A 72,089-nucleotide genomic window follows, 5' to 3' on the forward strand; every position below is an offset into this window, starting at 1 on the left:
AAACTTGATCTAAAAATGATACTTTAAGGAAAATGTTTTATTATATATATTTTGTGTTTAGCTCATATAATATAATTTAAAATAATGCATTAAGGTGTCTAATGGAATTTTGTAATTCCTCTTTTTTAATTGGCAGTGGGGGAAGAACGGCAGTGGTAGAACATCAACAGACAAAAAAGCATAAAGCCTTTCTGATTGCCCGTGTTGGTATGCCCTCTGTCACCACATTCTTCAAGAAGGTAGAGCCTTCCCAAGAAGAATATGATTTAGCTGTGCAGGAGGGTGTCTTTGCATACCACACTATGCGACACAATCATAGTTACAGATCTATGGACTGCACAGCACAACTGACACGAAAGCTTTATGAGCCGAAGTTTACATGTGCTAGGACAAAATGTGACGCCACAGTGAGTGGCACCATGGGCAACTACTTTGGTAACACACAACCTAGACCAGGATGAATTTGTGACCCTGGCCATTGATGTGTCCAATCATGGACATTTAAAGCTGCTGCCAATAGTAGTCAGATATTGTAAGATATATGGTGGCAACACATCTGTGGAAACAAAACTGCTTGATTTTGTTGAATTGAAAGGAGAAACAGCAGAGATTGCAGCTGAGGTCCTGGTGGTCATCCAAAAATGTAACCTGCAAAACAAAGTCGTGGCATTCTCTGCCGACAACACAAATACCAACTTTGGAGGACTGAATAGGCTGGGGAGGGTCAATGTCCATACCAAAGTTAAAAATGCTCTGCAGCGGGAGGTGATTGGCTTAGGTTGTCCTGCCCACATCATTCATAACACGGTCAGAACAGCTTTGGATATGATTCCCCTTTATGTTGAGTACCTGCTCACAAAGATATTTTCACCGTCAGAGTAGAAAGACTGAAGAGCTTTTGTGAGTTTGTTGGCCAGGAGTACCATAACATTTTAGGACACAGCAATGTTCGCTGGCTGTCCATGCTTCCTGCTCTAGAAAGAGTGCTGAAAAGGAATGTGCCATTGAAATCCTTTTTTCTTTCTGAAGACAAATGCCCTGTTGTCCTGCGAACAATGTTCAAAGATCCACTGACTGAACTTTAGCTGGACTTTGTCCATGGAAACTTGACCGTATTCAGTGACACGATCAAGATGCTTGAAGGCCAGGACAGCTGTGCTGTGGAGTCAGCTGCAATTCTGAGAAACAGAGGCAAAATTGACTGCAAGACGTGATGACAACTTCATTCCAGTTTTGGTCAGAGGACTTCTGAGAGAGCTAGAGGGAAATGGTTCAATGTCTAAAGAGAGCTTTCTCAAACCATCCCAATCATTCTTCACTACGGCTGTGAACTACTTGCAGGCATTGGGGAAAGCACACAGATAATCTAAAATATTTACATTGTCTCCTTTTAAAAAGGCAACCTCAGCGTGAAGAGATCCAGAAGGTAGCAGCCACACTGCAGGAAAAGTGCCCCAATGTGACCATCAATGAGGATGCATTGTGTGACGAGGTTACTGGCTTGCAAGAGTTCCTAAGGGGGGGGGGGGGGGGGATCGCTTGAAGAATGGAAAACATCGGAGACACCGCTTAGTCAGAGATGGAGCACGGTGGTTACCCACTTCAAAGAGAACGACATCCCACACACTAACCTGGCTAGATTAGCATCTGTTGTCATGTGCTTACCTGGAAGTAATGCACCAGTCGAGAGCGTGTTCTCCAAAATGAATGATATATGGACATCAGCAAGAAATAGGTTCACTGTTCCTACCATCAAGGCCCTGCTTATTGTGAAGACAAACTTCAACCTCCCCTGCCAGGAGTTCATGGAGAAGCTGGCCAAGACAAAGCAATGCTGAATAAGATACATTCTTCTGAGAAATATACAGATTAGGTTGGTATAGTTGGTAACTACATAATATAATCTCATCTTATTTCTTTATTATGTTAAATATTTCACATAGACATGTCTTTTTCAATTTTTCTTTTCTCTTCTGCTCTTATTCTACCCAGACTACCAGGACCACTGAATGGCTGTTCAGATCAGACAGTTCTGTCTTGTCTGTAGTGTTTCTGTAATATAGTTGTTTTCTTTATCAGTGTGCCTCTATCAGTGTACATGTTGTTATTACCATACATGAGATCCCCACATTGTAGCCTGTACATTTTAATAAATTCACTGATCATGTACTCTACCTTGGCAAATAAATGTGCAGTTCAGGTATGAATGTCTTTGAGATTCTTTTTCAGTCATATCCAATACCAGGAGTATCAACTACCAGTCTTTGAATGACTCGGTGTCTGCATGTATGTATTACACTTCAACAGGGTTTACCAATCTTGGTCCTGGGACATCAATGGTTACACATTGAAACTAGTAGACTAGAAACAGGTTTTAAATAGTTAAAAGCTGATTTGTAATTCATATATACAGAAAAACAGTACACTACACTTCCTATGTATCATGTAAATAGTCTAAAACCGGTTCATCTCAATATCTAATGCCCTTCATCTGCATTGATCTGATAAACACAGGATAGGTGTAGTATTTCATCAAACTAGACATAATTTCAACCAGTAGAGAATGTAAAATGCTTTATTGAAAAGCTCATTATCCAAGTGTTATAAATACATGCATTATAAATATTATAATTGTAATATTATAAATACAAGTTCAATCTGTACTTCAATGCACATCTGTTGTGCATTATAAAAACAGAGGAAGAAAGAGGTGGCGGGAGAGGTGTAAAAGACAAAGGGAAATAGGTCAAACATAAGAGCAGGGAAGGCAGCATATGATTAATGAATCACAGTGCTACCTAAATATTCTCAGTTCATCACAATTACATAACCATTGGGCTGTCGAGAGATAGGGTGTCTAATTGTTTAAAAAAAAATCAATATGGGTGATTTAAAATAGCCTGTTTTGTTTTTGTACAGACATCATACCCTTAGCTAAACAACACCCTCACCTGAGAAGTAGAAATCAAAAGGGAGAGAAACTGTGAATTCAATAACTGCAATTGACATAGCTAAGTAAATGGAAGAATACTCTCATTGCAATGTGAATGGCTCTTAAAAGAGCCGTTGGTTGTGCATAGTATAGTCTATGGTGTTGCCAGGGAACAGCACCCTCTTCAAAGAATTAGGAGGTGAAGATCTCCCGCACATGGATTGCCTCTCTTGTTGCCTTGTTGGAACCAATCCATAACATCCCGCAGAGCAGCAGACTTCTACTCTGGCACACGGCGGCAAGCTGCAGATCCTCTCCTGGTCCTCGAGTCCATCCTCATTAAGTTATGCAGGACACAGGTAGCCTTCACACACCTGAATTCCCCCATGAGGCAGTCCCAGATGGCCCTGGTCACCCAACCTTGCAGTGCCCTATATGTTAACTGTAAGCAATCGTTTTGAAGGAATCTCCAGTTACAAGGTCTCTGTAGTAATATGGAAGACAATGTAATTATTAGACTTTTTACATCACCGGGTCATTGTGGATTACTAAAGTATAATATCCTTTATAACAACTCATGAAAACAATGGATATCAAGATGCATGGGCACACATGTGCATGTATAGCATGTGACAATAACAGGATCATATCAAAGAATGAATAAATTAATACATAAATACCACTTGAAGCTATGTAGACAGGCTTTCATAACTCTCTTTATCTGAGGACAGAAAACCTCACAAGAAACAGACTTCATTACAGTCAAATTATACCATAATGAATATTATGTTACTATTATCTCTGTCCTCACTTCTAGGGACAGGAACTACACAAAAGTACCTGCCCTATCCAGAATAGCCTACTCTCTCACTTTGACAGTTGGGGCTGCTATCCCTTCACCCTCCATGGTTGTTAGCTAGCTACCAACAAATGCATTTTGAGTTAGTTTTTTAGTGATAAATACATCAAGATACCGAGCTAATATGAGGTTAGGTAGCTGTTGATATTTAATTCACTTGGCTAGCTATCTATACAGTATGTGACGTTGGCTGGATAGCTAGCTAGCCAACCAGCTAGTTCATTTAGCAGCTCGTTTGAGTTAGCCTGCACTGTAGCTAGTTAGCTAATAATACGTCGTTTAAAAAAAAGAAAACATTTTTGAAATGTATTTACTTACTTGAATTGGTTCTCCCAGCCATGTGGACAATTCTAAACAGGGCAGCAAAGTTTGTTTGTCACCAGAGCGTTTGAGAGGATATTACTATTGAGCTATGTACCCATGTCATAACCAGAACTTCACACAAACTTGCTATTCTGAATTCAATTCAATTCAAGGGCTTTATTGGCATGGGAAACATGTGTTAACATTGCCAAAGCAAGTGAGGTAGACAACATACAAAGTGAATATATAAAGTGAAAAACAACAAAAATTCAAAACAGCGCCCCTTGTCAGTCATCTAATACATATATAAATGATTGCCATATTTCACTGTATTATTCAAACATTAGGCTACATGGTTTACTACTAAGGTATATCATATAACAATTATTTATTTTATCTTCAAACTAAAGTGTAGACACACAGAGTGGGGTATTTTACTGTGTGGTTGGATACGCAACTATAGAGAGCAATAGTAATGGGAACATGAATGTTTTTGGGGATAAACGCCAGAAAAAGCTATGTTGTTAACACAGACTTAAGAGATCATATACGTTTTGTTCTGTGAGATAATATCATCAGCTAACGTCACGTCCGGTGAATTTTTAAGCATATATGTCATCAAAACAAGCACATAATATCATGACCTTCATGAATTATGAAGGCTTTATGTACTTTATCTCATAGAACAAAACATAGAAGATGTGTTAACCTCAGAACTTATTTTTGACGTTTATCCCAAAATACCCATTATTTCCCAATTCATTTCCCCTATAAGAATTGCTGAACGAACCAGAGTAACTGATTTCAGGTGTTTAGGACTACAAACTGGTGAGCTCTATTGCCCATTGTCATTTGGGTTCTCTCCAAAGTCCTCTGAAACAGTTTGCATAGCCCACTGTATTAAAGTACGTTTTGAAGTTATTCAATATTTTTCATATAAAGACGATATTAGTGTCAGACCCATAGCAACGTCTATATTTAGCTGTTGCCATGTGTCTCATGGGCATTTTGACCTGTTGGTCAGACGATCCGACAACTGTCCATCTGCCTGTAACTTGAGGACACGCCCCTTCGCCGAATGGCATGGATCGCGCCATAACGTAAAGTTATATCTACGTAGGATGAACATTTACATTTCGTATTTTTTATTATACAGCATTTTACATACTATCTATTATTGTACGTTTAATCCATGCATACACTATGACGCGAGAAGAGGAGTTAATTCGGATTGCAAAAAAACTGGACAAGATGGTGTCTAGAAATAACACGGTGAGAATCTATTTTGACACCTTTCTTTATGTCGCATGTTTTTCTGTTACCTCGTGCAGTCAAATGTATGAAATCATGTGTAGATGCATGCTTTATTTTGAATTTGCAACGACGTATTCTATTTTAAACGTACCTACATTAATAAAAAGTTTTACATTTCGAGGTTTGTGCTTTAAAAAGTTGTGCACTGTCCCGAGAGGAACAGTTGTTCAAGTAGCAAATGCTGAACAGGTGTTTGGCACAGAATTGTCAAGGTTTAGCCTATTAAGCAAGACCGTACGGTATACACACACACTGAATAAAACTACTAATGCAAAAGTGTGAGACTTAAAGCATGCTGTTATTCGACAACAACTCCGTGCATGGAACCGAACGTAAACAACGCAAGGTCGTGGCTGTGTGTTGTTAGTATGGGCCAATTGTGAAGCGCTGTTTTTGCGGATTGTAGAATGCAAGTCGTTCACGGATACATTTGAATGAATTTCCTTATTAACAGCGCCTGCTGTAAACTACACAAACACAACTATTTTGACAATTAGGCTACATTACTATTACAATATTTTTACGTAGTTATTATATCACAGTTTATCGATTGTAATTATGATTAATACAATTGATTACACGTTAATTGTCATTTTAAGTGTGCTCACTTAAAAACAGACTGTAGAAACATGTGCAGCTGCTACAATAGGCCTACTAATTACAGTACAAAATTCTGCCTGCAGCATGAATTTAATAATACTATGCTCCCTTAAAAACAGCCTGCAGAAACATGTGCAGCAGCTACAGTAGACCTACTAACTACAGTACAAACCCTGCTTGCAGCATGAATGAAAGAATACTATCCTCCCACCATCACAGGGGTGCAACTTTGGTTTTAGAAGTAGGGGGACATAACCTGGTGGGGGTCTGGGGGTCCTCCCTCAGAATGTTTTGGGCATCTAGAGCTAATTTCCTGCATTTCTACACAATCTAATATATCCCCTTTGCGGTCACTTTCATTTTAAGAATATAATATATTTTTAAACACTTCTACATGAAGCTTCTGGCTTGTCAAGTGTTTGCTGCACAGAGATAATATGTTTATGTTTTAGTTTAATTCATTTGCACCAAAGAAAACAAGTGATAGACAACAATACAGCTGCCCACTGAAGAAAAAGCTTCAAACTGTAACCAGTGCCTGCAACCTGGTTCCGGTTCAGTCAATCTACAACAGCACAGGAATGAAATCATCAACATGTATTGATCACATCTTTACCAATGCTGCAGAAATGTGTTTTTAAGGATTCTTGGAATTTGTTAGTAAAATATATTTTGGGGGATGTCTGAAGTAGGTCAATTTGTTCTTGTACCTTTTTGTAAAATAAAATGTGCATCTGCAAAAGTTCACTTCAGTGCCATCACAGACTGGTCTTCCCTGGTTGCCTGACTTTGCTGAGACCCCTGTCACCATTTTGATACTTCTCAGATGAGGCATGACAAACAATTACCTTGGTGTACATTCATACATTATATTATCCAAGAATAGAATCAATAGTTCAATAATTGAAATGATCATTATTCCCAGATCCCAGACTGTAGACTACCCATGAACTCAAGATGGAACTTTGTATCCATTCATTAATTTTGTAGTATATTATAACAATCAATCTGAGTTCCGTAGACTGGTCTTCCCTGGTTGTCTGACCCTGCTGGGACATCTGTCACCATCTGATACTGCTAAGACATGATGAGAATAGTGTTGTGTACTAACTGTGCACCATGACAGTGAAGCTTCTAGAGCTGTTTATTATTGTCAGTGTGAAAAGTAGGGAGTTACTGACAGATCATTAACGAGCCAAGTTAATTTACTTCTGTTGAAACGAGACAAAACAAAAGCTACAAAACATTTCTGCACAACAGCTGTCAGATATTGCTACCTGACAGGTAGCTAGGCTGAACTGGCTGTGGTAGCTAGATAGCTAGCTAAGTTAGTTCATTCACTTCAGACAGAACTTTAGTCGAGAGGGGATGAAACATTAGCTAACATTACATGTCAGTTACAGTGCTAGCTCAGCTCTGGGAATAAATACTTTTATTCTGTTAAGTCAAACAGCAGTTACCTTGCCAGCTACATCAGTCAAATAAAGAGTAGCCAGTTTCTGCTATGCTTGCTTTTACAACTACGAAAAAAATCACAACACACACATACAACAGCTGCCTCTGTTCGCATGCTCTGTTGTCTCCGCACGGTCCTAAATCCAGCTGGTTAAAACCACCAAACAGCCTACCCGACCACTCTGAGTCGTCCGCATGGTCCTAAAGCACACCGATGCCGCTTTTTGTATCACAATGCAATGATAAAACTGGGGGGTAACAAAAATGCAATTTCAGAATGAGGGGGGTAATGACCCCCCATCCCCAGTGAAAGTTGCACCCCTGGTACTATATATGTAATGAAAATAAATAATTCTGCTCCTCTCCCTGTTGGCTACAACTTCCAATACCATCATTTCCATGTTTGTGTACATAGGAGGGTGCCCTGGACCTGCTGAATGAATTGAAGAGCTTCAACATGACACTGAAACTTCTGCAGGTAGAGGACCTGCAACAGGAATATCCCACTCACCTGTTATGTATTATTTAGGTGTACAGAAGTTTAATATTTTAGGCTACTTCTACATTCAACATGAAATATTATAAAATGCATGGGGAATACAGTGCAGTCAGTGCAATTTCACACAAACAGGGAATTAATTATATAGTTATGCCTACTCCAAATGATAAGTGTGAACTCGTTATAAAAGTGTAAACTCCTTATTTCAAGGATCACATGCAACAAACCATTCTCTCCGCTGAATAGGAAACGAGAATCGGCATGTCTGTGAATGGAATCAGGAAGCACTGCACAGACGACGAGGTAGTTTCCCTGGCCAAGATCCTCATCAAGGACTGGAAGAGACTGCTGGGTAGGATTGTTGGAGACTGTGTTTTAGAAAGTGGAGCTGTCTGGAGTTGTGTTTTACAGTATACACAGTATGTAGAGACATCATTTTCAACCCTCTTTGCCCCCTAGATGCTGCACGTACTCCGAGTACTGAGAGGCCCAATAAGATGAAGTATGGGGTTGACTCCAACAAATCCACAGGGTCCCCAGTCAGGTCCCCCTTAGAGAAAGACACCAGGTAGGTGCATACACACACACTCACTCAAACCATTGCCTGCGTGTGAAGGCAAAAATGTAAACATAGAAAAGGGGAAGATACGGTATCTGGTGTGGTCTGTTTTTTTGCTCTAGTCACAAGAGGCTGGATGTTTCTGATTCAGAACCTGAATCTGAAAAGGAAGAATACTCTGACAAACGGCAAAAAGAGAAGTACAATGTTGAACACAAAAAAGACGAGAGAGCTGTTGACCTTAAAAAGGAGCGATATACAGAGGCATTCAAAAACAAACGGCATGCAGAACAATCCAAAAATGGAAAACATACAGAAGATGCCAGAAAAGAAAGACATGTAGAACACTTAGAAGAACCCAAAATGGAGAGACACTTCGAAAAATCCAGAAAAGAAAGACATTTACCTATACATGACACAAAAAATGAAAGACATGTGCAAGAACCCAAGAAAGAAAGTAACGAGAGTAATGAGAGCCACACCGATGAACCGAGAAAGGAAAGACACACAGAGGAACGCAGAAAGGAGATACCAATGTACGAACCCCCACAAGAGAGACCTGTTGAAAACCACAGACAAGGGTTTGAGAGGTGAGAGGTGCCCCTGTTAATTTGATTCCATACAGTCTAGAGAGGACAAGGGCTGGGCCTCAGGGATGTGTTGTGTTTTCAGGAGAAGCGTCTTGGATGATCTTTACCCCTCTTGTTACTCTCCTCCTCGCCCCCCCCGACCACCCCGTCTTCCTCCCCCTGTCAGACGTATGTCTGGGGAGGTGAATAAAGGGGTGAAAAAGAGGTGAAGAAGGAGAGAGAGAGGTCAGGATGGAAAGACACTCTGGTGTCAACGCATGGAACTTTTCTGAGAACACTGTATTACTTTCAGATGCTTTGGTGCACTACTGAATGAGTGGTTTGTACAGATATAAGGGTATAGTTTGAGATGTTTATATTGGAAGCCCTTGAGATGGATTGCACACTAACCTTGTTGTTTAACTAACTTGTTCATACAGCATACCACTGGGCACACCACGTAATTTCAACGTGAAAAGGGTCATATTTGGTGGAGATGTTGATCAATGAGATTTCAACCTTTATTCACCCACTCAAAAAGTCAGCCGGAAGTGTGTTGAATTGCTAATGCGTTATCACTATGCTTGCAACCATCTAAAAGCATATCTCAATTCCAATGGGAAAACAATGTTAGATTATTGGTTTAGTTGTCATTTAAATCCGTGTTTTATCGGTGTGTTATCAGTGTGCTTTCAACCATTTTAAAAGCACAACAAAGTTCAAAAGGGGAAAATGTCAGGTATTTATACAACAACTTAATGTTTTATCACTGTGCCTTTTATCACTGTGCCTATCTAATTGCACCACCAAATTACCTGAAAGTACATAGTGCACGTGTTCAATGCTGTAGAGATTCTGCACAGATTAATATAGCAATTGGGAAGACCTCCACAGAACTGCAACCTTTGCACGCTTTCTTGAACATGCACACTTTCTATGATTACATAAGAAGACATTTATAGTTACGGTAGGCTAACCTCAACATGTGGCCATAGATGTGTTGCTCATCGTAGCCCTTTCCTGCAGTCAAATGACCTAGTGGCCACATGGGTGGAATGTTATTAATATTTTTCATAATTTCATAATTAATAAAAAAAATATCATTTATATATCCGGTGTTTCTATGTCAAACGGGTTTGTTATATTTCAGTCTTCTGTGATGTAATATTGGGATGCAAACTAAACATTTTTATACATCTACAGTTGAAGTTGGAAGTTTACATACACCTTTAGCCAAATACATTTAAACTCAGTTTTTCACTATTCTTGATATTTAATCCAAGTAAAAAATTCCCTGTTTTAGGTCAGTTAGGATCACCACTTTATTTTAAGAATGTGAAATGTCAGAATAATAGTAGAGAGAGTGATTTATTTCAGCTTTTATTTCCTTCATCACATTCCCGGTGGGTCAGAAGTTTACATACACTCAATTAGTATTTGGTAGCATTGCCTTTAAATTGTTTAACTTGGGTCAAACTTTTCAGGTATCCTTCTACAAGCTTCCCACAATATGTTGGGTGACTTTTGGCCCATTCCTCCTGACAGAGCTGGTGTAACTGAGTCAGATTTGTAGGCCTCCTTGCTCACACACACTTTTTCAGTTCTGCACACAAAGTTTCTATGGGATTGAGGTCAGTGCTTTGTGATGGCCACTCCAACACCTGACTTTGTTGTCCGTAAGCCATTTTGCCACGACTTTGGAAGTAAGGTTGGGGTCATTGTCCATTTGGAAGACCCATTTGCGACCAATCTTTAACTTCCTGACTGATGTCTTGAGATGTTGCTTCAATATATCCACATAATTTTATTTCCTCGTGATGCCATCTATTTTGTGAAGTGCCCCAGTCCCTCCTGCAGCAAAGCACCCCCACAACATGATGCTGCCACCCACGTGCTTCTCGGTTGGGATGGTGTTCTTCGGCTTGCAAGCATCCCCCTTTTTCTTCCAAACATAACGATGGTCATTATGGCCAAACAGTTCTATCTTTGTTTCATCAGACCAGAGGACATTTCTCCAAAAAGTACGATCTTTGTCCCCATGGGCAGTTGCAAACCGTAGTCTGGCTTTTTTTATGGCGGTTTTGAAGCAGTGGCTTCTTGCTGAGCGGCCTTTCAGGTTATGTCGATATTGGACTCGTTTTATTCTGGATATGGATACTTTCGCACCTGTTTCTTCCAGCATCTTCACAAGGTTCTTTGCTGTTGTTCTGAGATTGATTTGCACTTATCTCACCAAAGTACGTTTATTTCTAGGAGACAGAATGCATATCCTTCCTGAACGGTGTGACGGCTGGGTGGTTCCATGGTGTTTATACTTGCTTACTATTGTTTGTACAGATGAACCTGGTACCTTCAGGCGTTTGGAAATTGCTCCCAAGGATGAACCAGACTTGACATCATTTTCTGTAATTTTCCAAGCTGTTTAGAGGCACAGTCAACTTAGTGTATGTAAACTTCTGACCCACTGGAATTGTGATACAGTGAAATAATCTGTCTGTAAACAATTGTTGGAAAAATGACTTGTGTCATGCACAAAGTAGATGCCCTAACCGACTTGCCAAAACTATAGTTTGTTAACAAGAAATTTGTGGAGTGGTTGAAAAATGTTTTAATGACTCCAACCTAAGTGTATGTAAACTTCCACTGAATATATCTGACATGGTACAGGTGTCTTCTTTTTTTTAAGCCCATAACCATGTGTGTGAGGTGTATACCTTTGTTTCAAAGTAGATTTGAAAGACTGTGACCCTGTTTTTCCCACTGCAGTTAAACGGTTGAATAAATACTGTTACTTTAGTTTGTAAAATATCCTTAACTAGGCTATTTACTGTATTACAAAAATCATATTGAATTGTTTGGTTGTCAACACAATCAAATAACATTTAAAGGATATATAATGCTTGGATAGTTTCATCTGAGCCACTGGCCTAATCCTATTCTTTAACTTTTTTTATTTAGTTGGAGACAAAATGCCTTAACTTGTCGACAAGTTAATATGCTATTTACTGTATTGCAAAAGTGATATTGAATCGTTTGATTGTCAACTCAACCAAATATCAACATTTGAACATCAACATGTGTATTTTCTACCACTGACTTAGTCTGGCTATATTTCCAGTTTGTTTACAAATGAATAATTGTTATGTTGGAATAATTTCTCAATTTCAACCAAGAATCAATGTTAAAGAATACAACTAAATCAGTTTGTGCCCAGTGGGTAGTGACTTGAAGAGTGATTTACCCAGCACCCACTTCTGCATGGTGCACAGTGTGATCATGGTAAATTATACATGCTTTCCTTAATCATTCGATTTGTGGTAGTTATATTAGTTCTGGAAAGAATGATTTTTTTTCTCAGATTTCTTTTGGAATATTTCTATTTCCATTCAGGAGAGATTCTTCAGACACTCTGTCTCCTTCTCATCCTCGTCCCACCCCTCCGTCCAGACGTCCCTCAGTGAAGGTGAAGAAAGAGAGGTCAGAGGGCATGCTGTTTGTGAATAGACTGAGTTGTGTACTATGGTCCATAGTTTGTGTTCGATCATCACCTACCTCTGTTTTATCAGACAGTGAAAACTGCCCTGAAATCCCTGTTTTACTGTTTGTTTTGTTATCATAGGTTAAACATTATACAGCGAAGTCAAAAACATTGCAACTATGTGCATGTTCTTCCTTTTTTGGTGAAAACTGTCAGCGATACACAGAAAATGACAAAAGTTTTCAGAATCGCAATAGATTATTCAGTCTGTTGGTTTTTCATTTAGGAAAAAAGCTCCTCCTGACCCTAATTCCCCGCTTCCTCCTCTTCATCCTCATCCTTCTATGCCCACTGCAGCAGAGGTCAAGAAGGAGAGGTTAGAGTCAGCTTCTCTTCTGTCATATCTAGATTTATTTCATAAGACATATTGGACTTTAGTATAAATTGTGCTTCCTGTAATTATACTTATGCTAAAATGTGTATTTTATTCTACTTTATGTTTGTTTGTATTCTTATCTTTTCTTACTTCTTATTGTTGTTGCATTGTCGAGAAGCAACCTTCAAGCAGTGATGAAAAAGTACGTAATTGTCATACTTGTGTAAAAGTAAAGATACTTTATTAGAAAATGACTCAAGTAAAAGTCACCCAGTAAAATACTACTTGAGTAAAAGTCTTAAGTATATTTAAAACCAAATACTTTAAGTATCAAAAGTAAATGTAATTGCAAAAATATACTTAAGTATATTTACTTGGGGTGGCAGGTAGCTTAGTGGTTAGAGCGTTGGGCCAGTAACCGAAATGTTGCTAGATCGAATCCCCGAGCTGACAAGATAAAAATCTGTCGTTCTGCCCCTGAACAAGGCAGTTAACCCACTGTTCCCCGGTAGGCCATCATTATAAATAAGAATTTGTTCTTAACTGACTTGCCTAGTTAAATAAATAAAACAGTTATCAAAAGTTGAATTATACATTATTTTAAATGCTCTTGTATTAAGCAAACCAGACAGCACCAATTTAAATTATTATTATTATGACAGATACCCAGGGGCACACTCCAACACTCAGACGTGAAGCTATTGTATTTATTGAGTCTGCCGGATCAGAGGCAGTACAGATGACATGGGATGTTCTCTTGATACGTGTGTGAATTGGACCATTTTGCTGTCCTGCTAAGCATTCAAAATGTAATTACTTTTGGGTGTCAAGGAAAATGTATGGAGAAAAAAGTGTATCATTTTCTTTAGGAATGTAGTGAAGTAAAAGTAACAGTTGTCAAAAATATAAATAGTAAAGTACAGATACCCTCAAACTACTTAAGTAGTACTTTAAAGTATTTTTACTTAAGTACTTTACACTACTGCTTACAAGTAAGCCTTTCGTTGGATGCTGCATGTGTATCCCCCATACATGACTAATAAAACTTGAAACATGAGTGTGCTACTATAGTATTGATAGTAATGATGAATAGTGGTGATGATTGAAAAACAATATTTTACATTTAGAAAAGAGCCTCCGCGGATTTCTGTGGTTAGAAAAGAGCCTCCGGACCCCAATGCTCCATTTGCTCCTCTTCCTCTCCATCTCCATCCTCCCCCTCCTGTGAAGCGCCCGTCAGTGGAAGTCAAAAAGGAGAGGTCGCTGTGATGTTGCATGGTTGTTTTTTTGTGTAGTTACTTTTGAGTGTCCGCAATGTTTGTTCTCTGTGACATTGTTGAACTGCTACTATTGACAGATATGCTTAATGGATTCTATTAATTTCGATACAACGCATTTTTGTTGCCTTTCCTTGTGAAGTTTCAAACATCACTTTCTTTGCTGTTTGCTACCCAGAGAAGAGTCGTCAGATTACAAACCCGTTTCTCTGAAGGTGACGTCATCTGACCATGTGAAAAAGGATAGGTGTGGGATCTGTAAATCAAACTACCTCATTCATGTTGAGTGTGCTCAATTGTGTTTAGCCTTTTCAGTACATGTTTCTAATATCATGATAAATATAGTATTCAACAGTCAGTTAATAGTTCCTGTTATATAGTGCCTTCGGAAAGTATCCAGACCCCTTGACTTTTTACACATTTTGTTAGGTTACGGCCTTATTTTAAAATATTTTTTAAATGTTTTATTCTCATCAATCTAACCCATAATGATGAAGCAAAAACGAGTTTAGAAATGTTTGCTGATTTATTAAGAATTTAAAAAAAATATATATATATATATATATATATCAGTATTCAGACCCTTAACTCAGTACTTTGTTGAAGCACCTTTGGCAGTGAATACAGCCTCAAGTCTTTTTGGGTATAACGCTACAAGCTTTGCCTACCTGTATTTGGGAAGTTTCTCCCATTCTTCTCTGCAGATCCTCTCAAACTCTGTCAGGTTGGATGGGGAGCGTTGCTGCACAGCTATTTTCAGGTCTCTCCAGAGACGTTCGATTGGGTTCAAGTCTGGGCTCTGACTGGGCCACACAAGGACATTTAGAGACTTGTCCCGAAGCGTTCTCTTGGCTTTGTGCCTAGTATTTGTCCTGTTGGAAGGTGAACCTTCACCCCAGTCTGAGGACCTGAGCACTCTGGAGCAGGTTTTCATCAAGGATCTCTCTGTACTTTGCTTCGTTCATCTTTACCTCGATCCTGACTAGTCTCCCAGTCCCTGCCTCTGGATGGTGCCAGGTTTCCTCCAGACGTGAGCTCTGTCAGAGTGACCATCGGGTTCTTGGTCAAGGCCCTTGTCCTCCGACTCTCAGTTTGGCCGGGCAGCCAGCTTTAGGAAGAGTCTTGGTGGTTCCAAACTTTTGTACCCTTCCCCAGATCTGTGCCTTGACACAATCCTGTCTCGGAGCTCTACGGACAATTCCTTTGACCTCATGGCTTGTTTTTTGCTCTGACATGCACTGTCCACTGCGGGACCTTATATAGACCGGTGTGTGCCTTTTTCAAATCATGTCCAATCAATTGATTTTACCACAGGTGGACTCTAATCAAGTTGAAGAAACATCTCAAGGATGATCAATGGAAACAGGATGCACCTGAGCTCAATTTCGAGTCTCATAGCAAAGGGTCTGAATACTTATGTAAATAAGGTATTTTTGTTAAGTTTGCAAATCTTTCTAAAAACCTGTTTTCGCTTTGCCATGATGGGGGTATTCTGTGTAGATTGCTGAGGAAATTGTTTGATTTAATCCATTATAGAATAAGGCTGTAACAAAACAAAATGTGGGAAAAGTCAAGGGGTCTGAATACTTTCCGAAGGCACTGTATTTGTCATGACATTCTGTAAATGCAGAGGATGATAAGGATGTCATTTTGTGAAATTAGATTTAAGATTATTATGACAACAGTTGCAAAGCACTGCTAACCGTCCTCCATTTGCAGAAAAGACTCCGATAGCAAAGTGCCCAAAAAAACATCTGTTGATGCCAAGAAAGAAAGGTTAGCAAGCCACCGTCCACAGGCCCACATGCAGTGTATAATTATGCATGCACCTATGTGCTTGTTTACATTGAATCCCACTGACATGAGTTGTGGTTGTGTATTTGGTGATATTGGAGAATTGTTTGTTAACCCCTTCATTGGAGCAGAGGTCTTCATAGGGAAATAACGTGTGTGCATATTTGTCAGTGCTTTGCTACCTTGTCATCTTGTGCTGGTGAGGCTGTTTGATCAAGCATGCCTGCTCCCTGAATGCTGTGTGCTTTTTGCCAATCAGCTATGGTTGCAATACATGCAAATGTTACATACATACAAATGTTTCCTGTTTCAGAAAGGATTTGTCAGATTCCAAACCAAAACCTGCTAAAAGGCAGAGTCTGGACTCCTCAGATTCCAATCCAAAACGTTCTAAAAGGCAGAGTCTGGACTCCTCAGATTCCAATCCAAAACGTTCTAAAAGGCCAAGTCTGGATGACAAGAAAGACAGGTCTGCATAAGCAGGATCATATTCTGTACACAATAATTGGTGGATGTAGTGAACTTCACTCTAAAAACACTTATTGACCTCACTTTTAAACCTGTATGATGTGAACATTGAAGGACAATAATGAAATAAATATTTTAATGTGTAAAACTCTCTTCTCACACCCAAGGCACTGAAAATAATTATTATACTAAAAGCAGAAAACAATCAATGCTATATACAGGTGTCGTCCGATCCGGTGAACAGAATTATCATAGGTCATTGAAAGCTTTTCTGAACAGCTCAGTTATTTAGCTGTGCCTTAAGCAAGGCCAGAGGCTGCAGCCCTGACAGTGACTGGAAGCGCGTTCCACAGCCGAGAAGCCGCACCACTGAAAACCATGTCACCCATAGTTTTTTTTGTCTGCTGAAGGGATATGGACATGTAGGAGCGAAGGGAGTGTGATGTCAGACCGATAGTTGGGTAAAGAGTTGTGGGTAGCTTGGTAGGTGTGGATTCTAAAGTCAATGCGTGAGCATATGCGGAGCCAATGGAGGTTGAACAGCACTGGAGTGATGTGCTCATGGGGGAGTTGTGGGTGAGGACACATGCAGCACAGTTCTGGACATATTGTAGCCTTCTTAGGCACGTGTCAGATTTGTCAACAAACAGGGTATTACAATAGTCCAGACAGGATAAGATAAAGGTGTGGATGAGCTGCTCAGCTGGAGGCTGTAAAATGTTCCATAGATGGAAAAATGTAACTTTGGAAACACATTGATGTGGGCCTCTGTCAAAAATCACATCCAGATTGCAAACCTCACTGGAGGGGAGGATCTTGACATCATCAATATTGAGGCTGTAGCTGCCGATTTAGTCTGATGCCAGTGCCAATCAGGACAACCGCTGTCTTTTTGCGGTTTAACTGCAGGAAACTCTGCTGCATCCATACTTTGATGTCCTACAGGCAACTGACGAGGAATGCAGTGGCATTGGAAGTGTTTGTGGAGATATACAGCTGTCATCAGCATAAAAGTTAAAGCCCAGTCCACTGTTTCCCAGTGGCAGCATGTAGATCCAAAACAGTAGATGCCCTAGGACCGAGCCTTCAGGGACCCCCCTGGCGGAGCAGTGAGCTTAGGACCTGAACCAGTCCAGGACAGTGTCTGACAGGCCCAGTAGCTTCTCCATGCGGTCTAGCAGAATGGCATGGCTGACCATGTTAAACGCTGCAATGAGGTCCAGCAGTATGAAGATGCTGGCAGCCCCAGAGTCATGAGGAGGTCATTGGTGACCCTTACCAAGGCAGTCTCTGTGTCTGAAACCAGACTGGAAGGGCTCGAGTAGGTTGTGAGTGGCAAGATGTTGTTGGAGTTGGCTAGACATAGCAAGCTCGAGGAGCTTACTCAGGAAGGGCAGGTTTGAGATAGGCCTGTAGTTCTGGAGGTTGTCAGGGTCAGATGCAGGCTTTTTAAGTACTGTTGTGACTGTGGCTGAGTTTGAGCTGTGGAGGGACACATCCAGTGGTGAGGGACTTGTTAATGATTTTCTGTGAAAAAAGGCTCCAGAGCAGGTAACTAGGTCTTGACAGATGAGGTGGGGATAGGATCAAGTGAACAAGTGGTGAGCCTCATTGTTTTAACCTGCTTGGTTACATCAGCTGCAGTGTCTGTGGTGGACATGGAGATCCTTGACTCAGGGGGACTGTGTAGATCAACTACAGGGGCTGGAGAGGACATGATGGGGTCAGATGTTTTCAATTTGGCTTTGGAAGAAACCGGTTTTGATTGCGGAGTTCTGGGGAGGCTGAGTTGTTCACAGGTTTAAGGAGCTTGCTCACAGTAGAGAACAGAACCTGGGAGTTGCCACTGCTGTTGCTGATCAGTTGGGAGTAGTAGTAGTAGTAAAATGGTCAAATGAAAGTAAAAACAGGATATAATTTAAAGCTTTACCTCGTCACTCTCAATATCTAACACTCACTCAGATGAACAGACAGCAGTGTCACAAGGTGACATGTTTTCCTCTCTCTCTCTCGTTGTTGTAGAAAGGACTCCACTGACTCCAAGCCCAGCCATTCTGTGAAACGTCATTCGACTGATTCCAAATCAGACAGGTAGGTACTGGCTCTCATTCAGATTCAATACTATGACTGACACTTCTCTTGTCATTACTGCTAAATGCCTTAATACGTTGCCATGAGCTACCCAGTGGGCGAAGTACACCCGTCAGCATCTAGTTTGAATTGATATTCGATTTATAACGTGACATCAATATGAAATCTACATAACAAGCGAAAAGTGGTGGGAAAAGTACTCAATTGTCATACTTAAGTAAATGCTAGTAGATTTATTTTATTTTATGGACAGACGGGTACACTCCAACACTCACATAATTTACAAAATGCAGTATTTGTGTTTAGTTAGTCCGCCAGATCAGAGGCAGTAGGGATGACGACGCATTATAAGTGTGTGAATTGTACCATCATTCTGTCCTGCCTGAGCAAGTACTTTTTGGTACCAGGCAAAATGTATGTTAAAAGTGCTCATTTTCTTTAGGGATGTAGTGGATTAAGTTGCCAAAAATATACTTAACAAAAATATAAAAGCAACATGTAAAGTGTTGGCCCCATGTTTCATGAGGTGAAATAAAAGATCCCAGATATGTTCCATACACACACAAAGCTTATTTCCCTCAAAGTTTGTGTGCAAATTTGTTTAGTGAGCATTTCTCCTTTGCCAAGATAATCCATCCTCTTGACATGTGGCATATCAAGAAGTAATGATCATTACACAGGTGCACCTTGTGCTGGGGACAATAGAAGGCCACTCTAAAATATGCAGTTTTGTCACATAACACGATGTCTGAAGTTTTGAGGGAGCGTGCAGTTGGCATGCTGACTGCAGGAATGTCCACCAGAGCTGTTGCCAGATAATTGAATGTTCATGTCTCTACCATAAGCCACCTCAAGTGATTTTAGAGAATTTGGCAGTATAACAAACTAGCCTCACAACCACAGACCAAGTCTCACCATGCGAGCCCAGGACATCCACATCCGTCTTCACCTGCAGGATTGTCTGAGACCAGCCACCCGGACAGCTGATTAAACTGTGGGTTTGCACAACCGAGGAATTACTGCACAGAAACTGTCTCGGGGAAGCTCATCTGCGTGCTCGTCGTCCTCACCAAGGTCTTCACCTGACTGCAGTTCGGCATCGTAACCGACTTCAGTGGCAAATGCTCACCTTCGATGGTCACTGGCACGCCGGAGAAGTGTGCCCTTCACGGCTGAATTCTGGTTTCAACTGTACTGGGCAGATGGCAGACGGCGTGTATGGCATTGGGTGGGCGAGCGGTTTGCTGATTTCAACGTTGTGAACAGAGTGCCCCGTGGTGGGGTTATGGTATGGGCAGGCACAAGCTACGGACAACGAACACAATTGCATTTTATCGATGACCGTGATGAGATCCTGAGGCCTATTGTCATGCCGTTCATCCGCTGCCATCACCTCATGTTTCAGCATGATAATGCACGGCCCCATGTTGCAAGGATCTGTACACAATTCCTGGAAGCTGAAAATGTCCCAGTTCTTCCTTGGCCTACATACTCACCAGACATGTCAACCAATTTGAGCATGTTTGGAATGCTCTGGATCGATGTGTACGAAAGCGGGTTCCATTTCCCGCCAATATCCAGCAACTTCACACAGCCATTTAAGAGGAGTGGGACAACATTCCACAGGCCACAATCAACTCTATGTGAAGGAGATGTGTCTCGCTGCATGAAGCAAATTATTGCCACACCAAATACTTAATTGTTTTCTGATCTACTCCCCAACGTTTTTTAAGGTATATGTGAATGACGGATGCGTATTTGTATTCCTATTCATGTGAAATCCATAGATTAGGGCCTAATTTATCCATTTCAATTGACATATTTCCTTAGATGAACTAACTCAGTCAAATATTTTTAATTGTTGCATGTTGCATTTATATTTTTGTTAAGTGTATAAATAGTAAAGTATAAATACCACCAAACTACTTTATGTATTTTTACTTAAAGAAAAACTCAAAATACAGAAAATTCTGTATTTTGAAAAACGCAGCATCATATGATGCAAAAATGACCATATGGGCTAGATTTCTTAGTACATTGTTGATCTAGACCCAAAATAGTTTGTATGTCAGCAATCAAGTTTTCAAGATATGTAACTTGAAATAGACAACAATCTGGCATCTTGAAATCTTGATTGCTGACATACAAACTATTTTGGGTTTACATCAACAATGGACTAAAATCTAGCCCGTATGATGGTTTTTGCATCATATGATGCTGCGTTTTGCAACTTTCAAAATACGAAGCTCAATGCATTTGTATTTTGAAAGTTCTGTAACTTGATTTGCTCTATTCTGAAACCAATCTTGCCTGTATGATGCATTTTGTGTCATATGTTGCAGAACGCAGCATCATATGATGCAAAATGTATCATATGGGCCAGATTTCTGTATTTTGAAAGTTTCATATCTTGAAAACTTGATTGTTTACATGCAAAATATTTTGGGACTATATCAAAAATGGACTACTGAAACAAATACTAAGACACATTTTGGGGTACTTTACACCACTGCAAGCGAGCCATATTGCATTTTTTTTTTCAAATTTGGATGAAAAAAGTGTACTTTTTCCACATTTTTGACAAAGTTGTCACATGGATTTGTTTTATTTGTTGAAATTACATTGAATCAATCAGTGGGTAGTAACCCCCTTTTCTCGCTTTCAAAACATTCCTAATTTACTACCTCTCTTTAGGAGGGACTCTGTGGATTCCAAGACTAGCAGCTCACCCTCAGCTAAGAAGCTCTCTAGCGAGACGTAAGAGGGCCCCTTTCTTATGCAGATAGAAAAGCAAATTTCCCTTTCTTATTTATTTTACTGCTTCATTAATGCATTTTTATTTACTTTGCATAATGGAGCACATTAAGATAAGTACGTTAGTTCACTCCATGTCTTTTTCTGTCTGTTTGTTTCAGGAAAGAATTTCATAGCTCCAAGTCCTCTCACCCTGGCCCTCTGCAGAGAAAGTCCTCAACGGACAGTATTGAACGGTACCCTTTTTAACTGGAAAATACTATCTACTGTACTACTGAAATCAATATGGATCAGATTTTAAACTCTTGATTGATGTATATGCTGTCTGGCTTGTGTATACGATGACCAGGAGAGGGAAACCAGAGATGCCAAAGATTCCCACCACCCCCACCAGTCCCATGTCCCCCTCCTTCAGCTCAGCAGGGGTTCCCCTGTCCCCTTGCCTTGCCACTGGAGAAACCATCAGGGACAAGTGCATCGAGATGCTGGCTGCTGCTCTACGTACAGATGGTGGGGAAAAGACCAGCCACTAACTGAATGAGTACAAGTACAGACACTCACAGAGATAAGAGATCAATCTACACACAAAGTGACTCATTCAATGCACATTCATTCACACATACAGTATAAAAATTACTAATGATTACATTACACACAGATTTTGTAGATGAAAAGGAGGAAACGTAATACCCTGAGTTTTATCTCCTCAGACAACTTCAAAGAATTTGGGACAAACTGTGACTCCATGGCAGCAGAGATTGAAGATCATATCCTTTTAAATCTGCATGTGTTTCTGAAGTATTTTACCAATTTGGGTTGGTTTCAGGTTGCAGTGTGTTTGCAGAGCTGCCATTTGCTCTCTTGGCTTTGAATATAACAAATGTTATATTTGTTTGATCTTTTATTGTCACCGTTAGATATTTCAGTCAGACGGTGATGAACGCTTCCTTAACTACCCTCCGCTGCACATATTTACACGGAGATGGGATCCACAGATATGAAGTATAAAAACAGGGTGCGGAGCCGCATCAGCAACCTGAAGGACCCCAAAAACCCTGGACTGCGGAGGAACGTCCTAGCTGGAGGCATCGAGCTGAGACGCTTCGCCATCATGTCTGCTGAGGTACTGTAAACTTCTGTCATATCAACCCATGACGCACCCCTGCCTCTTAACATTAACATTTACATTTAAGTCATTTAGCAGACGCTCTTATCCAGAGCGACTTACAAATTGGTGCTTTCACCTTATGACATCCAGTGGAACAGCCACTTTACAATAGTGCATCTAAATCTTTTAAGGGGGGGGAGAAGGATTACTTTATCCTATCCTAGGTATTCCTTAAAGAGGTGGGGTTTCAGGTGTCTCCGGAAGGTGGTGATTGACTCCGCTGTCCTGGCGTCGTGAGGGAGTTTGTTCCACCATTGGGGGGCCAGAGCAGCGAACAGTTTTGACTGGGCTGAGCGGGAACTGTACTTCCTCAGTGGTAGGGAGGCGAGCAGGCCAGAGGTGGATGAACGCAGTGCCCTTGTTTGGGTGTAGGGCCTGATCAGAGCCTGGAGGTACTGAGGTGCCGTTCCCCTCACAGCTCCGTAGGCAAGCACCATGGTCTTGTAGCGGATGCGAGCTTCAACTGGAAGCATACATATTCCTAAGATGTTGTTGTATCAAAGAGAGAGAGTCAAGAAAGTCAAGCACCTACCAAAATATTGAGTAGAGTAGACAAATTTCCCTCAGAGATGGTCTATCTATCGACATTTGAAGTCGAAAGTTTACATACACTTAGGTTGGAGTCATTATTACTCGTTTTTCAACCACTCCACAAATGTATTGTTAATAAACTATAGTTTTGGCAAATCTACTTTGTGCATGACACAAGTAATTTTTCCAACAATTGTTTACAGACAGATTATTACACTTATAATGTACTGTATCACAATTGCAGTGGGTCAGAAATGTACATACATTAAGTTGACGCAAGTATAAAAACCATGGGACCACGCAGCAGTCATACCGCTCAGGAGGGAGACGCTTTCTTTCTCCTAGAGATGAACTTACTTTGGTGCCAAAAGTGCAAATCAATCCCAGAACAACAGCAAAGGACCTTGTGAAAATGCTGGAGGAAACAGGTACAAAAGTATCTATATGCACAGTAAAACGATATATCGACATAACCTGAAAAGCAGCTCAGCAAGGAAAAACCCACTGCTCCAAAACCACCATAAAAAAGCCAGACTACGGTTTGCAACTGCACATGGGGACAAAGATCATACTTGGAGAAATGTCCTCTGGTCTGATGAAACAAAGAACTGTTTGGTCATAATGACCAGCGTTATGTTTGGAGGAAAAAGGGGGAGGCTTGCAAGCCGAAGAACACCATCCCAACCATGAAGCACGGGGGTGGCACCATGTTGTGAGGGTGCTTTGCTGCAGGAGGGACTGGTGCACTTCACAAAATAGATGGCATCATGAGGGAGGTAAATTATGTGGACATATTGAAGCAACATCTCAAGACATCAGTCAGGAAGTTAATGGGTCTTCCAAATGGACAATGACCCCAAGCATACTTCCAAAGTTGTGGCAAAATGGCTTAAGGACAACAAAGTCAAGGTATTGGAGTGGCCATCACAAAGCCTTAACCTCTATCCCATAGAAAGTTGGGGGCAGAACTGAAAAAGTGTGTGCGAGCAAGGAGGCCTACAAACCTGACTCAGTTACACCAGCTCTGTCAGGAGGAATGGGCCAACATTCACCCAACTTATTGTGGGAAGCTTGTGGATGGCTAACCGAAACGTTTGAATTTGTATGTCCCTTCTGTCTTCAAGAGAGCGAGAGTTGCACCCCTTCTGAAAAAACCTACACTCGATCCCTCCGATGTCAACAACTACAGACCAGTATCCCTTCTTTCTTTTCTCTCCAAAACTCTCGAACGTGCCGTCCTTGGCCAGCTCTCCCGCCATCTCTCTCAGAATGACCTTCTTGATCCAAATCAGTCAGGTTTCAAGACTAGTCATTCAACTGAGACTGCTCTTCTCTGTATCACGGAGGCCCTCCGCACTGCTAAAGCTAACTCTCTCTCCTCTGCTCTCATCCTTCTAGACCTATCGGCTGCCTTCGATACTGTGAACCATCAGATCCTCCTCTCCACCCTCTCCGAGTTGGGCATCTCCGGCGCGGCCCACGCTTGGATTGCGTCCTACCTGACAGGTCGCTCCTACCAGGTGGCGTGGCGAGAATCTGTCTCCTCACCACCGCTCTCACCACTGGCGTCCCCAGGGCTCTGTTCTAGGCCCTCTCCTATTCTCGCTATACACCAAGTCACTTGGCTCTGTCATAACCTCACATGGTCTCTCATATCATTGCTATGCAGACGACACACAATTAATCTTCTCCTTTCCCCCTTCTGATGACCAGGTGGCGAATCGCATCTCTGCATGTCTGGCAGACATATCAGTGTGGATGACGGATCACCACCTCAAGCTGAACCTCGGCAAGACGGAGCTGCTCTTCCTCCCGGGAAAGGACTGCCCATTCCATGATCTCGCCATCACGGTTGACAACTCCATTGTGTCCTCCTCCCAGAGCGCTAAGAACCTTGGCGTGATCCTGGACAACACCCTGTCGTTCTCAACTAACATCAAGGCGGTGGCCCGTTCTTGTAGGTTCATGCTCTACAACATCCGCAGAGTACGACCCTGCCTCACACAGGAAGCAGCGCAGGTCCTAATCCAGGCACTTGTCATCTCCCGTCTGGATTACTGCAACTCGCTGTTGGCTGGGCTCCCTGCCTGTGCCATTAAACCCCTACAACTCATCCAGAACGCCGCAGCCCGTCTGGTGTTCAACCTTCCCAAGTTCTCTCACGTCACCCCGCTCCTCCGCTCTCTCCACTGGCTTCCAGTTGAAGCTCGCATCCGCTACAAGACCATGGTGCTTGCCTACGGAGCTGTGAGGGGAACGGCACCTCAGTACCTCCAGGCTCTGATCAGGCCCTACACCCAAACAAGGGCACTGCGTTCATCCACCTCTGGCCTGCTCGCCTCCCTACCACTGAGGAAGTACAGTTCCCGCGCAGCCCAGTCAAAACTGTTCGCTGCTCTGGCCCCCAATGGTGGAACAAACTCCCTCACGACGCCAGGACAGCGGAGTCAATCACCACCTTCCGGAGACACCTGAAACCCCACCTCTTTCAGGAATACCTAGGATAGGATAAAGTAATCCTTCTCACCCCCCTTAAAAGATTTAGATGCACTATTGTAAAGTGGCTGTTCCACTGGATGTCTTAAGGTGAACGCACCAATTTGTAAGTCGCTCTGGATAAGAGCGTCTGCTAAATGACTTAAATGTAAATGTAATGTAAATGTTTGACCCAAGTTAAACAATTTAAAGGCAATGCTACCAAATACTAATTGAGTGTATGTAAACTTCTGACCCACTGGGAATGTGATGAAAGAAATAAAAGATTAAATAAATCATTCTCTCTACTATTATTCTGACATTTCACAGTCTTAAAATAAAGTGGTGATCCTAACTGACCTAAGACAGGGAATTTTTACTTCGATTAAATGTCAGGAATTGTGAAAAACTGAGTTGAAATGTAGTTGACTAAGGTGTATGTAAACTTCCGACTTCAACTGTATCTATCTATCTAGGAGATGGCTAGTGATGAGCTGAAGCAGCTGAGGAACAATCTGACTAAGGAGGCCATTAGGGAACACCAACTGTCCAAAACCAGCGGTACCATTTCTGACCTGTTTCAGTGCAGCAAGTGCGGCAAAAAGAACTGCACCTACAACCAGGTAAACATACCGTACTCTGCATACACACCCTATTCTGCTTTATTACCAAGTATATACTGTATTTTACTTAAACAGATACACATGGCTCACTGCACTGAAAACATACTGACCCAATATCAGTTTTATTTTGTTCGCTCTACCAGTTCCAGTTCCATTTTACACAGTGAGATACAGTGGAGACAGCCTGTGCTGTTTTATGAAAGCTGACTTTGTATTTCTTGGGGTGTGTGTAGATGCAGACCCGCAGTGCTGATGAGCCTATGACTACTTTTGTTCTGTGTAACGAGTGCGGGAACCGCTGGAAGGTGAGACATTTCCCTCACCAGTTCAGATAAAGCCCAGCACATAGTGGTGTCTCTGAGGCACAACAATGGTCCACAGACATAAATAATCTATAAATGTACTTATATTCATTTGTTTTCTATTCCAGTTCTGCTGATGTGGCCCAGCTCCAATGACGATGTTGCAGACCACATTTTTCTATGAGGGGTTATAATGTTTAGCAATGAGTAATTTTACAAAAATGAATACCGGTACTTACGATTTATAATTGACTTTTTAAGATGGACTCCCGAGTGGTGCAGCAGTCTAAGGCACTGAATCTCATTGCAAGAGGCGTCACTACAGTTACTGGTTCAATTCCAGGCTGTATCACATCCGGCTGTGATTGGGAGTCCCATAGGGCGGTGCACAATTGGCCCAGCATTGTCCAGGTTGTAAATAAGAATTTGTTCTTAATTGACTTGCCTGGTTAAATAAAGTTTACATTTAAAAAATAATAATGATAAATGAATGGGAGTTGAAAACATTTGTGTAATTGGCAGGGGTTGAGAGTCTCCAGATTGATGGCTGTGTCATTTAATCTGTCCTGGTTGAACACAGGTAATTCAATGGTGCTGAGGAGATGCAGCAGCCTTTTGTGAATTTCAGACAACAAAAATGCATCTTACATTTTTTTTGTATATTCTATTTAAATCTGCAAAGACCACAGAACAAATTAGAAATACAGTATGAAAGCTTATCATGCAACCCATTTCAATTAAGACATTTATTGTTAATATCTCAAGCCCCAACTTCTTTATTGTCACCGTTTGCGCTTCAGTTTGGGCTTAAGGGAATAATATAATTTTTTTTTTAAAGACCAAAAAACTATTTGACATTTCAAAAGAGCAGCTAAAATGTCTATAAATATTTATGAATAAGTGGAGTTGGTTATTTTCATAAGTACAGTATAATATATAGAATAGTAATAACATATTTGCCTACGTATTGCTTTGCAGCATAATGAGTAAACAGTATTGAAATTATGCAAATTTATCAAAAATTATGTAATTGTCAAATTGATCAAACAGGTGAAATGGAATGTCAATATACTGTACCACTAAGAGTAGCCACAAGATGGCAAGGAAGAAAAATAACAGCACCCACTTGACATATCATTTAGGGAGTGAATGTTATTTACAGTACCAGTCAAAAGTTTGTACACACCTACTCATTCAAGGGTTTTTCTTTACTTTTGCTATTTTCTACATTGTAGAAAATGAAGACATCAAATCTATGAAATAGCACATGGAATCATGCAGTAAACCAAAAAAATCTAAACATTTAGTAGGCACCCTTTGCCTTGATGACATCTTTAAACACTTGGCATTCTCTCAACCAGCTTCATGAGGTAGTCACCTGGAATGCATTTTAATTAACAGCCGTGCCTTGTTAATTTGTTGAATTTATTTCCTTCTTAATGTGTTTGAGTCAGTTGTGTTGTGACAAGAAGGTCAGTCAATACGGAAATCAAGAACTTTTGAAAGTTTCTCAAGTGTAGTCGCAAAAACCATCAAGCGCTATGATGAACCTGGCTCTCATGAGGACCGCCACAGAAAAGGAAGACCCCAGAGTTACCTCTGCTGCAGAGGATAAGTTCATTAGAGTTAACTGCACCTCAGATTGCAGCGCAAAAAATGCTTCAGAGTTCAAGTAACAGACACATATCAACATCAACTGTTCAGAGGAGACTGCCTTAATCAGGCCTTTGTGATTGAATTGCTGCAACGAAACGACTACTAAAGGACACCAATGAGAAGAAGAGACTTGCTTGGGCCAAGAAACACAAGCAATGGACATTAGACTGGTGGAAATCTGTCTTTTGGTCTGATGAGTCAATTCTTTCGATTTTTGGTTCCAGACGCAGAGTAGTTGAACGGATGATCTCTGCATGTGTGTTTCCCACTGTGAAGCATGGAGGTGGGATGGTGTGGGGGTGCTTTGCTGGTGACACTGTCTGAGATTTATTTAGATTTCAAGGCACACTTAAACAGCATGGCTACCACAGCATTCTGCAGTGATGCCCCATCACATCTGGTTTGCGCTTAGTGGAACGATCATTTGTTTTTCAACAGGACAATGACCCAACACACCTTCAGGTTGTGTAAGGGCTATTTGACCAAGAAGGGGAATGATGGAGTGCTGCATCAGATAACCTGGCCTCCACAATCACCTGACCTCAACTCAATTGAGATGGTTTGTGATTAGTTGGACCGCAGAGCGAAGGAAAAGCAGCCAACAAGTGCTCAGCATATGTGGGAACTCCTTCAAGACTGTTGGAAAAGCATTCCATGTCAAGCTGGTTGAGAGAATGCCAAGAGCGTGCAAAGCGGTCATCAAGGCAGAGTGGCTACTTTAAGGAATCTAACATATTTTGATTTGATTACAATTTTTGGGTTACTACATGATTCCATAAGTGTTATTTCATAGTTTTGATGTCTTCACTATTATTCTACAATGTAGAATATAGTAAAAAATAAAGAAAAACCCTTGAATCAGTAAGTGTGTCCAAACTATTGACTGGTACTGTATAATGAGGGTTACATGGAGAAAAAGGAACCTCAGAAATTAAAATTGATAGCCCTTCAGCAAAATATATTTTACTTAACACTTAAAAAAAACAAGTGACCCTCCCCTATAACCAAAATAATAAAGTATAAAGTGGATAGCAGAGAACATGTCTACCATTTAGCCTCACTTCTTGGACAACAGAGCTTTAGATATGCAGTTTTAGAAACTTTTCTTTGTGGTTTAACCATGGCATTGCAGAAATGTTGATAGCTCACCGGGCTGCAGGCCAGAAGGTTGTGGGTTCGCAGACCACCATGGACAAGAGTAGGGGTGGAAAGATCTCCTTTATAGTAAAAACATTGCATGAATCTATCAAAAAAATGGCATGTTATACACATTTTACACATTAGCAGAATCTTTAATACCACACAAATTACCAAAATTACAGGCTAAGAATGGACAGAGAGCTTGCGGAGAGAGCAGAGGATGTGTCCCGCAGGCGGACAGGCCAAACTTGAGAGCTTTCAAGTGTGACTTTGGTCAAGCAGAATATCATTGCCACAAATCAAAAATCAAAATGAATAAAATAATATAGAACCATGAGCTAAGAAACGTATTTGAAAGCATCAAATTGTCCACCAACAATAGTTACATGTCTTTGTCAAGTTTTCACTCTCAATTTCTCAAATTGCTCTCTCACAATCTATAGAGGACAGGAAGATACAGAAAATGGAATTAGTAGTATGAAGTCTAAGGGTTTAATCCCAATTTAAAATCATTGTTGCTCAAATTTTTTCAAAATTACATCAATTCATGATTTTCAAAAGTCTCGATGAGTGTGTATTAGGGACTGGACATCACTGAGGGTAGAGTAGAGGGGTAAGCTCAGACGAGTTTACCCCTCCAGTGTGGGCAAACAAAATACAGGCATGTAATACAGGGTGTGTACAGAGAGTGGAAAGGGCCAGAAAAGTAATGTTTTGGAAATATTTGGTGAAGTGGTAAAAGACGGATAGCAGTGTTATGTGTGATGATTGTGAGGCGCTATACATATTTGACAGTCACAAGATGGGGACTTCAAATAGACCTATGGCACGTCATGGGAACTGTAGCCTGCTGTTCCGATATGTTAAATGGAAACTGAAATCTGGACACTGACTGCAGGTCTAACCTCTCACATAGCCTCAGTGGTGTGTATTCATGGGTGCCAAGGGAAGCCAGGCTTCCACAAAACATTTACCAAGAAAAAAAACAATTATTTTTTCTTTCGTCTCTCTGTGTTTCATCATTTTCCTTCAATTCACAAGAGGCTGAATGTACTGTATTTCACCGGAGAAAGCATTCGAGTGAAATGGTGCCCCTGTCTCTCTGTATGTGTACGCCATCTATCTGATGCTGTCTGGTCCAAAAGAGTATGACATTGTTGCCACATGTAGCATTGAAAGCAAAGGAAGTCAGCAAGCATTTGGCCTCCCTTGATAAAAAAAATAATTGCCAATCAGCGTTGAGCTAAACTGAGTGTGCTCAACAGCGAATGATCCTGGCTCACCAAAAAAGTGTCAAGGAAAGCCACTTTGGATATGGCGTCACTCCTATCAAATTGCATTGAGAGCATGTGACCTGATTCAGGAAACCAGGCAAGTCACATTTTTAAAAATCAAAATGTGTTTTATTTGGCAGAAATGCTTTCTCAAACGTGAACTTTCATGTGCCTTAATAACAAACTAGTATGCCATCTGTAATATGAATAAAATTGTTAAATTTACGAGCCTTGTTGGTTAAGCCACAGAAAAAGCGAGCAACCACTAGCCATGATTGGCTGAGATAATGAGTGGGCTGGACATGCAGAGAGTTGAGTTCAGATTGGTCTGCCATATAGATCTTCTGGCTATTTGAGCTCATCAGTCTGTGTTGGTAATCCTGTCGAACACGGCTTTAAAAAAAATAATGTATTGTGTAGTGAAGCTGCATAAGTGTTGTTCTCCACTTTCTGGAGAATCAAGTTTTGTAATCAGTGGAATTAGAGTATGATAGCTAAATATGGGTGGCAGGTAGCCTCGGGATTAGAGTGTTGGACTAGTAACCAAAAGGTTGCAAGATCGAATCCCTGAGCTGACAAGGTAAAGTATGCCATTCTGCCCCTGAACAAGGTAGTTAACCCACTGTTCCTAGGCTGTCATTGAAAATAAGAATTTATTCTTAACTGATTTGCCAAGGTAAAAAAAAAAAAAACTTTAACTGGAGGCAAGGCACCTCTCTGCAATAGAAAAAAACAGGTTGGTCGCCACATTAATTCACGGCATTCATTGAAGGCATTTCACAGGGCACAAGTTAAGAGAACTCGTCTCACATCAAAGCATTATTGGAAAAAGGAACACATTTACTGTTTTTTTTGCCTTCTAATGTACTATGGACAGATTGAATTCTTCTTTGCCTCTGAGGAATCAGGGGACAAATGGGCACTTTATTAGCAAATTTGAAAGTGCAGGTTATTCTTTGCCGCAAGATATAACACATGGTACTTGCTTTCATGTTGTGCCCCTATTGGAAACCCCTGTCAACAGTTGTAATTGCCCTTGAGCATGTTTTGGGCAAAGTTGTTTTCCGTGACTTGACATCCATGCCCGGTATTGTGTTTGCAGCTAATTTCTCAAACACACTTGAGAAAAGCTGGGTATACGCAACAAATTACTTGTGTTGGAACAGTATGAATGTATATTGAATGATGAATTAATAGAAATAAATCATATCTGCTCCACTTTTGTGATGATTTTACACTTCAGCAACACTTTGAGATAATGTAGAGATATCTCTGTGATTACATTTGCACGAATTGATCAGACCTGTAATAATTACTCTCATATATAGTTCATAGTGAGAGAGGTCCAAGATAATGTGTAAATACCACTGATATCTGTATGGGATAAATGTAAGAGATATGAGAAAGAGCATCTAATTGTACGTATTAAATTGAGACTCATTTAAGATCTTGTACTACTCATTTATCTAGTAGCTGAGACTGAGAAAAGAGACGTGTGAGAGTTCGGAGAACTCATACAGTGATCACTGTGAGAGATCCATGTCTACTTCTCAGGAGTGAAAATTGAGATGTATTAGAAAATGCACAACATCTCACTTTAGTATTGACTAGTGCTCTTTTTTGTTTAGGAGATGGACAGAGGTTATAAAGAAGATCTAATCTTGGATTTTTCTTTCCTATGGTCAGCACTAGCATTGTTGGCACTGTTCATTATTGTTTAACTAGCTAATGTTAGCTGGCTGGCTCGTTAGCTAACGTTCCGTGACGTGTACCCATGGACGGTGTCAGGAAACGTCTGCAAAAAAGAGTAATGAAATTGTTGCAGGCAGAGCTGGTTAGGCTGTTTTCATGTTATCCAATCATCGACCAGAGCGTCAAGTGTGCGCTCAGAGAGTGAACCGAGTTGGGTGGGGCTTAAGAAGGTGTGAATGATCCTGAATGGGTGTAGACAAGAGCTCTTCACTAGATACCAAAACATTCAAAGGCCATTTTCTCAAAAGTTACTTTACAAGCTGATCAACTTTCAAAGCAGAATTACTTTCCCATTGTTCCTCAAATAAAGTGTATGATATACAATTTTGTAGCTCTGAGTCTCTACTTTTATCCAATGTAAAAAACACTTTCAAATTCTGCTACATAATACCGAATCCAGGTGGTGAGTCACATATGTCATTGACAGGAACAACCTGAATTGTTGTATCTCGTTGTGTTGTCATCCTCCAGTGGCTATCTAGCTAAAATTGTCCCTTTCCTAAATTAAGATTAATTAATATTAAGTTGCACCCCCTCCCTTTTGCCCTATGAAGAGCCACAATTCCTCTGGCCAAGGACTCTACAACGTGTCGAAAGTGTTCCACAGGGATGCTGGCCCATGTTGACTCCAATGCTTTCCAGTTGTGTCAAGTTGGCTGGATATACTTTGGGGGGGTGGATCATTCTTGATACACACAGGAAACTGTTGAGCATGAAAGACCCAGCAGCGTTGCAGTTCTTGACACACACCGGCACTTAAATTTTTGTCATGCCCATTCACCCTCTGAATCAATACAATCTCACACTCAGTTTGTGCAAATATGTACAAGAACTTTCAGCAGATTTTGTGCATTTTTGTGAGTTTTGGTGTGGCTTAATTAATTCATGTGAAAAGATTTTTGTGCAATTTATTTCGTAGGAAGAGACATTTTTGTGCGACTTATTAAATATTAAAAGTTAAAGACGTTAATATTAAAGATGGCGCCGGAGAGGGCGGCTGATGTTTCACATGTTCCCAACCAATTGTGTTTAAATTATTTTTCATTGTAACTTTTTTATTCAAACTTATTTTGTATGTAATGTTGCAGCTACCGTCTCTTGTGACCGAAAATAACTTCTGGACATCAGGACTGCGATTACTCACCACGGAATGGTAGAACCCTTTTTTCCCTTTAACGAGTCTGATGAGCCCGACTGCTCTCCCGGGAACAGGCCCAGATCCCTGAGATTTGCGTGAAGAGGCGGCAGTGAATAAGGGGCCAAAGGGCAGGCTGCCTTCGGAGAATAAACTCTCAATTCCTTCCATTCTGCTAGCAAAAAAATCTGAGGTTTGTAGTTTTTCAAAGCTTGGCCTACCGAATACACATTGAGATAAAGTTGCACTTCCTACGGCTTCCAGTAGATTTCAACCGTCTTTAGAAACTTGAATGAGGATTCTACTATAAAGGAGGGGCTCATGAGACCTCTGAGTCAGTGGTCTGTCAGAGTGCCTTGGTCTCATGACTCGCGCTCCCGACTGAGTTACCTCTCGTTCCAGTACTTTTCTTCAGACAAAGGAATTCTCTGGTTGGAACATTATTGATGTTTTATGTTAAAAACAACCTAAAGATAGATTCCATACATCGTTTGACATGTTTCTAAAGGACTGTAACGAAACTTTTCGAGTTTTTGTCTGGACGAAGTGCCTGCGCTCATGAAGATGGATTACGGCGCTGAACACGCTACCAACAAGTGTCTATTTGGAAATAAATGGACTTTATGGAATAAATCAGTCATTTATTGTCAAACTGGGATTCCTGGGAGTGCCTTCTGATGAAGATCAAAGGTAAGTGAATATTTATGGTGTTATTTCTAACTTTGTTGACTCCAAAACGGCAGATATTCCTCTGGCTGTTTTGGGTTCTGAGCACCGTTCTCAGATTATGATTTTTCCGTCAAATCTTTTTGAAATCTGACACAGCGGTTGCATTAAGGAGAAGTCTATCTTTAATTCTGTGAATAACAGTTGTATCTTTTATCAATGTTTATTATGAGTATTTCTACAAAATCACCAGATGTTTTGGAATCAAAACATTACTGCACGTAACGCGCCAAAGTAAACTGAGATTTCTGGATATAAATATGCACATTATCGAACAAAACATACATACATGTATTGTGTAACATGATGTCCTATGAGTGTCATCTGATAAAGATCAAAGGTTAGTGATTCATTTATCTATATTTCTGCTTTTTGTGACTCCTATCTTTGGCTGGAAAAATGGCTGTTTTTTTGACTTGGCTATGACCTAACATAATCATATGTTGTGCTTTCGCTGTAAAGAATTTTTTAATCGGACACGATGGCTAGATTAACAAGATGTTTATCTTTCATTTGCTGTATTGGACTTGTTAATGTGTGAAAGTTACATATTTCGGAAAAATATTTTTGAATTTCGCGCACTGCCTTTTCAGCGGAATGTTGTCGAGCGGAACCCCTGCCCTAGAAAAGGTTAAATGGAAGACGTTTGGAACCACCTAGACTCTTTCTAGAGCTGACTGCCCGGCCAAACCGAGTAATCAGGGGAGAAGGACCTTGGTCAGGGAGGAGACAAAGAACCCGATAGTCACTGTGACCGAGCTCCAGAGTTCTTCTGTGGACATGAGAGAAACTTCCAGGACAGCCATCGCTGCAGCACTCTACCAATCAGGCCTTTATGGTAAGAGTGGCCAGACAGAAGCCACTCATTAGTAAAAGGCACATGACAGCTCGCTTGGAGTTTGCCAAAAGGTACCTAAAGGACTCTCAGACCGTGAGAAACAAGATTCTCTGATCTGATGAAACCAAGACTGAACTCTTTGGCCTGAACTTCCAAGCTTCACGTCTGAAGGAAATCTCTATGGTGAAGCATGGATGTTTTTCAGTGGCAGGGACTGGGAGGATCAAGGGAATGATGAATGGAGCAAAGTACAGGGAGATCCTTGATAAAAACCTGCTCCAGAGCGCTCAGGACCTCAGACTGGGGTGAAGGCTCACCTTCCAACAGGCCAATGACTCTAACCACACAGCCAAGACAACGCAGGAGTGGCTTCGGGACAAGTCTCCGAATGTCCTTGAGTGACGCAGCCAAAGTCCGGACTTGAACCGATTGAATATCTCTAGAGAAACCTGGAAATAGTTGTGCAGCGATGCTCCCCATCCAACTTGACAGAGCTTGAGAGTATCTGCAGAGGAGAATGGTAGAAACTCCAAATACAGGTGTGCCAAGCTTGTAGCGTCATACCTAACAAGACTTGAGGAAGTAATCTCTGATAAAGGTGCTTCAGTACTGAATTACGGGTCTGAATACTTATGTAAATGTGATATTTCAGTTTATTTATTTGCAAAAATGTATAGAAACCTGTTTTTTCTTTGCCATTATGGGGTATGTGTGTGTAGATTGATGAGGGGGGGAAACAATTTAACACATTTTAGAATAAGGCTGTAACTTAACAATATGTTGGAAAAGTCTAGGTGTCTGAATACTTTCCGAATGCACTGTACAACATGATTGACATGAACGTAATAATCATCATGAAACGGCCTTGGAAGTGCCATAAGTGTAAGCCAACAGTTCATTATTTTACATTAACCTGTTTAACTGCATTAATAAGGCTTACAGTTTTTCTCAGTCGCTTTGGTGCATTTCTTAGATCAAAAGTGCAATTCTTGATACTATTTGTACAAATTCCAAATCATCTAGTCACTTGTGCACATCATTAAAGCAATTTTTTTTATTCCTTTGAACAAATTGCAATTGATAATGTACAAGTGTCAGCTTTTTTCCACATTATCAATTGCTTTATGTCATGTTGATTAAAATATAGTAGATGGTTCTCTGTTGAATAGTCTTATACCCCTCAAAACATCTAGGCATTAGTTCCTTGCATAAGCCATTACATGCTAAATTGTTTAACTATTTGTCATAAACTGTCAAGCATAGTTTTACACATTTCTATTAGACCTTTTGTACAAAAACGTGAATTGATGAATCGTGCAGGTGAAATTGACCCTTACTCATGAAGGAATGTAAAGTGTTAGTTCAACCAACAATCAACCAGTTGTCTAAATTGCTCAAAGGTGCATCTCATGAAGAATCAATTGGCAAGCATATATAGACAGACCACAACACAGAGTTGCAATTTTCCAATAATGGATGGACCAGGAAACGAACAGGGTCAACAGCCAAGAGGAGCAAGGATGCGTGGTGGAAGGCAGAACAGAGGAAGAGGCAGAAGAGGACATAGGCGCATATCTGATGACATAAGGGCCACTATTGTAGACCATGTTGTCAATCATGGCCTTACAATGGCTGAGGCGGGTCGAAAGGTGCAGCTGAATATTGTGAGATCAACCGTGTCCTCAATAGTTCAAACGTTTCGAAGAGAGAACAGGTATGTCCACCAATGTACAGTGCACTGTTACTGTATATAAGCAGTATACTGTATACTTCCTACAATGCTTCATTTCACAGCAGACAGAAATATACTTCATACAGATACATACTGCGCCTTACATGCACCCACCTGTATGTTTTACAGTAAAATGTGTGTTCGCATAGTTTTTGTCTATGTGAAAGTGTGCGATGCATCACTGCATTTTTCCCCACATAGGACTGCAAGATTATCTCAAACCGGTGGCAGAGGACACCTTTTCACACCTCAACAGGAGGAGGCTATTTGCAGCATGGTTCGAGCAAACAATGCCATGAGACTCAGGGAAATACAAAGGACCATTATAGAAGACAACGATGTCTTTGAAAACATCCATACGGTTAGCATCTCAACCATCGACAGGGTGCTGCATAGAAACCAGATGAGTATGAAACAGCTGTACCGTGTACCATTCCAAAGGACTGAGGACAGAGTTAAGGAGCTACGGTACCAGTATGTACAGGTAAAACATATATCTATGTAACTACTTTACAGCAACATTTTATAGTGATATATAGTACAGTAAGCATAAACTGCACACATTTCCATTGCTGTGGAAGGAACATGCAATATATGTACATTTTATGTCACTCTTCCTTACCAAAACAAATTCAACTGTGTGTTCTGGGATATAGCGTATAATGGAGTTGGAATCAAGTGAACCCTCTCGCAACTTTGTATACGTGGATGAGGCTGGCTTCAACCTGACCAAATGCAGAAGGCGGGGTCGGAATATCATTTGGTCACAGAGCTACTGTGGATTTGCCAGGCCAACGGGGAGGAAATATCACAATGCGTGCTGCTATTTCGGAGCATGGTGTTCTAACCCATATCCCCCTTATAGGGCCATACAACACCCAGCATCTACTCAACTTTTTAGAGACTCTCTACAGGGCTCTCATCCCTGATGATGAGAGGGGTCTGTTTAGAGAGGATTTGCCAAAGTATGTGGTCATTTGTGATAATGTGAGTTTCCATCGATCAAACATCATAAGGTAATGGTTTGTGACCCACCCGAGGATGTTCATAGAATTCCTCCCACCTTATTCACCATTCCTTAACCCAATTGAGGAGTTCTTTTCAGCATGGAGGTGGAAGGTGTACGATCGTCAGCCACACACACAGATGACCCTGCTGGCTGCAGCATGTGAGGACATCACAGTAGACGCCTGCAGAGGATGGATAAGGCATTCCAAAATATTCTTTCTACGTCGCATTGGAAGGGAAAATATCCGGTGTGATGTGGATGAGAATATGTGGGCCGACAGACAGGAACGTCTGGATGTGTAGAGACAGCACAATAGTGCTGCGGGCAAAGTTGTGCTTTAGGGGTAGTTTCCTGTGTTTCTTTCTAATTTAGTTTTTTTTCCTTTGTGCCCCTTGGGTTGTCCAGTCTCTTTCAATCAATAACCCACATACAGTAATATGTAAATAGTACTGTTGAAATTGATATATGCCATAGAAGTGCAGCCTTGTGCATTTTCAATACAGTAACTGTCATCCAAACTGTAGCCTAAGTTTACATCAGGTAATACTTTCAAAGTACACAGTTACATTGACAACATGCCTAAACATTTTGACGACCTTGTTCGTGAACAAAGACTCAATGACTTATCATTCTGATGACACTGACATGATCATTGGCATGAATATTTACTTTTGAGAGATGTACTAAGGATTTTTAGTGACTGACTAGCTTTAGAAACATATCTATTGTATATTGCAGTTTGTACAAATTGTTCTGAGAAATGCACTTATTATTTTGCACATAGGGATGATGTGAAAAATGCACCAAATCGACTGAGAAAAACTGTAATTGATCAGTTGCTCTGGATAAGAGCGTCTGCTAAATGACTTAAATGTAAATGTAAATCAGTTGCACCAGGGGAATTTAAAGCAAACAATTTTTTTCAGTTCTACTGTTTCCCCACATTTATTGATGAATTAATCCCCATTCCCCAATCAAATACCTTCATTGATTTCACAAAAAACCTGACAAATACAGCTTTTACTCCAATCTGGGAACCCTCATAAAATCCGACATAGCACTAGAATCCCAAAGTATTAAGCAAAAACAAGCATAGAAAACAGCATTGGCATTAATAAATATAAACGTATGGCTATTATATTATACATTTTTCAGTGACAACCTGCATGATTAACACGATTATTTCTTAACATAAATGTGGGACACAAAAAAAGAGTGTAGAACACCATTGCCAAAAATGCATTATTCCAATAACTTTCATAAGATTGTTCCAAAGTTTGCCACCAGAAAAATAGATTTTCCTATGAATGAAGTCACATTAAAATGTGTATTTTCCTACGAATTAAGCCACAGTAAAAACACACAAAAAAAGAACGAAATCTGCTGAAATACTTTTTGTACATGTTTGCACGAAATGAGTGTGAGATTGTGTGGTCTGAATGGTACACCTACACAATCCATGTCTCAAGGTTTAACAATCCTTCTTTATCCTGTCTCCTCTTCATCTACACTGATTGAAGTGGATTTAACAAGTGACATCAATAAGGGATCATAGACTGACCAGGTGAAAGCTATGTCATGGAAAGAGATTATGTTTTTAATATAATACATAAATATCTATTTTGTCTCAAATAAATAATGAAAGTTCAATTTGGTTTAAATAATGCAAAAACAGTGTTGGGAGAAGAAAGTAAAAGTGCAATACAGTGGGGCAAAAAAAGTATTTAGTCAGCAACCAATTGTCCAAGTTCTCCCACGTAAAAACATGTTTTTTTTTTAAATCCAGAAAATCACATTGTAGGATTTTTTATGAATTTATTTGCAAATTACAGTGGAAAATAAGTATTTGGTCAATAACAAAAGTTTCTCAATACTTTGTTATATACCCTTTGTTGGCAATGACAGAGGTCAAACGTTTTCTGTAAGTCTTCAGCCCGTCCAGAACGCCGCAGCCCGTCTGGTGTTCAACCTTCCCAAGTTCTCTCACGTCACCCCGCTCCTCCGCTCTCTCCACTGGCTTCCAGTTGAAGCTCGCATCCGCTACAAGACCATGGTGCTTGCCTACGGAGCTGTGAGGGGAACGGCACCTCAGTACCTCCAGGCTCTGATCAGGCCCTACACCCAAACAAGGGCACTGCGTTCATCCACCTCTGGCCTGCTCACCTCCCTACCACTGAGGAAGTACAGTTCCCGCGCAGCCCAGTCAAAACTGTTCGCTGCTCTGGCCCCCCAATGGTGGAAGAAACTCCCTCACGACGCCAGGACAGCGGAGTCAATCACCACCTTCCGGAGACACCTGAAACCCCACCTCTTTCAGGAATACCTAGGATAGGATAAAGTAATCCTTCTCACCCCCCTTAAAAGATTTAGATGCACTATTGTAAAGTGGATGTCTTAAGGTGAACGCACCAATTTGTAAGTCGTAAAATGTAAATGTTCACAAGGTATTTGCTGGGCAACACTGACTTTCAACTCCCCCCAAATATTTTCTATGGGGTTGAGATCTGGAGACTGGCTAGGCCACTCCAGGACCTTGAAATGCTTCTTACGAAGCCACTCCTTCGTTGCCCGGGCGGTGTGTTTGGGATCATTGTCATGCTGAAAGACCCAGCCACGTTTCATCTTCAATGCCCTTGCTGATGGAAGGAGGTTTTCACTCAAAATCTCACGATACATGGCCCCATTCATTCTTTCCTTTACACGGATCAGTCGTCCTGGTCCCTTTGCAGAAAAACAGCCCCAAAGCATGTTTCCACCCCCATGCTTCACAGTAGGTATGGCATTCTTTGTCCTCCAAACACGACGAGTTGAGTTTTTACCAAAAAGTTATATTTTGGTTTCATCTGACCATATGACATTCTCCCAATCTTCTTCTGGATCATCCAAATGCTCTCTAGCAAACTTCAGACGGGCCTGGACACGTACTGGCTTAAGCAGGGGCCACGTCTGGCACTGCAGGATTTGAGTCCCTGGCGGCGTAGTGTGTTACTTTGGTCCCAGCTCTCTGCAGGTCATTCACTAGGTCCCCCCGTGTGGCTCTGGGATTTTTGCTCACCGTTCTAGTGATCATTTTGACCCCACGGGGTGAGATCTTGCGTGGAGCCCCAGATCGAGGGAGATTATCAGTGGTTTTGTATGTCTTCCATTTCCTAATAATTGCTCCCACAGTTGATTTCTATTGCAGATTCAGTCTTCCCAGCCCAGTGCAGGTCTACAATTTTGTTTCTGGTGTCCTTTGACAGCTCTTTGGTCTTGGCCATAGTGGAGTTTGGAGTGTGACTGAGGTTGTGGACAGGTGTCTTTTATACTGATAACAAGTTCAAACAGGTGCCATTAATACAGGTAACGAGTGGAGGACAGAGGAGCCTCTTAAAGAAGTTACAGGTCTGTGAGAGCCAGAAATCTTGCTTGTTTGTAGGTGACCAAATACTTATTTTCCACCATAATTTGCAAATAAATTCATAAAAATTCCTACAATGTGATATCCTGGAATTTTTTTTCATCATAGTTGAAGTGTACCTATGATGAAAATTACAGGCTTCTCTCATATTTCTAAGTGGGAGAACTTGCACAATTGGTGGCTGACTAAATATTTTTTTGCCCCACTGTATGTGCCATGTAAAAAAAGCTAACGTTTAAGGTCCTTGCTCAGAACATATGAAAGCTGGTGGTTACTTTTAACACGAGTCTTCAATACTCCCAGTTAATAAGTTTTAGGTTGTAGTTATAGGAATTATAGGACTATTTCTCTCTATACCATTTGTATTTCATATACCTTTGACTATTGGATGTTCTTATAGGCACTATAGTATTGCCAGCCTAATCTCGGGAGTTAATAGGCTTTGAAGTCATAAACAGCGTTGTGCTTCAAGCATTGCTAAGAGCTGCTGGCAAAGGCAGGAAAGTTCTGTTTGAATGAATGCTTATGAGCCCGCTGCTGCCTACCACCGCTCAGTCAGACTGCTCTATCAAATCATAGACTTAATTATAAAATAATAAACGCACAGAAATACAAGCCTTAGGTCATTAATATGGTCAAATCCAGAAACTATAACTTTGAAAACAAAACGTTTATTCTTTTAGTGAAATACGGAACCGTTACGTATTTTATCGAACGGGTGGCATCAATAAGTCTAAATATTGCTGCTACATTGCACAACCTTCAATGTTATGTAAAATTCTGGCAAATTATGGTCTTTGTTAGGAAGAAATTATCTTCACACAGTTTGCAACGAGCCAGGCAGCCCAAACTGCTGCATATGACCCGACTCTGCTTGCACAGAATGCAAGGGAAGTGACAATTTCCCTAGTTAATATTGCCTGCTAAAATGAATTTCTTTTAACTAAATATGCAGTTTTACAAATACATACTTGTGTATTGACTTTTTAAGAAAGGCCTTGATGTTTATGGTTAAGTACATTTGTGCAATGAGTGCTTTTTTCGCAAATGTGCTTATTAAATCATCACCCATTGATTATATGCAACGCAGGACAAGCTAGTTAAACTAGTAATACCGTCAACCATGTGTAGTTAACTAGTGATTATGTTAAGATTAATTGTTTTTTTTTATAAGATACATTTAATGCTAGCTAGCAACTTACCATGGCTCCTTGCTGCACTCGTGTAACAGGTGGTTAGCCTGCCACGCAGTCTCCTCGTGGAGTGCAATGTAGTCAGCCATAATCTGCATCCAAAAATGCTGATTACCGATTATGAAAACTTGAAATCGGCCATAATCGGTCGGCCTCTAGTCTCAGACAAGTTCTGTGTCACTAGGTTCACAAAGTGGGAGCTGATGGGGTCACCTTGAGGTCATGGTAGGGGCTGCACCAAATGTTTGATGTATTATAATAATTGATTATGCTTATGTTGTATTAATAGAAGGGTAAGGGCTGTAAGACCCCTCCCCCACTACATTTATAGGGTCCTGGACTACAGATTAGCAATATATATATATGCATTATAGTCTCTGCCTCTTATAAGAAACGGTCTGAGAGATGTGAGAGTTATTGCAGTCAAAACAGGGTGTCTGTGAGAAAACGCCTCAAGGCTAAAAGAGATTCATAGACACAGAACCCTGCAGGGGAGTGAAAGAGATGAGACAAGTCCGACATACCTATTAAGCAACTTGGGGAGTGGAAAATTACCGCTGAGCCCTCAGAAAACACTGGAACTATTGTTCTCTCCTGCAAGTTTGTATAACTGTATATGCATGGGCTTGGTTTCATGAGTAGAAGGTGTTGACGTAGGCAGTTACATCACTAGGGGTTGACTGTAAGCATATTAAAGCAACTTGGACCTTTCCTTTTTTGCACTACTCAGGAGAGACACGATGTGTATGTTTGATCCTTGACTTCTGTCTGCAGCTGTATTTTTATTAAAATTGATATGATTTATACGTGCACGTTGAGTATTCATTACTAAATAGAAGCCCAAGAAAAGACGACCCACAGAGCCATTGTCGCTGGTTAATTTAGATGGTAACCCCCACCTTGGGATGATCTCCCTAAGGAGATTCTTGGCCACTGCCATAGCAGTGGAATGTCGACAGGGGAAAGCCTCTACCCACTTGGAGGCATCCACTATAACCAGACAATATTTGTAGCCCTGGCAAGGGGAGAGTTCAATTAAATCCATCATTATATGTTCAAATGGTCCTTCAGGGGTTGGATGAGCCGACATTGGCATGGGAATCCCTCTTCCCATGTTGTTAGTCATACAAATCACACATTTTGCACAACATGTATTTACAAAATCAACTACTCCCCTCTTTGATATATGATCCTCGCCATGTGACAACTTAGCTAAGTAAGGGAAACAAGAATGTGGTAGGACTGGTAGCCCAGCCAGGGTTTCTGCACCTGGTCATAGGTGCATAGTTTTTTTCCCACTTCCTCAACTCAACAGGACCTACAGAGGATTGTATAAAGTCAGAGAAAAGGTTAAGCAAGTGAAAGAGCAAGTGAAAGAGCAAGTTGAAACCATCTGTAACACAGGGCCCTCTACAGAGACACAGCCGCTGCCTTAGCATTACCTTGGGAGACAGGGTCAGAAGAGTTAGTATGAGCGAGGCACTTACAAACAGCAACTTCAGAAGGGAGCAAAATAGCCTTTAGTAAGTTAACAAGTTTTTAATGAGAGATTGTCTTACCCGACTTAGTCAGGAACCCACGCTGTATCCACAGAGTACCAAAATCATGTACCTGTATCTGTATAGATAGTAGCAGACTGGCCTTTAGCTAATATGCAAGCTCTGGTGAGTGCAAAGAGTTCTGCTGCTTGAGCAGAAAGGTGGGAGGGTAATTTAGCATGTTCCAGTGTGGTTAAGGCAGTAGTAACCGCATACGCAACCAATGGTTCTCCTTTCTCAGAACGCTGAGCAGAGCCATCTACAAACAGTTCCAAATCAGCATTTTGCAAAGGGACATCAGTTAAATCTGACCTTGGTTAGATACAAGCTCCACCAGAGCAACACAGTCGTGCGGCTCTCCATCATCCTCGGTAGGCAACAAAGTAGCAGGATCTAACACCGTGCACCTCTTCAGTGTCGCATGAGACATTGTCAAAAGAACATTCTGATAATGGAGCAGTTGGTGTTAGATGGCCCATCTTTGCCTGTGAAATAAGAGATTGTACAGCGTGAGGAACGTGTACAGTGAGTTCACACATGGCAACAATGTCTGCACAAGCCAGCACAGCTTCAGTAGCAGCAGCCACAGCTCTCAAACAACAAACCAGACCTCTTGCCACACTGTCCAGCCGTTTGGAATAATACCCAACAAGACGCTGCTTTCCTCTTTGATCCTGTGTTAGAACAGATGACATAAAACCATTTTTCTCAAAAACAAAAAGGTTAAAGGGTTTAGAATGGTCAGGGAACCCCAAACAGGGAGAAGTAGTCATGAGTTGTTTTAGTATGGTCAGAGCCGCCAGTCCCTTGGGTATTCACTTAATTTTGTCATTCATAGCCATTTTGTGGCCATAAATAAGGTCAAAAAGAGGCTGCACCACCTCACCATAGTCAGGTAACCACGCCCTACAATACCCTGCCATACCAGTCATGTGTTGTTTAGTAACCGGCTGTGGGACGGAGAGAATAGCCTGTATCCTCTCTGTACCCAGCTGCCTGCCATTGGGAGTGATGTCATGACCTAGATACCTCACTGTCTGTGAAACCAACAGCAACTTTTTCTTTGAAACTTTGTGGCCATTTTCAGCAAGGAATATCAACAAAGCATGAGTATCAGTTTCACAACCTTCCATTGAGCTGGAGCACAACAACAAATCATCCACATACTGAATCAGAGTGCTGCCCTCAGGGGGTATAAAACCATCCAGATTTTGCGCTGAAAAAATTTGCAGTGGATTCCACGTATCCTATAGTCATCACTGTCCACGTAAATCTCTTATTGAGAAACGTGAAGGTGAACCAGAACTGATGGGTCACAAGGTGAAACTTGATATATGAGAAAGGAGTACCCCGCAGCCAGATAGCATTTGCTATGAAGACTGTTCTTATTGTTTAGTCTGGCCCTAAGACGAAGCTCCGATCCCGTTCCTGGTACTTCATAGCACAGAAACACTAATTATATGGCATAAATCAATTGTAATAACAAGCATATTATGCAGATAAGCCATCTTAATTATATATGTTACCTAACTATTTCTGATTCTTCCGCCACACTACACAAAACCCAACCCTTATTTTAAGTGTTTCCAAAATCCCCCGTGTGAAAAATAAATGGTGGAAAAACAATTAGAACCATTTCCCCGTTTGTCTTAATATTCAGTTGTCACACAACACCACAGATGTCTCAAGTTGAGGGAGCATGCAATTGGCATGCTGACTATGTCCAACCAGCCGAACAATTATCAGTATGCCCAATTAGCAGCATGTCCACCCGGTCGAACAACCGCAAACCACGTGTAATAAAGCCAGTCCAGGACCTCCACATCAGGTTTCCTCACCTGCGGGATCACCTGAGGAGTATGTCTGTAATATAGCCTTTTTGTTGGGGAAAACCTACGCCCTCTCAGGCCCACACATAACTGCACCCCTGCCCAGATGTGAAATCCATAGATGGGGGCATAGATTTATTTCAATTGACTGATTTCCTTACATGAACGGTTTTATTTATTTTACTAGGCAAGTCAGTTAAGAACAAGTTCTTAATTACAATGACGGCCAAACCCGGACGACGCTGGGACAATTCTGCACCACCCTATGGGACTCCCAATCACAGCAGGTTGTGATACAGCCTGGAATCAAACCAGGGTCTGTAGTATATTTTGGATCTAAAGATGAATTTAATTAAAGTTTATTACTAAGCTCACTCAAAACAGTATCGGCTGTAGTCACTCATCTAACTTTTATCTACCCTACAGAGTACTGTGAAATCCAATAGCCAGAACCTTTTGCGACACCGTTGCTTCATCTACTAACCAGGAAGGTTGAGGGTCACCTCATATTTGATCACATTGGTTGATGAGTTAAGAGATCAAGCTGAGACACTAAGGAGGGTGAGATCTGAGGCATCATAGACTGGTGAGACTGTCAGTCTTAGATGGTCAGGGCAACCATTAGAGAAGCACAGGAACAGTGTGAAAGCCCCCCTAATAGTGTCAAACTGCTAAATGAAATGTAAAAGTGAAGGACACTGCATATTGCAAACGGAATAGATTGCCCACCCATCAAATTCAAATCCTGTCAAAGGAGAACAGGCAATACAAACAGTGGGATGAGGCCATGTCCGTCAATTAAGTGCGTAGAAGAGGTTCTTTAGCATTTCAAAGCTTTGAGAAAAATGGGAGCTACCTGGGCTTTTTAAGACGATTCCACATCCTTGAGTCATTAGTCAGATGAAAGCCAGTAGAAAAATCCAAGGACGCAACATTTCCCTTCTCACTAGCACAAAAGTAGCCTGTAGCATTGCTCTCTGCCCCAGAACAATCATTTGCAACTTCAAGTGATTTTAATTTACATTGGCTGCCTTATATAAATATATGTTGGCAGACTGATAAATGTGAGGCCGTTGTACTCAAATCATCACTATGGCCATCTACTAATTGGGCCCTCAATGTATTACGAGCACCAACCCCTGAACAAAGTTTGTCATTGCAGTACGCAAACCAAAAGAAAGATCAAAACAGTAAAATTGTACTTTTATTTCCAAGTTGGACCAGCAAATAATTGTGCAAGGGGGTACAGTGAACAGCTGTCTAAACTACATGGTTCAAGACACCTTAGGCCAGACTTTCAAATGAAAGGACCTTGCTGACAAGAAATACAAGTACTGGGGGGGGGTATATTCTTAAAAGGCTGCGATTTGGGATTTCATTAAAATATTTCATTAAAAGGCTCGTCCATTATTTCCCCCACAAACATACCAGACTGGCATCCTAAAAATTCTCATTTAAAAAAATAACTAAGCATAAACTAGATTTAAAAAAAAATGTTTCTCTTGCTTGTTGATCACAATCTACTGAACCACATCAAAAACATCAGGGGATTTTTGCACTGAGCGGGACAGATCAGAGCCCTCTAACATAGACTAGCCCCTCTCCCATCACCACGTTCCCACTCCGGGTTACCTGGCTCAGCACAGGAAGTCACATTCAGCCACAAACCCCTCCCCCACATGTAGGTATTTAACACAGATCCTTCTGGTACAGACCAACAAGGGCAACCTTCCCCTGCCTGAGGATACATCAACTCTCCTGCTTGTCTTTGACCAGTAGGATTGTGTGCTGCCCGCCGCTGGCCACCATCAGTACTATGCGGTTCTCCAGCTGCTTCCCCGTCATCTCTACAGGGCTCCATTCGTCGTCCTCCTCACCTGTGCCAAGCTGGAGGTTAGTGCCCATACCCCAGGCATATGCAGACCCTGCAATAAATACACACATCAGTGGACCATATACAGACACAATGGCCTTGGAGTCATTCCTATCACAATTACACACCATAACGTAGACATGCACAACATCAGCAGGTTAATCCTTTAATTTTTCATAAACCAGAAGAAACACACTAGCAATGACCTCACCTTGTTTGGTGACAGCATAGCTGACCGACGCCCCACAAGCCACCACCTGGGCTAGATCCAGTCCTTCCACAGGCGTGGGCTCGCTCTTCTCCTCTGCCCCCTGGCCCAGACCCAAACGCCCATACTCCGCCCGGCCCAGGCTGTACACCTTTCCTATAGGGGGACAGAGACATCTTCCCAATTTGTGCTGCACTATGCAGTTGACAGATTCTTGAACAGTCCAAGTTCTGACATAGTTGATCAAGAGTGTTTAAAATAAAAGATGGGCCCCAATGCGCTTACCGGCAGAGTCGAGGCAGACTGTGTGGTGCTGTCCCCCTGAGAAGCCAATCCAGTTAATGGTGGAGTTTTTGAAGGAGGTAAGTTTTATTGGAACAAAGCATGTGTTGATGAGTTTGGTCCCTGGAAACAGTACAGAAGTCTATGGTCAACGGGTACTGTGTGACGCTCTCCAACCCACCCAACTGCAATTCTAGAGCACAGAGACTCAGAGTGTGCATAAATAACCAGGTTCCAGCCAACCTATTTCTATACAAGTAAAGTACATGTCTGATAAAAAAAAAAAAAAATGGCAAACCCTTTATGCACATACTGATATAACCATATCAAAGTAAAAACATGCATATTCTTTATAAAGATTTTTACATTTCCCATGAAAACCTTGCCAAGTGGATGGAAACCTATAGTTGAAGATGAATTAAGCTCAAATTGGAAGATTAATTTGGAGGATAAACCAAGTTCTGTTACAGTATTTCTGCAATCTCAACCACACTGCCCTAACCCATCTGGACAAGAGGAATACCTATGTGAGAATGCTGTTCATCGACTACAGCTCGGCATTTAACACCATAGTGCCCTCCAAGCTCGTCATCAAACTCGAGACCCTGCCAACACACTGACTCAACTCCAGCCACTTTAATAATGGGAATTGATGGGAAATGATGTAAAATATATCACTAGCCACTTTAAACAATGCTACCTAATATAATGTTTACATACCCTACATTATTCATCTCATATATATATGTATATACTGTACTCTATATCATCTACTGCATCTTTATGTAATACATGTATCACTAGCCACTTTAACTATGCCACTTTGTTTACATACTCATCTCACATGTATATACTGCACTCAATACCATCTACGAGAAGAGATCAACATCCGACGAGCTTCTCCTTCACGTCTCTATGGATTAAAATGACAACGCATCACCGGGGGCAAACCGGCCTATGCCGCTCTGTACCATCACTCACTCATATATCTTTATGTACATATTCTTATCCCCTTACACTTGTGTCTATAAGGTAGTAGTTTTGGAATTGTTAGCTAGATTACTTGTTGGTTATTACTGCATTGTCAGAACTAGAAGCACAAGCATTTCGCTACACTCGCATTAACATCTGCTAACCATGTGTATGTGACAAATAAAATTTGATTTGAAAGTTATCAAATACATTTTTATCTAACACTCACCAAGCTGATGGTAGTTTGACAGTCCAAATCCATAGACGTGGCCTTCTTTTGACACAGCAATGGTCATATAAGCCCCACAGAAGGCATCTGTGAAGTGAACCTTGCCCCTAGACTGGACCTTCACAATCTGAGGTATCAGCAACCTCACTGTAAGCATACAGAAACACATGTCCTGTCACCCACAGCAGTCAAAACGGAGAATAATGGTGCAGATATCCATTCATCATACAAGTGCTCACACCCAAACTACAGCTGAATGAATACTGTGTCAAAATAAATGGTTTCAGTTGGTACATACACAGCCCTTTCCTGCCCCCTCGGTTGGCAAAGAGCTCCGGCACCCTTCCCAGCTGCCCCTGCTCTCCGCAGCCTGATGTGTAGAGGTCACCGCTTGCTGTCAGCATCACCAAGTGGTCATTACCTGGGGGTCAGAGGTCATGAATATTGTCTTATAACCAGGACAGCATTGAGCAAGAAACTATATGGTAGTTGTAGAACAAACATGCCTCTGACCTGCAGAATAAGGAATCAAGTCAGTTCTAATCATTATATTTTTGTTGAACGTGGTCAAAACCTCCGGGAAAGCAGAACTTCTGCAGAGAAACCTTAAAGCTTAGGGACAGATCGCCCATTTCTCACCTGATGCTATTTTCACCACAGGCCCTTTCATGGGGACCTTGACAGGCACAGTAACCTTCTTCAGAGGCTCTAGTAGACCAATGACTCCGCTGTTATCCTAAAGCAAACGGGACAATGTGTGAAATTAGTGAAAATTGCAGGTTACCTTAATTTGGTATATGATAAGTAGCATATGCTGCTGCTATTGTTTATTATCTGTTACTTTATTCCTAATTATACAGTGCATGTACTGCTGAAGTCGGAAGTTTACATGAAACTCGTTTTTCAACCACTCCACAAATTTCTTGTTGAGAAACTATAGTTTTGGCAAGTCGGTTAAGGACATCTACTTTGTATATGACACAAGTAATTTTTCCAACAATTGTTTACAGACAGATTTCACTGTATCACAATTCCAGAGGGTCAGAAGTTTACATGACTGTGCATTTAAACAGCTTGGAAAATTCCAGAAAATGATGTCATGGCCTTAGAAGCTTCTAATTTGAGTCAATTGGAGGTGTACCTGTGGATGAATTTCAAGGCCAACCTTGAAACTCAGTGTCTTTGCTTGACATCATGGGAAAATCAAAAGAAATCAGCCAAGACCCCAGGGGAAAACAATTTTTGTAGACCTCCACAAGTCTAGTTCATCCTTGGGTGCAATATCCAAACGCCTGAAGGTACCACGTTCATCTGTACAAACAATTGTAGCGAAGTATAAAACACCATGGGACCACGCAGCTGTCATACTGCTCAGTAAGGAGACGCGTTCTGTCTCCTAGAGATTAACGTACTTTGGTGCGAAAAGAGAAAATCATCCCCAGAACAGCAAAGAACCCTGTGAAGATGCTGGAGGAAACAGGTACAAAAAGTATCTATATCCACAGTTAAACGATATTAACACATTGACATCCTATATTGACATAACCTGAAAGGGTGCTCAGCAAGGAAGAAACCACTGCTCCAAAACCGCCATAAAGAAAGCCAGACTACGGTTTGCAACTGCACACAGGGACAAAGATCATACTTTTTGGAGAAATGTCCTCTGGTCTGATGAAACAAAAATAGAACTGTTTGACCATAATGACCATCGTTATGTTTGATGGAAAAAGGGGGAAGGCTTGCAAGCCGAAGAACAAAATCCCAACCATGAAGCACGGGGGTGGCAGCATCATGTCGTAGGGGTGCTTTTCTGCAGGGGCTGGTGCACTTCACAAAATAGATGGCATCATGAGGGAGGTAAATTATGTGTATATTGAAGCAACATGTCAAGACATCAGTCAGGAAGTTAAAGCTTGGTCACAAATGGGTCTTCCAAACAGACAATGACCCCAAGCATACTTCCAAAGTTGTGGCAAAATGGCTTAAGGACAACAAAGTCAAGGTATTGTTGTGGACATAACAAAGACCTGACCTCCGTCCCATAGAAAATTTGTGGGCAGAACTGAAAAGGCCTACAAACCTGAATCCGTTACACCAACTCTGTCAGGAGGAATGAGCCAACAGTCACCCAACTTATTGTGGGAAGCTTGTGGAAGGCTAACCGAAATGTTTCACCCAAGTAAAAAAAAATGTAAAGGCAATGCTACCAAATACTAATTTAGTGTATGTAAACTTCTGACCCACTGGGAATGTGATGAAAGAAATAAAAACACTATTATTCTGACATTTCACATTATTAAAATAAAGAGGTGATCTAACTGAATTAAGACCGGGAATTCTTACTAGGATTAAATGTCAGGAATTGTGAAAAACTGAGTTTATATGCATTTGGCTAAGGTGTATGTTAATGTCCCGACTTCAACTGTACATATCTACCTCGTACTCAGTACAGATATCCTGTGTATATAATCAAGTTATCATTACTCACTGTGTATTTATTCATTTAATGTTAATTTCTACTGCATTGTTGAGAAAAGCCCATAAGTAAAGCATTTCACAGTTAGTCCACACCTGTTGTGTACAAAGCATGTGACTAATAAACTAATCAAATGGAATACAATTTTAAGGCAGATGCAAGTCAATTTAAGATTATTTGAGTAACGGAATGCCGCAACAGTTTCCAGGGTGTTTGACAGCGGTTAAACCCTGTCCCCTACTCACCCTGAAGGAGCCCCAAATGTATACTGCACCATCATCTGTGAGTGCAGCTGTGTGACTGTCCCCAGCAGACACCTGAACCACCCTCTCGTCCAGGGCCACCTTCCCTGGCACCATCTCGGAGCCCTCTTCTGTCGTCTCTCGACCCAGAGCACCCTCATCATTGCAGCCAAACGTGTAGATCTACACCAGTGACAAGCATCTGGTTACTAAGTCATATTTCATTAAAATACGGTTTCCCAGCCCCAGATTAATCTTAGTCCAGCATGTATATTCACAAAGTATCTCCCAAGTAGGAGTACTGCTCTAGGATCAGTTTTGACTTTTAAATAAGAGTGAGGTGACTATCCTAGATCAGCACTCGATGAGCCAGTGTTAATTTTGACAGCCATTTTAGATTTAGCCTTGTAGTCTTAGCCATCAGGCGGTTTAGAAATGTCCTATTTTGTCATTTGTCACATTTTACTCTACATTTTTTCCCTCATGAAATAATTCATATTTACCTCCAACTTCAATAAATGTTCACATTAAGATAGTAGGCCTATTTGGACAAGGCTATTTCCACATAGCTGGCAACATTGCTTGTGGCAGATTGTAACCAATGCCAGCCATAATTTATCATATTGGCTACAAAGCCTTGCCTACAGGTTAAACAATTTAGGCCCATACAACTCATATTTTCTCCCCATCACAACCTTGTGATGTGGGTAAATAACAGTAATCCCCCCCCCCCTTTTTTTTTAAAGTGGGAAAACCTGAGCTTTCCAACAACTCCAAAATTATTAATGTACTCCTAACACTTCAGCCTTAGCATTTCCAATCAAGAAAAAGCAACGGTCCTCGCAATTGCCACATGCGAGAGCATCACAGATGAATAACAGAGCACAAAGTAAGAGCTTCTGATGTGATCAAAGCAAAAATAGCCCATATGAAAGTAAGAGTGTAAACATTGGTTCTAGTTGAGGTTAGTTACAATTGAAGGGTCCTCAAAAGAGAGGAGTTACTGGAGTGTCCTCCTGGTAGCTGTGTGTGGTAGTGCCAGACAGATCAGCTTAATCAGCCAGCGCAACTGAAAGACCACAGAGGATTGCATTATATTCCAATGGCATGCATGCTCATGATTGGACACTATCATAAGAGTTCATGGAATTCTCCAAATGAAAAATATTTTTTCAATAGTTTGTTTTTCTTCAGGGCATCGCATATCGTTATCATCCCTTGGTTGTCAGGAAAAATAAGTCATTGACAAGTATTTTTTGTAATTGTTGATGAAATAAACACAGCTCTGAGACAATTCATGAATACAGGGCCTGAACTAAAAAGCTCTTAGATATTCTCAATTGAGCATGCTTTAAAAGACCAGTAGCATGGTTAATCTGAATTTATGAAATTGGATGCAGTATCTTGACAGTTGTAGTTGGATCTGCCGCCTTCACTCACATTTCCAGTGTCACTGAGACAGACTGTGTGCATGCCCCCCGCCGCCACCTGCACCACACCCTCAGGCAGTGTCACCAGGGCCGGCCTCTTCCTCTCCATTATGTCTTCTCCCAGACCCAGCTGTCCTACGTCCCCTTGGCCCAGCACTAGAACCAGACCCTTCTCCTCCCCATGGCTGCTGTGGGAAACTGACACTAACAGTATTGTTTAATCCAAACTGTAGTATCTTTATGAAAACAGCAAAATTAACAAGCAGAGACACTGATGAAGATTTTATTTCAAAAGGACTCATACTAGGGTGTGTTCAAGTAGTCGGCTTGACAAAGAGATTGAACATCTCACAATAGACTTGATATTGGCTTAATGGAGTTAGTCCATGGCTTACCTTTAACTTTCTTAGGATCCTTTACTTCCTCTCGTTTACTTTCCTTTTGTCTCTTAGGAGCCTTCTTTGCAGGCATGGCTGCAACAGACCCTGCACAAAACTAGTGTGAGAAGACTTGAGGGGGAAACAAGCCTGTAATGAACAGAAAATGAACAGAAAATGAAGACTGCATTTAAAATAGCAAACAATTGTTTTAGGAAGGTCATTAGAGGAAGAACTATTCCAGATAACAGTTCCAAAACTGGGGTACAGTAATATTGCTGCAGTAGGATATCAGTTACAAAATAAATGTGACCTATGAAAGAGGGCAGTGTAGTTTGACTTGAACAGATGTCAGGAACTAGCTATTCATTCAACCAGTGCGGACAGCTGTTCCACAAGTTGTACGTGCAGCGAGACTTGGACTATAGTAGGGTGGTGTGCAACGTTACGACCGAAAAGGAGCACAACAATAACGTTAGCTAGTTGTTCCCGGCTGCAAACAACCACCCTGTTAACTTTAGCAATGTAGATGATAACGTTACACGTCCCAAGAACATGATGATGGCTATAGCTAGTACTGACCTCAATTGTCGGTACATGTGTTATACTGGTGTAACTTACATTGTTAAAGTAAATACAGAAATTCGTCAGCTAGAACTAAGCTAATGTTCGCATACAGGCGCCTGTTACTGCAATGACAACGTTAAGTTATCTAACATTAGCTGGCTAATATTTGGAAAATTCGTTTGTTTAAACCATAAAGTGTGCTAACGTGTTCGCTATTTTACCAACACAAAGCTAACGCGATCTAGCTACATTTTAAACGGGAAGGCTAGGCTAGCTAACAAGTTCAACAGGAGTTGGATAACGTTATCTGAAAGTTAGCTTGCTAGCTGATTCATTGGTAGATGGATGAACATATCAGACTAAACTAATACAAATAACTAAACATCTCGTATCTATTTTAAGATAACGGGATATACGAGTTTTCCCCCAAGTAAAAATATTAAATACCCACATACTTGCCTGTACCGTGGATCACTTTGGTAGCTGACAGAGACGAAGCCACACTCGTGCGGTGTACTGTATGCTATCCCAGTCTACAACTGTTCCACACAGAACACGCGCCATCAATTTTTAAAGAGACAGTGGCCGTGTTAGACGTCTGTCTTACTTATTACTGCACACTGTATGTACCATTTAGAACGTACCGTTAAGTAAAAATGAATGCAGTCTTAACGTATGCATAGACTTGACAGAAATAGTAGCAAAAGGTAAATGTTGAACTTTTGTTGCACACAATATCCATTAAAAACAGTTTGACTGCAGAATCGATTATGCTGCAATGGCTGTCAGTCTGATCAAGGTGTTAAAGCTGCACTATACAGAAATCGCTCCGCCATTTGCTAAAATTCAAATAGTTATAATACGTTAATGTGACAAAACAAGCACTTCTAGAGTAGATAATCATTGTACCAGCTAAACCGCTGTGAAATATATTTTCCATAACAAAAAAATATCGTATTGTCAACTGTTTGAAGCTGATGTACAAAGCTCAAAGTAAAGCAAAAACTCAATTTAACAGGAAGCATATAGAAATAGCGCACATAAAATAGATCTAGCGCTTCTTAGACTTGCTTTGAATGAGAGAATGACAGATCTATAACTAATATTTCTATGTGAATATGGTCAGTTTGCCCCAAAAATTACATATTGCAGTTTTAAACTTGCCTGTCACTAAAACAAATAATATTGCCATCTACTGGCTGTGGTTAATCTCTACCACATACACGCGATCTCCTTTTCTTTCCTAGATTAATTTCCTTCTTTCCTAGCGTGTTTTCATTTCCTCTTTTCCTAACTTCCATTCCTTCTTCCGTTCCTTTCCTCTCTACTGGTCGTGGTTGATATCTGCCACAAAAAAGCAAACACTTGAGTAAATGTGGGATACAAAGCATATTGATAGCAGGTGCTTCTCTAAAGGAAGCTATGAAAGGAAAGGAAGGTAGGAAAGGAGATAAGGAAAGAGAGCGAGAAAAGGAATCTAGGAAATAAAAGGAAGAATGAAATTAATATAGGAAAGGTAGATAGGGATGGAGGTGAGGAAAGGGATGTAGGGAAAGAAAGGAAGCTAGGAAAAGAGAACAGAGAAAAGGAGCTAGGAATGGTAAGGTGATAAGGATAGGGAAGGGGGAGAGAACATTCAGGTTGGGAAGGAAGGAAGGAAAGGAGGAAAGGAAAGAACGCTATGAAAGGAGGAAAAGCAGGAACGGAAAAGGAGAGGTGATGGGAGAAAAGGAATCTAGGAAAGAAAAGGAGGAGTACACATGTATGTGGTAGGTATTAAGGATCTAAACCTAGGCCAGCTAGTGACTAAGCCTACACAGCCCAACCCTAAAGATCCTTCAAAGTCAACTCAGATTGATTGTATTTTAACGAATACCTTGCAGAAATATGTTTATACTGGTGTCTTTGCCCCAATACATTAGTGACCATTGCCCAGTTGTTTGTGTTAGAGATGTGAGAATACAAAAATCTAAGCCTTGTGTCATCACAGAGAAACTTCAAAAACTTCCGTGAACAGGCTTTTTACACAATCTTTATTTTAGTGACTATTTCAGCTGTCCCTGAACCAGATTTAGCTTTGAGCCTCTTTGCAGATGTCTTCAATACTATTGTGGATAATGATAATCCCTTTTTAAAAATTCGGGGTTAAAGGTAAAGGTACACTCTGGAATTATCCGAAGTCTTTCATAAAAGAGATACTGGGTCGAGACCAGAAACACAGGCTTCGGCCCAGACTGGCAACTGAGGCGTAGCTGCGGGAAGAAGGGGTGCTGACGGTGCTGCAGCACCCCCCCAAAAAACAATATCAAATATACAGTATATATATACTGTGTTAGCTATATTGATCAATGCTATATTATATATATTATTATTTTATTTTTTAAATTCACAAAAGTAGTGCATTGGGCCTTTACTAGTATTAGCTACCAATGTAGAGTTGGGCAACAACGCTGGCCCCCCAAAAATTCAGCATCTCAGCTTTGGCAAAAAGGGTAGTTGTATAATTAAGAACAGTATCTTGCAGGATTCAATAGTTGGAATTGTTAAAGTTGTTGCCCTGTTCCTTTCTCTACAATTGTCTAATTCTAATGGCATCCAGAAATAACAAAACCCTGTCCTCAAACATTTACATCAAAAGGTGAAAAGTTATGGGCAAAGACACAAAACATCCACATCAAATTAAATATTTTTCTTGATCAAATAACATGGAAAACAAACACTTTTAGTAGTGTATTCATTTACCATTCTTACAAACCACTTAATGTAAATGTACATTACTGTATTGTACATAGGCTGGTCATCTAGGTTTGTACCTGTTGACTTTCCATCAACATGAAGAAAAACAATGCACAATACAGTATTTGAGTACATGGCACATGCAATGCTAAGGTTGTGGGTTCAATTCAACATGAGACCAGTATGAAAATGTATGCAATTGCTCAGGATAAGAGCGATAAGTATTTCAAGAGACTGGAAAACATATACCAAGCAAGTATTTTTATATTCCAAAAGTATTATCAGATTTGGTAGCCAATCAGTCTGTCCGTTTGTATGTGTGATCCTTGAGATCAGAGTTAAGAGTTTTCATGTTTTAATGACCCTGATCCTGTTTACAGAAGCAAATACTTTTTATGTGGAGGTGGATGCTGTATATAACTATTATTTTTAGATCTCAGTCTCTATTTTACTTGTACAAATATTTCAGATTGAGAAGGCCTTTATTTTTTTCTTCACCTTTCTGGAGTTGGAGCTTGCGTGTCAGGACCGTCGTCTGCGCGCAATACCTGCTACGTGGGCGCAGGTGCGCACTGAAGGCTAGGAGCCGAGAAGCGGTTATCGAATTGGAAAACCTACCTTGTTCTACACGTCTACTGGTCGTTGCACACCTGTGCTGCAATACCTCTAAAAAACGGCATTATGTATCGGTTACTGTTGCCTGCTCTTTATTCAATGCCATCCCGGATTAAATAGGCTGAATGCTTTAAAGTTTATGCCATACAATTTGCAAGCACTCCGACGATACCATCATGTCAATACCACCAGGAATTTGGTGTCTCTCTGCAATTACATTTCTACCATTCTCAAACGCAACTGGACCTACACTTGATGGCATAGTTCCAAAATCTCAAACTATTTAATGACTTTTTTTTCTGTGTCGAAAGACAGTTCATTTTATTGACAATTGTGCTGGCTTCACTAAATCCTCACGCATTGGGCAACAGATATATTGTTTCGCTTTTATTGATGGTAATGTGTAACCAAACCCTGGGCCAGTAGATACCATGCAATCTCAACCGAATCACTATGATTTTAAAAACACCGCAGGTTTTGGCCTCTTACATGTTAATGTCAGAAGTTTATTTCCAAAAATAGACATGATTAGAAAATGGGCCAAAACGACGTAATGCTTTTTTTTCAGAAACTTGACTAAATAAATCTGTCAAATAACTCGATTTCTATTGATGGGTGGATACCCGTTTTTTTAAAGAACGGATCGGATGAGTAAAGGAGGAGGGGTTGCAATTTATGTGATATCTGAGTTTAACACCTCTGAAATTCTCTCGAATATCATAGCCAAATTGAATTGCTTGCGGTTAAAGTGAACATATATAAGGACTCCCACATCACATTAGTGATAAGCATACCCCTGTGAAGAAATTTAGAATCGGTGGAAGGGACACAATCCCTGGTTTTAAGATAACTTCGCATAATTCATTAGAAAGAAAAATATATATATTGGGCTCAAGCGAGACATTCAAATGCTCTTGTTGACTGGGCCTCCTTCAGAGCGCTAAGAAACAAATGCACCAAATGGGATCAGGAAGTCTAAATCAAATGACTATTTAAATGCAGTCACAGAGAACCTAAACAACCCTACCAAGTTCTGGAAGCTAATCAAATCAGGGTCAGGTTCTAATGTATCCTCTGGCCTTCCTGACCATTTAATGATCAAATCAAATCAAATCAAATGTATTTATATAGCCCTTCGTACATCAGCTGATATCTCAAAGTGCTGTACAGAAACCCAGCCTAAAACCCCAAACAGCAAGCAATGCAGGTGTAGAAGCACGGTGGCTAGGAAAAACTCCCTAGAAAGGCCAAAACCTAGGAAGAAACCTAGAGAGGAACCAGGCTATGTGGGGTGGCCAGTCCTCTTCTGGCTGTGCCAGGTGGAGATTATAACAGAACATGGCCAAGATGTTCAAATGTTCATAAATGACCAGCATTGTCGAATAATAGTAAGGCAGAACAGTTGAAACTTGAATTTTGAATGATGGATTCAAATGAAAGATAAAGCTGATATTGTAGGTTTTCTTAACAAGCACTTCATATCTGTTCATATCAGTTTTTGATAATGGTGTGGCCCAGGATACTAATGTAAGCTCTGTTACAGTCAACTATGAAAATGCCCTCATGTGAACCATTTTAACATTGAGCCTGTTTCATATACTGAGGTCCATAAAGCATTAAAGACAATACATCAAATCAAATCAAATTTGATTTGTCACATACACATGGTTAGCAGATGTTAATGTGAGTGTAGCGAAATGCTTGTGCTTCTAGTTCCGACAATGCAGTAATAACCAACAAGTAATCTAACTAACAATTCCTAAACTACTGTCTTATACACAGTGTAAGGGGATAAAGAATATGTACATAAGGATATATGAATGAGTGATGGTACAGAGCAGCATAGGCAAGATACAGTAGATGGTATCGAGTACAGTATATACATATGAGATGAGTATGTAAACAAAGTGGCATAGTTAAATTGATACATGTATTACATAAGGATGCAGTCGATGATATAGAGTACACTATATACGTATGCATATGAGATGAATAATGTAGGGTAAGTAACATTATATAAGGTAGCATTGTTTAAAGTGGCTAGTGATATATTTACATAATTTCCCATCAATTCCCATTATTAAAGTGGCTGGAGTTGAGTCAGTGTCAGTGTGTTGGCAGCAGCCACTCAATGTTAGTGGTGGCTGTTTAACAGTCTGAAGTCCTTGAGATAGAAGCTGTTTTTCAGTCTCTCGGTCCCAGCTTTGGTGCACCTGTACTGACCTCGCCTTCTGGATGATAGCGGGGTGAACAGGCAGTGGCTCGGGTGGTTGATGTCCTTGATGATCTTTATGGCCTTCCTGTAACATCGGGTGGTGTAGGTGTCCTGGAGGGCAGGTAGTTTGCCCCCGGTGATGCGTTGTGCAGACACAAAAAGTCTGCAGGTCCAGACAACCTGGACCCCTACCTCTTAAAGATAGCCGCTGGTATTATTACTGAACCTGTGGCTCACATTTTCAACTTGAGTCTCTTGACCAATATCATATCCTGCATTTGTAAATCAGCTTATGTCCTCCCCTCCCACTGCTAAAGAGTGGACATCCCTCAGATGCTAATAATTATCGTCTTATCTCTAAACTGCCTATCCTGGCCAAAGTCTATGAATCCCTAGTGAACTCAGTTAAAAAAAACTTCTTAATTGAAAAAAAACATACTGAGCGGGGTTCAATCTGGCTTTAGATTGGAGCGCAGCACCACTACTGCAGCTATGGCAGTGGCAAACAACATCATTAATGCACTTGATAAAAAGCAACATTGTGCTGCTCTGTTCAAAGCCCTCTGATTCAGTTGACCATGAAATGTTGCTAGGTAGACTCAGAAACATTGGTCTCAGTAAATTGGTTTAGGAACTCTCTTTGACAGAACACAATGTGTAAATACTGACAATTATAGCTTTCTTGAGATTAATAGAGGTGTGCCACAGGGTTCCATTTTAGTTCTTCTGTTGTTTTCAATTGTTATTAATGATTTGGGAAATGGGATGCAACCAGCAAAGTTACATCTATATGCAGATGATACAATTATATATTCATGTGCTCCTTCACTGGTTCAGGCTGTTGAAGAGCTCCAGACTGCTTTTCAGTCACTTCAGGCCTTCCTTTACAGTCTCAAACTGGTCTTTGAATGTACAAAAAACTAAATTCATGACCTTTACCAGAGCTAGAACTCTGCCAGAGAATGTTTGCATTGTCACATCTGGTGGCTTATCCATTGAAAAAGTGTCATCCTACAAATACCTAGGTATTTGGTTGGATGACAAGTTGTCCTTAAATAACTTTATGTTCAAAATTGTGCACTCTCCTCAAACAATAGCATGGTATTCTTTCACTGTAATAGTTACAGTAAATTGGACAGTGCAATTAGATGAACAAGAATGTAAGCTTTCTGCCAATATCAGATATGTCTATGTCCTGGGAAATATTCTTGTTACTTACAACCTCATGCTAATCGCATTAGCCCACGTTAGCTCAACCATCCCGTGGAAGGGACACCAATCCCGAAGAAGATTTATTAAAGTTAATGTCGGTAATCTTGTGACAAAGCTTAAATTGAAATTGTTTTTTTATTTTCGTAATAAGGCTTGCTTCCCGGTTATGACTAGAAAGAAGCTTGTTCAGGCCACTTTTCTCTCTGTAACTGATTATGGTGACTTGTTGTATATGCATACAACCTCCATCTTACAGAGACTGGACTCTGTTTATCATGCATCCTTGCGCTTTATTACAAATGCCAAGTCACTCACCCACCATTGCACCTTGTACCAAATGGTAGGTTGGACCTCACTTTATGTGCGCAGAAAGATACATTTGTATGTGTGCATCTACAAAGCCCTTTTGGGTAAACTCCCTCTTTACCTCTGTAGTCTGGTCTCCTTCACCACCAGCAGTTACCATACCCGGTCTGCTAGGTGGTTGCTACTTAAAGTCCCCAGAACATTGCGGACGTGATAAGAACGTTCAGTGTCAGCTGGCTGGATGACGACTGCTGGCTTCCAGAGGCCATGCTCCTGGATTCTAACTAACTCTCCGTCTATCAGTGGTGGCAGTGGTCTAGCTGACCTGTCGTAGTATCGCTTTCGTTGTTGTTGTCTCTGTGTACGTTTTTCTTGCATTTCCTTGTAGCTGACGACCTCAGGTTGCAGCTGCTGGTTGGTGCTGGGAAGGATTGAGCGAAGTCTGCGGCTCATCAACAGCTGGGCTGGTGATTTGAAGTTGTCAACTGGAGTGTTGCGGTATTCAAGGAGACTGAGTTAGGGGTCTGTCTCTCGTCTGCTTTTGCTTTGTCCATGAGTGATTTAGCAATCTGCACAGATTTTTCAGCAAGGACATTACTTTGCTTTTGTGAAGGATTCAAACTCATTTGATTTGTAACAGGGCCCATTGTCAGATAATAAAGTCTCTACAATGCCATGCCTGGCAAAGGCTGCTTTCAGCTGGTGTATCACAGCTGCAGATGTGGTGCTGTGAAGCTTGTCGAGATCGAAGTATCTGCTGTAGTAATCCACTGTTACGATGTAGTCCTCGTTGTCCCAGATGAACAGATCGGTTGCCACGACCTGCCAGGGTCGGTCTGGAATACAGTGAGGTAACATTGGCTCTTTGGTGTTTGAGGGGCGTCGTTCAAGACATATGGCGCATTTACCAACAATGTCTTCTATTTGTTTGCACATTCCGGGCCAAAACAAAATGTCCCGTGCTCTCTGTTTGCACTTTTCCATGCCCATGTGTCCAGCATGGATCTTTGTCAAAATCTCTTCTCTGGGACTGGTAGGAATAATGATTTTCTCTCCTTTGAAAATTATTCCGTTGATCTGTGATAGAATTCTGGAACAATTGTGATGAACTGAGATGCTCTGAGGGCATTTTCTCCTCTGCTCAGGCCATCCATCCTGTATGACTTTCCTCAGCTGTGCGAGTTGTGAGTCCTTTTCTGTTTCTGCTTGGATCTCCTTCAGTTTTGTGTCACTAACTGGTAAGTTGCTGTACTCAGTGTGCACTTGCATGTCCATGCCTTCACTGAGGCTGCTGTCCTTATAGGTAAGAAACTTCCTGGAGAGTGTGTCTGGAAGGTGAGTGATTGTGAAGTCCTATTTTTGTAGTTGAAGGATCATTCTCTGAAGCCTTGGCGGGGCTGCGGCTAGTGGTTTCCTCATGATTGACTCAAGGGGCTTGTGGTCGGATTCCACAATGACTTGTCGTCCATATACGTAGATATCCTTCTTGCAGTAGCACTGCACCTAGTCCATACTTCGACGCATCCACTTGGAGTCTGAGCTCTTTGTTGGGGTTATAGTAGGCAAGGATTGGTCCTGGTTCTCTCGTGATCAAGTCTTTCACATTCTGGAAAGCAATGTCGTGTTGCTTGTCCCAGAGAGACTCACTGGACTACTTTAGCAGTTGACGCAGGGGTGTATTAGCATTGGAGAGGTTGGGTGCGAACTTGGCTAAGTAGTTGACCATGCCAAGCACTGTTTCCAGCTCTGCACGGTTCTTTGGTGGCTCCATTTCTTTTATGGCTGAGATCTTCTGTGGGTCTGGCTTGATTCCAGTCACTGTGAGAAGATGTCCGAAGTAGCTGACCTCTGTAGGGCCGACTGTGCTCTTCTCGGGGTTGAGCCGGACTCCTCTCTCGAGGGGCCTTTGCAGTATCATGTGGAGGTTTCGATCGTGCTCCTCTTTGGTTCAACCATAGACAAGGATGTCGACCACAACACTGAGCCAATCACGGCGCAACTAGAAAACATTACCAACCCCTATTTTCCACTGGCTACCCCACCACCACAAAGTACTGAGCTAGGCTGAAATACCTGCATTTTGGAGCTGCTTTACTCAAGAAAGCAAAAAAAGAGACCATGTTTGTATGTGGCTTTATTAACTACATTTAAAAATATATATATTACATTCTTTGCAAACTAAATGTGACACGTATTAATGCCAAAATAACATACAAAACAATACAAAAAAATATATATATACACACAGAATAAATTATTATATATATTTTTTGTTGCTAAACAGTTGAACTGAATGATGGGTCGCCACTGCCTGTATTAGCGGACCAATATAGAAGTCTTCAGCATCGGCATTACATGTTTCTTTTCTGGATGCTAATAGGGGAAACTTGATGAATGATCAGATAAATGATACAGTAGTCAAAGCTTTTCTTTAAGGTTACTTACAGAAAAATACTTGTAAGTCCTAGATACTCTGCTAGTAATAGACAACCAGAAATCCACAGGAGCCGATAAATTGGACCCTGGTCTGCTTAAGTGTGCTACACCTATCATTGTTGGTTCAATAAGCCATATTTTTTATTCAACATTGTTATCATGAAATATTCCAAAAGTATGGAAATCAGCTCTTGTGTTGCCACTCCATAAGGGCGGGGATAGTAGTGATCTTAACAAGTGACATCAATAAGGGATCATAGCTTTCAGCTGGCTTCACCTGGTCAGTCGATGTCATGGAAAGAGCAGGTGTTCCTTATGTCTTGTATACTCAGTGTAAATAGAACCTTGCTCAGTAAAGGGTTATTTAATCTCGTCCAAAGAATCAAAAGGTTCTGTATAGAACCCATTTTCCTAAGAGTAGATGCGTTTCATCTAGTAGAATCAAAGAGAAAGAGGCGAAGCGAGAGCTTTTACTGCCCAAAATCTGTCCACAAAAATAAGCCCACAAAGTGAGGAATTTTTGTATGGAAGTTAGTAACCACGTTTCGATCCACAGTTTTTATGCGAATAGAGTCGTACTGTATTTTCAAAAAATCACGACATGATTTTATATAAAACGTCAACAGCAAATTTTTTCATTCGACATGGTGGGATATGTGTGTCAGTTAAATGTATTATGAGAGAATTGTTAGTGGAAATGCTTTTATGCGCAAATATTGATATAATGACCATCAAAGTAAACTTGGAGTCATGCGTGTGGTCCTCCCACTATGACTTGTCTGGAGAGCGTGGAATTTATTAGACTACAGATTAAATCAATTATGAACTTCACATGGTGGTGAAAGTGCCAGGTAATGAGCTTGATGCTCCTTTCCAATAATTATCGAGGGTCTTATTTTGTTTACATGATGATCGATGCTTAACTGCTGTTTGACAAATGCAAATATGAATTGCTTTTAGCCATAATAATCTCATCATGTAGACTAGCCTAACCCCACAGCCTACTCTCACTGTGTCTCTTATTGACTAGAACTCACATGCCAAGAGCAGAGTAGGCACGTTTGCTATTTAAATGCAAAAGTTTTTGTGATCTGTAGAGTGGAACATGCACTGGAAACACATTGATCTTTAGAGTTTTATTCCGTACATGAAAACTGAAGCAAATTCTTTTGGGGTGTGCACTATGTAATTTGTATTCACACCAAGTCTGTTAGGACACACCACTGGTGGGAAAATGCCCATCTTTTCTTTATACAGATTTTAGAACACATGAAAATCGGCCTCCAATTGGATGGAAACCTAGCTAATGAGAGTGTCGAATTTGGTCAATAAAATGTTTTATTGCTAATTTGCTACTAAAGGCTTATTCGATCTAATACAAGCGTCGTAATGGTCAGGGTGTTACGAATGCACTGGCATAAGTGGACGCATTTGGCATTTCAGCAAAGTTGACATAGAGATGGATGAAGGACTCATCATGGATATACATTGCCATCAATGGGCTTCCACCATTTTAATAGTTGGGTCTTCGGCAGGTAGCCTAGTGGTTAAGAGCGTTGGGCCAGTAACCGAAAGGTCACTGGTTTGAATCACAGAGCCGGCAAGGTGAAAAAATCTGCCATTCTGCCCTTAAGCAAATCAGTTAACCCCCAACAGCAACTGCTCCCCTGGCGCCGATGACGTTAAGGCAGCCACCTACACCTCTCTGTATTCAGTTGAATACATTCAGTTGTGCAACTGACTTGGTATCCCCTTCCCCTGTCCTATGAATTGGGAGCAATCAGCCAATGAAGAAGAAGAAAAATGTACTACTTTAAAATGGAGATAGCATGGGCTGAGCCATTGTGGCTGTCACAGACGCTATGATGGCATAGATTGTGTTGGTTAATTTCTTTACTATCAAACGAGGAGAGGCAAACTTATCACACAAGTCAGAGTAATACTTAAACTAAATCTTTATTCACTTATTAATAAAGGAGCAGGTCAATACAACACACATGAAATTGTGTGTTCGTCGACCAGCCATCATTATCGTAGAGCACTCAATCGATTCACACAAATTTGCTCTCACAAGATACAAAGATGAGTCCTCTATCTATTGTTGTTCACATGCGTATCTGCCCTCTCATTGGCTAGAATGGTTCCACCTGATCTCACCTCCACCTGTTTGTCTTCCATGTTGGAGAACATGTATTTCCATAGACAACCTTTGTAAGAATTTAGTGCACACTATTGAGGAAGAGAATGGTATTTCAAGACTCACCCGTGTCTGACAACAGCTGAGGGGATGCACTGGCAATATTATCCAGCTGCAGCAGCCGGTGACTAAAACTAGCTTGTCACTAAAACCAATACTATTGCCATCTACTGGCCATGGTTAATCCCTACAACAAACATGTGAACTCCTTTTTCTTTCCTAGATTCCATTCCTTCTTTCCTCTAACCCTTTCCTCCATTCCTAGCTTCCTTTCCTTCTTCCGTTCCTCTCTACTGGCCGTGGTTTTATTTGTTATTTAATTTAACCTCTATTTTGACAGGGAGGACATATTGAGACCTACAGTAGGTCTCTTTTCCAAACGTGCCCTGTATAATTCACGATAAAAATACACATACACTCATGTGTATACATACAGTTGAAGTCGGAAGTTAACATGCACTTAGGTTGGAGTCATTAAAACTTGTTTTTCAACCACTCCACACATTTTTTGTTAACAAACTATAGTTTTGGCAAGTCGGTTAGGACATCTACTTTGTGCATTACACAAGTAATTTTTCCAACAATTGTTTACAGAAAGATTATTTCACTGTATCACAATTCTAGTGAGTCAGAAGTTTACATACACTAAGTTGACTGTGCCGTTAAACAGCTTGGAAAATTCCAGAAAATGATGTCATGGCTTTAGAAGCTTCTGATAGGCTAATTGACATCATTTGAGTCAATTGGAGGTGTACCTGTGGATGTATTTCAAAGCCTACCTTCAAACTCAGTGCCTCTTTGCTTGACATCATGGGAAATCAAACGAAATCAGTCAAGACCTCAGGAAAAAAATTGTAGACCTCCACAAGTCTAGTTCATCCTTGGGAGCCATTTCCAAATGCCTGAAGGTACCACGTTCATCTGTACAAACAATAGTACGCAAGTATAAACACCATGGGACCACGCAGCCATCATACCGCTATAGTAAAACAAGTTCTATATCGACATAACCTGAAAGGCTGCTCAGTAAGGAAGAAGCCACTGCTCCAAAACCACCATAAAAAATCCAGACCACAGTTTGCAACTGCACATGGGGACAAAGATACTTTTGGGAGAAATATCCTCTAGTCTGATGAAACAAAAATATAACTGTTTGGCCATAATGACCATTATGTTTGGAGGAAAAAGGGGGATGCTTGCAAGCCGAAGAACACCATCCCAACCGTGAAGCACAGGGGTGGCAACATGTTGTGGGGGTGCTTTGCTGCAGGTGGAATCATGAGGCAGGAAAACTATGTGGATATATTTACATTTACATTTAAGTCATTTAGCAGACGCTCTTATCCAGAGCGACTTACAAATTGGTGCGTTCACCTTAAGACATCCAGTGGAACAGCCACTTTACAATAGTGCATCTAAATATTTTAAGGGGGGTGAGAAGGATTACTTTATCCTATCCTAGGTATTCCTGAAAGAGGTGGGGTTTCAGGTGTCTCCGGAAGGTGGTGATTGACTCCGCTGTCCTGGCGTCGTGAGGGAGTTTGTTCCACCATTGGGGGGCCAGAGCAGCGAACAGTTTTGACTGGGCTGCGCGGGAACTGTACTTCCTCAGTGGTAGGGAGGCGAGCAGGCCAGAGGTGGATGAACGCAGTGCCCTTGTTTGGGTGTAGGGCCTGATCAGAGCCTGGAGGTACTGAGGTGCCGTTCCCCTCACAGCTCCGTAGTCAAGCACCATGGTCTTGTAGCGGATGCGAGCTTCAACTGGAAGCCAGTGGAGAGAGCGGAGGAGCGGGGTGACGTGAGAGAACTTGGGAAGGTTGAACACCAGACGGGCTGCGGCGTTCTGGATGAGTTGTAGGGGTTTAATGGCACAGGCAGGGAGCCTATTTTATATTGAAGCAACATCTGAAGACATCAGTCAGGAAGTTAAAGCTTGGTCGCAAATGTGTCTTCCAAATGAACAATGGCCCAAAGCCTACTTCCAAAGTGTGGCAAAATGGCTTAAGGACAACAAAGTCAAGGTATTGGAGTGGCCCTAACAAAGCTCTGACCTCAATCCTGTAGACAATTTGTGGGCAGAACTGAAAGAGCATATGCGAACAAGGAGGCCTACAAACCTGACTCTGTTACACCAGCTCTGTCAGGAGGAATGGGCCAAAATTCACCCAACTTATTATGGAAAGCTTGAGGAAGGCTACTCAAAATGTTTGACGCAAGTTAAACAATTAAGGCAATGCTACCAATACTAATTGGGTAAATGGGTAAACTCTGGCAATCGTCGTTCATCTCGAAAAAGTGGATTTTTACTGTTGTGGGCATTTAAAGGCCCAGCTAGTCAACATTTTATCAGCTGATGAAACAAGCACTAGAGTGAAAAAATATGTTCAGCGTCATTTCCTGATAGTTGCTATCTACACAGGACCTTCTAATCAGCAGTTTTGCATGAGTGGGAGTTTCAGCTTTCGATGGTGACATCACCATGCAGTAAATTGGTTAATAGACCAATAACAAAGATAGTTCCAAACCTCATGCAAACCTGCCAATAAGAGCTAGTTTTCAGTTTCCCCCTCCCTACCCAGATAATAGCTAGATTTCCATTAAATTGGAGACACATTTTCATGTGAATATTCTAAAATACGCATAACGAAAATATGCACATTTTCCCAACAGAGGTGTTTCCACCAAGCTGACCTGCTGCGAATTATGGCAGCGTTTATAAAATAAAAACTTCCTGTTTCCATCACACATGTTGTGATTTTTTTTATAAGGTATGATTTACTCGCATAAAAACTGGATGGAAACGTGATTAGTCCTAGCAAAGTTGTTCTTGCTTGAGAAATATTGTTTTGCTAAAAATGTATTTTTAAAAAACAATTTTAATGAAAATCTACTACAGTAAGGTACTAGTTACCCATAAATGATTATTATTATTTTTTAAAATATTAACTAGTCTAGATCCACTTGTCGGTTCTTGTGATTCAGCTGATGCCTGAATCCCAGATGAATGAGAGATATTGTCCCATTCATTTGGAATTACAGGATTTAGCTGGATCTTCACAATTGAAGATGGGAAGTGGGATTCAAAGAGTGAAAGACTCAGAGTGATTTAAGGTTTTTAATTATAGGTGACTATTTACAGGCAGTTACTAAAATTGTACATTTCGTAAAAAAACTAAGTTAAACTGACCACTTAAAGATTCCCATTGTTGTAGTGTTTAATCATACAGTAATATTTTGTGCTTAGAAAAATAGCAACCTATAATACTATTATAGTTAACATTTATTTTCAAATAATAAGGAAGAACAATATATACACAACAGTAACCTAAATGCATCTGTACATTAAAGGACTCTGTAATCTACTGGCCAGAATACAACGCATGTAACATTTCTCCAGATAAAAAAGTATTTTCCTGACGAAATGATTCCCTGTCAACCGTAAAATCCACTAATTGTGTTTTTTTCATCAAATCCTGATCTATGCCAACTGCACTTTGATACAAATCTTTACAGAATGTAACATTGAAACTTTTGTTTTATTTAAGATGCCATCATAATCTTAGCATTTTAAAACAGCTATTATTTGCAGCATTGCATGGTTTGACCTATGTAGAGAAGTACAAAAAACACAAATAAAAAAGCATAAATAAAAAAAAGTGTTGATTCAATAATTGCACTGTGTGTTGGCTCATGCAGCGAAATGAAGAAATCTGTGATATGAAAACAGCATTCTACTGTCAGCATGGGGATCAGAGTCTGGCAAAAAAAATGACGAAACTAATTTAAAAAAAGAATAGCACACCAACTACCTCCTCGTTGTGTTCTTTCCTATGACTAGTTAAAGCTCAAATGCTCACCCCGCGTCACAGCCAAATATAAATACAGGCAAGGCAGGCTAGCTGTTAAGAACGTTGGGCCAGTAACCGAAAGTTCGCTGATCGAATCCCCAAGCGGACTAGGTGACAAATCTGCCGCTGTGCCCTTGAGCAAGGCACTTAACCATAATTGCTCCTGTAAATCACTCTGGATGAGTGTCTGCTAAATGATTAAAATGTAAAAATGCACACTATTGAAACAGGTTCAAATAAAAGCAGTAATTTCTGATGTGATCAAAATATTATGCATTACAGTTGTCACTATTAGAACTCTCAAGTTTCAGTCTAAGAAATCACAGAGCTTTTCCAGTTAGGAGAATGGCAAATCCCACAGTCGTCTTCCTCCTCATTCTCTTCCTGCAGCTTCGTCTCTAACATTTATTATTAATGTGTTTATTATTGTAGCTGTCATTATTAGGACTATTATTACTGTAATGTTATTACATTTACATCTCTGCAACATGGGTTAACTGTGCCATACAGAGTAAAATCAGAAAAAAGGCAACATCGAAAGAGGTGGCAAAAGGTCGTTGTCAGTGGAACCCTGAAGGATAACACACATCGGCAGAGTGGCTCCCAGTCAGCCCTCTGGGTCAAGCCCCTCTGCCACCTCTTCACTTTGTTGGCACTTGGTACCCCCTATTGTCTGATAGAAATACTGCATCTGGTCCTCAGTCCCCCTGTTTTCCGTTCAGTCAATTCCAGGGCCTTCCTTGATGATCTGTACAGTACATTCAGCAACATAAAAGGGAAGTCTGTTTAGGGAGCACCGAGACCCCGCGACTCCTCTCCAGAGACTCTGCCGGCCACTGGTTAAGTAAGTGTTTTCCAGTATGGGGTGGATACTAAGGCCGGTGGAACCTAAAGAAAAGGACATCAATGATAATTTGATCAATCACTACAACTCAACATATCAAAAAGGTATTTTGCAAGGCTGTAAGAGCAGCCAATTAAAGGGATCGAAACAAATGTCTTGGTATGTTAATGCAAGATCTATATTATGAAGTTATTTACACAATTACATGTTGTCCATAGGCTGAGGAAGTACCTTGTATAGATCCTACTGTCTTCATGAACCTCCATTTCAGAGCTCTTAAAGTCATTGAGCTCCTTCCGAATGGCAGCCTGGACGAAGGTGGGAAAGTTAATACAATTAAGACTTGCATAAGACAGCGTCTAACTGCTAAAGTAAATACAGAAATATATACTTCCATTACTGGGCAATAAGATATACTGGTGTCAATAAGTAAGTGCATTACAAGCCGTGGGCTTTAGGGAGCTATGACTGACAGCTGATTGTACCTTGTCGGCGGGTGTTAGCTTGGTCCAGGGCTTGTCTGCTCGCCGATCATAATCATTGGCTGTGGTGACCTCCACATACTCGTGGAAGCGCAGGATTTTTCTGGCCTGTAGCTCAGCAACCGTTGGCCTCTCACTCAGCTAGAGGAGGAGTTAAATGAAGAGTTACTTCTACTTCCCCAGAGTCAGATGAATTTGTGTTCTGTATGAAGGAAGTTAGAAGTAGTTTTGAAAGCCAAAATGGTATCCACAAGTTCATCTGAATCTGGGGAAGTAGATAAAGGGCCTCATTGCCAGTCTCCCTTTTCTCTCAGCTTGTTTTATAACAATTCACTCGTTACTCCTCTGTGCGTAAATGTTCTGTTAAATGAGAGAAATATATTATTACAGGTAACAGTAGTGAGTGTGTGTGTCACTGGTGTTACCTTCCTGGTGAGTCTACGTTTGATCTCTCGGACCTCCGCCTGCCTGTCTACCTGGTTCTTGGCTGAAAAGGAGAGAGAGTCAAACCAATGTTTAGAACCCTGTATAGACATTAACCAAATTGTGCAATTGCTGTCTATTTCACAAAAATACGATTTTCCAATGCGATTTAATAAAGGTACTAGGTACAAATACACAAGTACACCGACTGAGATAAAATAAAATAAATCTAATCCACGTTGATAAGAAGTGGCCTCATGCTCTTGGAATGTGGCCTCATTTATATAAATAACAAGAATCCTTACTAAGAGAGAAATACCAGTGGGGACTGAGCTGTGATTAGGTGAAAACCTAGGCCCTATTCTAATTCCAGAAAAGTGCATTATTCCTTCCTCCCTTCCTTTTAGTTCTCTGATTAGACATGATGGGACGGGTGAAAGCAAGCGCTCCATGCCTCCACCACAAAGCTT

At 40.9% G+C, this 72,089-nt stretch overlaps 3 protein-coding genes and 1 long non-coding RNA gene across 15 annotated transcripts in view; 1 reads left to right on the forward strand and 3 right to left on the reverse strand.

Annotated features, from left to right (window-relative positions):
- Nucleotides 1–2,559: 2,559 nt before the first annotated feature.
- Nucleotides 2,560–4,332, reverse strand: LOC135574993 (uncharacterized). Its single transcript, XR_010465669.1, has 2 exons — nt 4,110–4,332; nt 2,560–3,416 (listed from the first exon to the last, which is right to left on the reverse strand). It is a non-coding gene; the product is annotated as an uncharacterized LOC135574993 (long non-coding RNA).
- A 793-nt stretch (nt 4,333–5,125) lies between these two features.
- LOC115141428 (transcription elongation factor A protein 3-like) lies at nt 5,126–26,918 on the forward strand. 9 transcript variants are annotated; one of them, XM_065000156.1, is made up of 21 exons: nt 5,126–5,366; nt 7,879–7,941; nt 8,209–8,314; nt 8,422–8,530; nt 8,644–9,111; nt 12,481–12,567; nt 12,855–12,944; nt 13,123–13,146; nt 14,072–14,203; nt 14,400–14,468; nt 15,941–15,997; nt 16,329–16,484; nt 18,506–18,574; nt 21,269–21,331; nt 21,490–21,564; nt 21,678–21,838; nt 22,039–22,094; nt 22,296–22,451; nt 25,979–26,125; nt 26,359–26,430; nt 26,556–26,918. In XM_065000156.1, exons 1-21 carry the CDS (start codon nt 5,298–5,300, stop codon nt 26,562–26,564), a joined length of 2,238 nt encoding a protein of 745 aa, XP_064856228.1. In that variant the 5' UTR covers nt 5,126–5,297; the 3' UTR covers nt 26,565–26,918. The 9 variants fall into 9 exon arrangements, with proteins under 9 accessions (XP_064856228.1, XP_064856229.1, XP_064856230.1 ...); XM_065000157.1 differs by lacking the exon at nt 13,123–13,146; XM_065000161.1 differs by lacking the exon at nt 8,644–9,111 and having other exon boundaries at nt 5,132–5,366.
- A 19,922-nt stretch (nt 26,919–46,840) lies between these two features.
- On the reverse strand, nt 46,841–54,913 carry LOC115141429 (regulator of chromosome condensation-like). 4 transcript variants are annotated; one of them, XM_029680285.2, is made up of 10 exons: nt 54,765–54,913; nt 53,757–53,888; nt 53,372–53,559; nt 51,935–52,114; nt 49,853–49,949; nt 49,512–49,634; nt 49,214–49,360; nt 48,016–48,135; nt 47,734–47,886; nt 46,841–47,574 (listed from the first exon to the last, which is right to left on the reverse strand). In XM_029680285.2, exons 2-10 carry the CDS (start codon nt 53,830–53,832, stop codon nt 47,399–47,401), a joined length of 1,260 nt encoding a protein of 419 aa, XP_029536145.1. In that variant the 5' UTR covers nt 53,833–53,888; nt 54,765–54,913; the 3' UTR covers nt 46,841–47,398. The 4 variants fall into 4 exon arrangements, with proteins under 4 accessions (XP_029536145.1, XP_029536144.1, XP_029536143.1 ...); XM_029680284.2 differs by having other exon boundaries at nt 53,372–53,565; nt 53,757–53,846; nt 54,765–54,911; XM_029680283.2 differs by having other exon boundaries at nt 53,372–53,565; nt 54,761–54,909.
- A 14,210-nt stretch (nt 54,914–69,123) lies between these two features.
- LOC115141430 (phosphatase and actin regulator 4B-like) overlaps nt 69,124–72,089 on the reverse strand; it is a 26,450-nt gene continuing 23,484 nt past the window's right edge. The window contains 4 exon segments of the mRNA XM_029680287.2: nt 69,124–70,758; nt 70,946–71,022; nt 71,200–71,337; nt 71,622–71,683. Coding sequence (XP_029536147.2) covers nt 70,743–70,758; nt 70,946–71,022; nt 71,200–71,337; nt 71,622–71,683 — 293 coding nt within the window. The 3' untranslated portion in view covers nt 69,124–70,742.

The sequence above is a fragment of the Oncorhynchus nerka genome, linkage group LG14 (genome assembly GCF_034236695.1).
Source record: "Oncorhynchus nerka isolate Pitt River linkage group LG14, Oner_Uvic_2.0, whole genome shotgun sequence".
NCBI lineage: Eukaryota > Metazoa > Chordata > Actinopteri > Salmoniformes > Salmonidae > Oncorhynchus > Oncorhynchus nerka.

Bases quoted from the DNA above. Each gene is read 5' to 3' on its own strand.
- LOC115141428 (XM_065000156.1), top strand. From the start codon at position 5,298: ATGACGCGAGAAGAGGAGTTAATTCGGATTGCAAAAAAACTGGACAAG. The intron at 15,998-16,328 runs GTTAGCAAGCCA...TTCCTGTTTCAG, and splicing joins GTTGATGCCAAGAAAGAAAG to AAAGGATTTGTCAGATTCCA. The intron at 21,332-21,489 runs GTAAGAGGGCCC...TGTTTGTTTCAG, and splicing joins AAGAAGCTCTCTAGCGAGAC to GAAAGAATTTCATAGCTCCA.
- LOC115141429 (XM_029680284.2), bottom strand. From the start codon at position 53,832: ATGCCTGCAAAGAAGGCTCCTAAGAGACAAAAGGAAAGTAAACGAGAG. The intron at 52,115-53,371 runs GTGAGTGAAGGC...TCACTGGTGTAG, and splicing joins GTCTCAGTGACACTGGAAAT to ATCTACACGTTTGGCTGCAA. The intron at 48,136-49,213 runs GTGAGTGTTAGA...TACTGTTTCCAG, and splicing joins GTCAAACTACCATCAGCTTG to GGACCAAACTCATCAACACA.